General features: G+C 36.5%; 1 protein-coding gene across 2 annotated transcripts; it reads left to right on the plus strand.

Annotated features, from left to right (window-relative positions):
• The first annotated feature begins 9,653 nt into the window (after positions 1-9,653).
• TMEM26 (transmembrane protein 26) lies at positions 9,654-57,100 on the plus strand. 2 transcript variants are annotated; one of them, XM_005565768.5, is made up of 6 exons: positions 9,654-10,103; positions 26,884-26,962; positions 31,805-31,918; positions 33,994-34,214; positions 50,163-50,239; positions 52,990-57,100. In XM_005565768.5, exons 1-6 carry the CDS (start codon positions 9,913-9,915, stop codon positions 53,409-53,411), a joined length of 1,104 nt encoding a protein of 367 aa, XP_005565825.3. In that variant the 5' UTR covers positions 9,654-9,912; the 3' UTR covers positions 53,412-57,100. The 2 variants fall into 2 exon arrangements, with proteins under 2 accessions (XP_005565825.3, XP_073856877.1); XM_074000776.1 differs by lacking the exons at positions 50,163-50,239; positions 52,990-57,100 and adding an exon at positions 48,580-49,036.
• Positions 57,101-72,089: the final 14,989 nt, after the last annotated feature.

Genomic DNA, 72,089 nt, shown 5'->3' on the forward strand with positions numbered 1-72,089 from the left:
TAATGAGAACTAAAGACTCCATAGATCTCATGAATGACCCTTTCCTTATAAACACAATCCAAGCCTAGGGGCATGGAATTCAAGTGGGTTTGCTTGATAACTTTGACTGTATACAGTCTCTTCTCATCGCTTTGCTCCTGTCCCTTACTCAATTCAAATTCTTTCCCCCTCCTTATTTTCTGCCAGGTATGTGTATGTGTCTCCGCCTTAGTTGTAGGAATTAGATTAGCTATCTGGGGAGCAATCAGGGCCAAAAAGGGAATTGTCTTTAGTGTCTGCAGTCGTGATTGGGGATGTTAACCTCCATCATTTTTGTCCTTCAAAGTAGGCATAAATATTAGACATCTGAATATTTCAAACTTGATACATTATGAAAGACTGTAGTCACACCTGACCCTCGCTGATGCTCTGTCCACCTGGCACCAGGATGTCATTAGCCCTCTGTCTACTGTGTGCAGGTCTTGCACAGACTTGTAAGACTATCTAGAGCCTTTAGCCACAGTGAAAGCTGGGGGAAGAAAACCATTGGCTCTCATTTAATAGGTACTCATTCTCTATGGTACAGGCACATTACGTTCTTTGGTGTCACACTAGTATGTTAGGTAGTGCTGTTACAAAGGAGAAAAGGAATGCATAGAAGGTTTAGGTTCTTTCCTGTAGGGACATAGTACTGACAGCCTGATGCTAAGGCCTATGCCCTCACCTTGTGCTGCTACTCTCCCTGCCATATTAGAGAGGAGTTTTTTCAACCCTTCCTCCCATTTTGCAATTTTTGGTCACCAAACAAAATGCATTCCCATGGTATCTCCTTTCCTTGGAATGTTTTTTTAAAAATATTTTTATTTCAATAGCTTTGGGGGTATAAGTGGTTTTTGGTTACTTGGATAGATTGTATCCTGGTGAAATCTGAGATTTTAGTGCACCTGTCACCTGAGTAGAGTACATTATACCCAATATGTAGTTTCTTTATCCCTTGACTCCCCTCCACTCCCCTCTTTGAGTCTCCATAGACCATTATATCATTCTGTATGCCTTTGCATACCCACAGCTTAGCTCCCACTTGTAAGTGAGAACATACAGTATTTGATTTTCCATTTCTGAGTTATTTCACTTAGAATAATGGCCTCCAACTCCATCCAAGTTGCTGCAAAAGATATCATTTTGTTCTTTTTTATAACTGCATAGTATTCCATGGTGTATACATACCACATTTACTTTATCCACTCATTGGTCAGTGGACACCTAGATTGGTTCCATATCTTTGCAACTGTGAATTGTTCCTTGTCATGCTTTTATCCTTTACTGCTTTGCAATTCTGCACGTCAACATCTGTACCTCCACCATCCTAGGATGTATTCTCTTGGCACCCAGTTCAGCTTCTACCATTTTGTAAGTGTCATCCTCTTTTGAAGTTGATGCCATCTTCTTTAATAGCCTATGACTCTCTTAACCTTCCAGTCATCTCCTTTTATTCACTCAGATACTTGGCACATGAATTGAGATCCTTTTCTACCAAATTTATTTTTAAGAGATTTTACCTTCCCTGGTCATTCTAGAGACATCCAATTTCTTGCTGCCTCTATTTTCTTCTAGTCAGTTGACTTCCTCCATTTTATTTTTTTCCTACACCTCCTAGACTTTACAGCTGATCTCAGAATGGTTGATATCAACATCCTTGGTTCCTTTAGATCTTCATACTCTGTTAACCTTGCCCAAGAAAACTGAATCCTAGATGAATGCCACAGTCCACTTTCTCTGTACTTGGATATCTGAAGGTTGCTAGAGAAAATTGCATATCCCTGTATGATGGTGTTAATACAAGCTTAGAATTATTCATTAGCTTTTTATTTACCTTTGCTTAGATTTACTCTTTATCTTCAAAGACAAGCTAAAATCCTCACCACTCTCCTCCAGTTCCCCACCCAATGCCTACTCTTCACTATCAGCACATGGTCTCATATCCTATTACTATGATGGCTGAGATCATCAGACCTGACTTACATCGTTTTCCTGTCTCACTTTAGTCATTCCCTTATCTAAACCCTCACCCTTCCTTCCGCCCTGCAATCTCGGAGGACAAGACATCCCTTCTCTTGCGTGGAACCCTTTCCCCCTTTCCCTCCATTTGGTGAACTCTCCCCTCATTTTTTAAGAAATTACAAGTGGTCATTCTTCCAAGAAGGGTTCTTTAAGGCCAGTCCCATAATTGGGTTAGGTGACTCCTTGGAGCTTTACACATACACACACACACACGCACACACTCATATTTGAAGCTTTTCTGGCAAACACACACACACTCATTTTTTTCTAGTGTTTTGGGTATAATAAAAATATCTCTTATTTCACATTCTGAAAGCTGCTAAAAATGAAATTGATTGCGACTTTGGAAAAGTCACCTGCCTCTTGTGGGCCTCAGTAGGTAAAGTGGGAAGATTGGACTAGATAAGCTCTGTGGACCTTTTAGCACTGAGATAATGGTTTTTATTGATGACAACAATCATAGAACAGACAATTTTCATGGAAGGTAGCAGAAAGATAATTGATCGTGGTACTTGAAAAGTATTCTTAAAATGTCACATAATTCCTTTATCTGACATTTCGGAAGTCTATTTTTAAATGTATAATCTGTTTTGAAATAAAATTAAATAACCAAATAAAATGTTATATTTACCTATCAACTTTTAAAAAATAAACCTTTAAATTTTATAATAGTTAGATTTGCATGGAATATTTGTAAAAATAGTACAGAGTTCCTATATACCCTTCATTTATTTTTCTTATTAACATCTTACATTATCATATAACTTTTATCACAAATACAGAACCAACATTGGTATAGTACTACCAACTAAACCCTTGGTCTTATTCGGATTTCATTATTTTTTGTTACTAATGTCCTTCTGGTGTTCCAGAATCCCATCCAGAAGACCACATTACATTGAGTCATCATGTCTCCTCAGTTTCCTCTGGTCTTTGAGAGTTTCTCAGTCTTTGCTTGTTTTTCATGGCTTTGACGGTTTTGAGGAGTATTGGTAGGTTATTCTGCAAAATGTCCCTCAATTTGTCTTTGTGTAATGTTTTTCTCATGTTAAACAAGGGCTATGAGATTTTGGGAGGAAGATCACAGAGGTAAAGTGCCATTTTCATAACGTCATACCAAAGGCGCATGCTATCAACATGACTTATCACTGGTGACATTAACCTTGACCTCAATGTACAAAGCATTTTCATAATCATTACCTCATGTGGTTCTTTTAATGATCATGAAATGGACCAGACTGGTATCCTTAGCTCCATTATACAAAGGGAATCTTGAGGCTGAAATGGAACTAAGGTGTTGGGACTTCCACCCTACTGGTTCCTTTGTAGCACCTGACAACCTCTTCTAAATTGTACATAAATGAAGCAATATTGCACAATGCTTTCCCATGTCAACTCACTCTAGAGCTGCTGTGGCTAGGAATGTTCATGATTTAGTGATTCATGTTATCTTCATACTGTAACTGTAACCTTAGGCTTATTTGAACAAATTTAGATCATCACAGAAGATGATCAAATGTTTCTACTGATCAGTGTTCTCCCTTCTTTGTGATGGAGTGAGGCAAATGACATTTACTAGCCCCATAATTTACAAGCAGCTGGCCTTAGAATACTCAGCTATGGTCCCAGCTGGGGAATTATTTTGGGTGTTGTTTACCCAATCCTCACTTACATGTTTATTTATTTATTCAACAAATATTTACTGAGTACCTGCTTTATTCCAGACATTTTTCTGAGCACTTTTGAAGTATCAGTTAATTTAATCCTAATAATAGACACGAAGGCCTAGCATTATTTGTTTTTATAGATGAGAACCAAAATTCAAAGAAATTAAGTAACTCTCCAACTCTCACGTAAGACGTGGAGCCAGCTCTTGAAGAAGGTGGTCTCATCAAGATCCTCCACCTGCACTTTAGATTCCTATTCCTTGTTAGCTGTTGAAGTGTCTGAAAACTGATCACTACCATTGACTTTTATTAGTTTCTAAAGATGAGTAATTATGATAGTTATTACTAGCTTAATAAAGTTCTATTTTCCTTCATGTTATATTATAATGTGAAATAATTACAATTTCTTTTCCTGTTTAATACACACATTTCGAACAGTAAAGCAACCTGTGAGTTTTCTGTTTCAAACTGGGAACTGGGAATTAAGATTTCATCTTTGAAATGGAAGAAAGGATTTTGCAGAACCAAAAAGATACAATAATAGCAGTATTAGAAAGCATGAGGGGTTGAACCTCCTTTTTGAGGAAATCCAGGGAGACAGAATACAGACAGGATTGGGTCACTGGAAAAACCAGTGCAGAGGAAAACAGAGCAGTAATGTTTGAGGTGTTTGTTCAACACCTATATTGAGAACAATTGAAATGTCCAGAGATAATTTCTGCTTCTTTACTTAGAGGATATCACTAGTGATGTTTGCCCCCAAGCTAAAACCTGAGAGGTGTTCTTTAAAGAAAAGTTGTTGGGTGGACTGTGAGGCTTCTAGTAAGGTCGTGGGTAGAATGGGAGCATTGTTATGGGTAGATATGGATCTTCACAGCAGCCAGAACTAGGGCATGGAGTAGAAGAGAGACATCAAGGCAGCTCTACCAAGGACTGAATAAGATGCACTAAGAACCAGCTCTCAGGGGAACCTTCCTTGCCTTGATACCCCTGCCTGCTCCTCTTCATTGCACCTGTTAGGGAAGCTGACCTGGCAAGTGTTTCTTGCCCAAGTGTCCAGGACCACAGCCAGCTCTTCCATTTAATAGATAAACAGCAACTCATACACCTATTTCAAATATGTCCTGTAACCAGCCCAGTCCTCGGTTTGTAAAAATAAATGAACAACAAAAGATCATCAGAGTATTTGAGAACCGTCATGTTACAAAACCCTGGATGTAAAGGATGGAACTGAGCAACCAATCAAGTAAAAACAGAAATAATTCAGGAAGACAAAAAGGTATTGCATCCACCAGACAAGAATAAACTGCTGTAAAAATAAATCTCATTAATGAGTAAGGCTTATTACAAAATAAGTTGACCAACAACAAAAAAAAATGACTTATAGAAGTCAACAATAAAATTAAATAATCCAAAGACTAACTTAAACATATAGAAGATAAAGGTAAGAAACTACAAGAACATGGATGAAAAAGACAAAGATGAAAAATATAAGGTATTCCAGAAGGAGAAAACAGAAACAATGAAGGAGAAAAAAAAAGATCAAAGACATAATAAAAGAAGACTTGACTCTCTACCGAAAGACACAAGACTACTGTGTTGAGCAGGGTATATGAAAGAAATGTCCAATAACTAGATGCAGTCAAATGATAAACATTCCAAGGTAAAACAAAATTCTAAAAATTTCTGGAGGTTAAAAAAGTACTTATCTACATGAAGAAGACAATGAGACATAAAACATACTTCTTATCAGTAACATTGCATTCTAGAAAATAATGGACTCTGAAAATATGTGAAAATATATTGAGTAATAATTATATATTGTGTTATATATTTTAAATATTGTTTGTTGATTTTCAATTTTTAGAATAAACCAGTTGAGAAGACACAGGATACAGGCTTAATTATAGCTGGAGAATAGAATGTTACAGACAACAATTTTAACAAATTTGAGTAGTACAGGTGGAATGAGGAAGGAAGAAGGTATTGCAGGAGTAATGGATTCCCCAAATCTTGAACTGAAAAATCAAGTTCTGTAAATTGGTAAATCAGGAAATAGAGGAATATAAAGTGTGATTTTAAATGTATAATTGTAACTATCAGAAAAAAAAATTGAAAATGGTAATTGTGAGTGGTTCCTCTGGGGAATAGATACATCTTCCTGTAGTGTATGATTTTTTTTCATGCATTGTATTACACACACACATACACACACACACATTTATGTATACAAGTGATGTCTGAATAGGATTAAATAGAGCCAAGGGAGGAAGGAAGATTGCCAGGAGACTGCAGCTTCTGTGAACAATCTGCAGCTTTGGTGGCCTCTGGATGCAGATGTGCCTTTGTATTGCATCCCTGTTTGGAGACCATAGCTGCGTGCATAATTGCATGCACAATGTTTCAATAATATTAGGGAGGGGCATCTTTGGCGTCATAGGTGTAGGATGTGGCATGTCATCCCACAGCTGCATGGTACTCCACGTTTCAGTGTACCTGCCATGCCCATTCCTCCCCTGCTTAAACTCTGCTGCCCAGAATCTTACGTTGAAGGATGAACAAAACAACACTAAACTGGTATTTGCATAGGGATAGTCAACGACTGGATTTCAGTCAGTAGCCTGCTCTGCGGTCCATAGTGTGACCCTGGTACTTAGAGTTGAAGGAAGTCAGTTGAATTCCTTATCTCAGCAATTTGAATTCAGTGTGGAGAAATCTGGCTGGAAGACAACAGTGTCAGAGAGTTGCTGTGCAAAGGTCTGGAAACTGCAACCTTGAGATCCTTGCTGCCACCCAAGTCCACAGCTGTCCTCAGGCTCCCAGTTCCCAAAGCCCTGTCTTCATCTACCTCCTATTCTTCAGTCAAGAGAGTCCATCTCCATTTTTAGACCATGCATTCCCTTCCAATAACTACTCCTTTTACATGAGCGAATTGAGAAAGTCTCTTCCTTGTAGCCAGAATCACCCAAATTGAAAGAAAATCCTGATAATTATGTTCCGTTTGCATTCAGAAGGGAAGTTGTTAGCTGTTTCCTGGGATAGTGGAACAATCAGGCTACATTTTAGTGCAACCTCAGCCTCTACCACAAGACCTGGGTGCATGCAACTGAGATTGCTTTTTTTCAAGAAGAGTAAATTTTTAAAATTGCTTATTTTTTTCTTTTTGTTTAAAGATTATTGGGCTATTTGCCTGACAGTTTTAAGATACTTCTGAAAGCTTCCAGTCTTTAAAATGTACTTAGGAGAAAATTAAGAAGAAATAACCTTTAATTCTCTTTAATGACAATTTTGTTTATCAGATCCAGAGACAATAGAACCTAATTTGTTTCTGAACCTTCAAAATAGGGAACAACAAATGATTGGAAGATGTCAGACTGACTGCCTTCCCTTTTTTAAAGCTCTCCTAGAGAGCCCTTCCTAGTAGGCTTGAGAAAGAGAGAAGTTGCCGGATGCGGTGGCTTACGCCTGTCATCCCAGCATTTTTGGAGGCAGAGGTGGACAGATCACTTGCGGTCAGGAGTTCAAGACCAGCCTGGTCAACATGGTGAAACTCCGTCTCTACTAAGAATATAAAAATTAGTGGCGCATGTGCCTGTAATACCGGGAGCCTGAGGCACAAAATCGCTTGAACTTGGGAGGCGGAGGCTGCAGTGAGCTGAGAGCGCGCCATTGTACTCCAGTCTGTGTGACAGAGCAGGACTCCTCCGTCTCAAAAAAAAAAAAAAAAAAAAGAGAAAGAGAGAAACAACTCCTGACTGCAAGCAAGTGGTCTGGCATCATTAGCCAGGCATTGGCATCCTCCTCTTGAACATACAAGTTTTACACAACATCAGGTAAGGCCACTCTGAGATCATGGTGGATCAAATAGGACCTCTCCAAAATTACATCTGAACATGAATATTGTACAAACCACAAACATCCCTTTCTATATTAGATTTATCAACATGCCCAACATAAAATTAACCCCACTTCCTAATAGCATTCCATCTAGAGTAAAGCCTCACTTCCCTAAGCCCCAAAATCACATAGGTCAAGCCCAAATCATGTCTAATGCTATCTCCAGTGCTTTTTAACCTTTCTAACACTTTCATACTGAGATGCTCCACAGTGGCCCATGGAGTGTGCCCCCTCACTAAACAAGTAATAAACTCAACTTGTTCAGTTCCAGACCTGTTCATCTGGGGTTTTTCGACAGGAATGTCATGTACCTCCACTCCAATCCTGTTATTACTTGTCTCAGATCATCGAAGAGCAGCTCCCCTGGCATAACTTTCTTGGTCCTCCCAATAATCGCTGATGTCTACCAAGCATTTATCACTTGCCAGGCACTTCATATGGATTAACTCATTTGATCCCCACAATGACCCTGTGAGTAGATAGATTGAGTACCAAATTTACAAAAGGACAAAGGCACAATACAACTAAGTGACTTAGTGAGTAGTCTAAGTCAGCTGGTTGGTGGATACAGGGCTCTAACCACCACAGCACACCGCTTCCTTCCATGGCATTCGTCTGCCACACTATGCTTTTCCACTTCACTGAATAGCCTGTGGTCACTGTGTCATCAGTCAACATTGAAGGACACTAGAAACTAGACTAAACAGCACCGGTAAATCACTGCTGGATTTCCTGTAAGATGTGGGAGAATGCTGACCCACAGGAGGAAAAAAAAGTTCTCTCAGATCTCAGTATCGGAAATCACTTCTAAGCTTCTTGTGAGCAATCAGAGATTTCTCACCTAATGGAGGCATTAATCATCTAACTCGCAGTTTTTCAACTTGATTTTAAGAAAAGTATGACATGATTTTAACTTGACTATACCTAATCAGAAAGATATTCCCTATGCACTTTTCTTTCAATGTTACTAATGTGGTCAAGGGAGCATTCCTGCTTGGTTGGTATTATAGTAATATGACTAATTAATTCTATATCTTCCTTTATAACAAAGAAAGAGGGAGTTTGAGGCACAAAGCTTTGGAAGGCACTAATTAATATCTAGAGAGATTTCAATAACTTAGTTTATTATATTTTAGCTATTTTTGTAATTACCTTCCAACTATAGACAACTCTACAGGCTTTCTATTTACAAGTGATACAAGTTTCTTTTTAAAATAAATTTATTTGAGTAAAAATTTGAGGACATTTAAAGAAAATTGTTAAGTCAATAGTAGTACAGGTGGTAGGACACCAAACAAGGAAACAAAAACGACGAAGGTGTTTTGGGAAACCCTGACTTCATTTCTTGTGTTGGATGCTTGAAGAAGGAGAGTTTAATTCATGGTCGTTGATCTCAAGAGCACAGGTCCTTGAATTTGGGAGTGCATGCATTTTACCTTCTAATCGCATTCCTGGCTTTATCATCCGTCGTCTCCTCCTCCACTTTCCCCTCTGCAGTCTTATCTTGCTACCCCTATATTTTTTCAGGAAAAACAAAACAAAACAGAAAACAAAACAAAACAGGGGTGTGGTGTGGTGGGGGATGGCACAACAAGGAAGTAAAAGTGACCAGGGCTACCCACTGGCCCAGGGAGGTGTGCTAAGCTCACAGAAAGCCCGGAGGGTCTGACTGCCTCTGATCCTAGGAAGTTTTAATTCTTCAAGCTGGGCAGTAACCGGGTTTCTAAAACTGCTTGGATTCTTTGGCCCTCCTGCGTCCCGGCTTCGGGTCACCATGACAGCGTGAAACGTGGGAGTGAATTAAGTAAGGAGGAAAAGTAAGGAGGAGCTGCCAGAGATGCGCTCCTCCTCCGCCTTTCTGGCTGTGCTGCACCTTGACCTTCAGTCCTCCTCCCTTCTCTTTCCACCCCCTCGTGATGGGGAAGTTCTTGGGGACCTCACGGAGGCCCGGGGGCGGGGATAGAGGACAGGGATGGAGACTGGCCCCGAGATTGGGAGGGGGGTGGGCAGCGCTGGAGAATAACGCCCAGGAGCCGGGGCAGCGCAGCTACACACTCCCTGGAAAGCCCAGCCGTCTGGAAAAGCTGGGTTTGGATTCGCCCCTCTTTGAAGAGTTCTCAGGAAGTTTGGGGGAGGGGCGAGCTGCGCACCAGCTCTACCGGCGTCGGGCGCTGAGGGTGAGAAGGGACCACAAGCAGCAGCAAGTCTCAGTGCTTGTCATATTCCTGCCCACGGGTGGGCTCCGGACGCGCCCGGCAGGGTCCTGGGGGCGCAGGCAAGGGGCCGTAGGCAGAGTGCGCGGGCCAGCATGGAGGGGCTTGTCTTCCTCAACGCCCTGGCCACTCGGCTGCTGTTCGTGCTGCACTCGCTGGTCGGGGTCTGGCGAGTGACCGAGGTGAAGAAGGAGTCGTGGTACTGGCTGCTCGCGCTGCTCAACCTCTTGCTCTTCCTGGAGACTGCGCTCACCCTGAGGTTCAAGCGCGGCAGAGGCTACAAATGGTGAGAGTGCCCCGGGAAAGCGAGGGCTCACGGGGCCCTAAGGTATTGTCCCCCACCGCACTCGCGGGCAGCCCTAGAGTCCATCTTCCCGCAACCCGCAGATTCTACTAGAATTTGGACCCCATTTGTCCTCGCTGGGAGCTTGGAAGGCACGAGATGCTTGCGCATCTCTTGGGCACGCCAGGGCTACCCTAGGGTCTCAGTGCAACACTGGGAAGGCTCGATCCGTGAGCCTAGGCAAGAGTCACCCAGTCTCAGGTTTGGAAACTTGGAAGATCAGTAAAGGGAGGAAGCGCTGGTCTGTTTTGCTGAATGTGCCCCCCAAATAGGGGAGTCATGGGACAAGGAGGTTGCCATGTAGTGTGCCTTCTGAAACTGGGGTGTGTGAGTGTGCGCGGGTTACTCTGCGTGCGTGCACGTGTGGGAATGTCCTTCGCTGGGCATCAGCGACCTTCGCAAGAGCTGAGCACACGGGCCACCCTCCTAAGACGAGAAGACCCTCGCTGCGCATCTGGGGTTTCATCCGCTTCCCTTCCCTCCAGCCGCAGGCGTTGCGCTCTCTCTGGCACAGCGCCAGCTTCAGGTGTCTGGGTTTGTTGGCTTTGGGGCTTGGCTAACGGCCTATCTTGCCAGGAACGGGTTGTAACGCTGGTGAAGGGACCAGCAGGTAGTAGTTCAGTCTTAACCTCTGTGTACAAGAACTACACGCCACGTGTGGTGCTCATTTTCTCCCCGAAAGGCTTGAATGACAATCAAATAATTGAGAAAAAGATTCTCTTGCCATTGACAAAGAGCCTCTCCTAACCCCCAGAGGAATCCGTCTGGAAGTTCATCCAGAACTTCTGCAAGTTAGGCCTCTTTCTGTATTAATTCTTAAAATGGGATGTGTTTTCATATGTATCAATACATTAAAAATACCTCATGCTATGAGAAAGGAGAAAATGGTATTAGGCAATTTGCAAATTACATACACAATGGCATTATAGTCATCGTATTCAAAAAATGAAACAACCGCTCTACAGTTTTACATATTAAACTACAAAATGCTTTGTATTTCCTGACAGTTCATGGAAGAAAACATGTTGCCTCTGAAGATGATGTGAATCTTGCTTATATTTTCTACTGTTGAAAAATTTCTAGAATTATCAATGCTCGAATTATTCAAGAACAATTCTAATTTAATACAACCAAGATGGGAATGTGACTACTCTTGCCTCCACTTCCCCACCCCCATGAAGAATTTATTAAGCATGAGACATTTGAGGTACTTTCCAGTGTGCCTTTTGGAAATCTCAAAGAAAAATGGTGTTAGCTTCCCAAATAAGCCTCAGGGTTAAAGAAACAAAAGGGGAGAAAAGTGTTTGTTCACTCAGCAGGTCATATAACATTGATTTAACTTTGACTGAGTAGGTTTAACAAACCAGAGTGGAAATATCTTTGGTCACAGAAAGATGAAGTCTGAGGCTGAAAACTGTTCCATGGAAAATAGTCTTGCCACCAACCACCAGAGATTCTAGGAGACCTTCAACCTCAGAAGAGAGGCTTGCTCTCTCCCTCCACGAGTAGACCAGAGGCCTTAACTTGCATTAAGTCATATACTCCTGTTGTGTATAAATCCTATACAAATGGAACTTTACCTTCATTTCTATATCTTTGTTTACTGCTGATTGGGACTGACATGTAACTTACAACTGAGAGAGGAAAAATGGTTGGGATAAAAATGAGTGATGGTCAGTAAGTCAAGTAATGCAGGAAACTGGGGATATACTAGTGTTTAGAATATGCACCTCAAAATCAGACAGATAATGGGGTAAAATCTGGGTTTTCCTACTTGCTGTCAGACCTTGAGCAGGCTACTTAGTGTCTCAGCCTCAATTTCTTACCTGTGAATATTTACCTCATGGGCAATTAGAGAATTATATGAAATAATATATGTTGATTGGTGATGAATAAAAAAGCAATGATCTTTTCTAGATCCAAAGATTTTTCTTTATTTTCTTCTTATTAAAAATATTCTTGTATCAACTAGACACATTTTAGGTCTGCACATGTCAGACAAATTTACTTGAGCGACTAGCCAATACACTATTGGTTCCAGGCAAAAGTGTTGAAAAAAAAATTCTCACCTTTATTTCAGAAGAACAGACCCATTATATATACTGTGCATTATAACACTAATTCAAGGAAAATCTTGCTGGCATAGTATCTACTATGCCATATTTGAAATAAGCAAATTTGAAAATAAGTAAAGAAAAAAGTTGATTGATTTGACTTAGTGTAAAATTGCAGCAACAAATGAGTCTTAGTAAATGGTCTAAAAAGGAATATGATTAGTAATGTTTTATTCTGTTGATGTTACCAAATACAACCGAGTATACAAATATGTTCATTCTTGTGGTAGACAAAGCCCACACACTATTCTGTCATAAATATGAGAGAAAAAAATCAGAACATGGGCTGCTAAAACATGTAGGAAATTATCTTTAAAACAATACGGTAACAATGAAAAAGGGCTAGATTTGGGGAACATTCCCTTTCTAGGTGAAGTATTCTGGTAAAGCAAGGTATAATTTTTGGTTTTGAGTGTTAAGAAAAAATTTCCATTAGAAAATCTAGGCTGATGGAATTAAATAGAGATGAAGCAAACACTATGACAACATCTATACCTCTATATAGAAAAATATTAATATGCATTAATCTATATAGATACATAGATAAACCTTTGTTCCATTGCTCTTATAGTCTTATATTTTGGAATCTACCCTATAGAACCAAAGGTACCCATATGTGAAGACATGAGCAAAAATATTAATATCCATCTTGTTTGTGGAAAGTAAAGCTGAAAGCATACTGATTATCCATCAAAGGAATAGTTAAGAATTGTGAAATATTCATACTATAGGCTATTTTACTGACATTAAAAATAATGAGCTAGATGTTAACCACTAAACTCGAAGAATGTCCATGATATATTATCAAGACACTAAAGTTATAGAGTTGTGTATATTATGGTTACATTTTTTTAAAATGTAAAAGAATTGCCCCTTTGTATCGGTTGAAAGCATTGTTTCTACAAGTTGAAGTGAGGAGTGAAGGAGAAGGAGGAGGAGAAAGAGAAGGGGAAAAGGAAAAAAAAAACCTTCCGTATTGAAAATAAATAAAGAAGAATAGATTAGAATAGATTGAGTGATTGAATAAACCTGAATGATGGACATACACACACACACACACACACACACACACACACACGGTGGAAAAGTTCTTTTCTTTGAAAATCAGATCCATGAACCTCCTTTGGACTACTCTGGGCTACTTTGAATATTGTCCTTTTAATTTAAATTTACACTTGGACCCAAACGAGTCCAATCTATAGAAATCGTGGAACAATGAATAGATCTATAGAGAAAAATGTGAACTAAATATTTTGAAACATAGCAAACATATGACACTTATCCAGAGAATGTTTCTTTAGCTATCCTTTGGAAAGGAAACATGGAACTGGAATTGCTGAGCTCAGCTGTCCAGGGACAAGCAACATTACATCAACACTACTAACTCGCCAGTTGGAGACGTTTAATTTGTTGGAATCCTATAGAATAGAGAAGGTGAGCCAACAACACGTCCCCCGTTAAGCTAAAAAAATGTGTGCTCCTGGAGTTTGCTTTTTTTCCACCTAATATTTATCTGTTTCACCTGCGTATTTAATTACATTTCTGTAAGATGAAAATGAATATCACTTGGCTTAAGCTTTTCTTGATTTGATTTTCTATTGTCTGGGCAACAATCCAATGGATCTGTGAATTACCATTTAGGTAAAGTCAAAGAAAAGGCAACATTTCGGCTGCTTTCCAGCCAATAAAATATTCCTCAGGGATAGAAAAAAATTACTAAGATTGTGACAAGTTTGAAGCCTGTTCACTCGAAAGCAGGCATTATCTGAGAATAAGTAGAAAGCTAAGTTGAACTTACTGGCAAAAGTATACAATTTTAGGCACTGGAGCTTTCTTCCCCAGATAAATCCAAGGAAAATATCATTTGTGAGTTAATAAATAATAGCTCACCTATTTGGTCACGTTGCTTTGTTATCTCTCATTTCCTTTTACTTTATTAGGTTCAATCAGACAAGTATTTCTGAATTGCTTAATGAGCAAGCATGATATAGTACTATGCTAAACACTGCGTGACCAGACCAAAAAAAAAAAAACAAACAAAACAGAAAACAAACACGGTTGACATTTTAAAAGGTAGCATTTTGATAAAGTGCTCAAATGTGCTGCAATGAGAATAATTATGAATATTTAGCATTTCCTATGTTCCAGAACCTTCCAAGTGTTCCACACAGATGATCCCATTTCATCCTTTCAGTATCTGGTTTATTTTGTTTCTCTGTTTTCTCCCATTTTTAGATGAGGAAACTGAGGCACAGACTTATTAAGTCATCTCTTTTGGGACCAGTTAGTTGTCAGTTGAGAGAGAAGAGTGAAAACTCCAGGTTCCCAGTCTTACTCACTCCAGCAGTTCAAAGGAGAAAGGATGTGCTGCTGAATACTGGGTCGGGCACAGGAAACTTGACAGCATTTGAGCTGTCGCAGGAAGAATGGGTGAGAGCTGTATCTGGAGAGAGGTGTGCGAAGGCCATGTAGAGACAGAACCTCCTGGGTGGGCAGGTGAATTAGGCAACCTTGAGCAGGTTTCTCTAGAGAGGGCACAGTGTTTACACTCTTCTTTCAACAACAATGTACGGAACATCTACTACATTGTGTCAAGTACTGACAATATGGAAGTGAATAAACAGGCAAAATTTTGCCCTCGCAAACCTCACGTTTTAGTCAAGGGGCTCAGAAAATAAAGATGTAAGTAATTAATAAACAGATGAATGAATAGGTAACAGAAAATTGAACAAATGAGTGATCAGAACTCTGAAGGCCTCAGTGGTTTGGGTGACAGAGTGAGGGGGGTGTGCAGGGGAAGGTGCCACTGGATGGTCAGAGAGTCCTAACTGGGGATGTGACCTTTGAGCTTAGGCCTTCGAGAAGAGAGGGCGCCAGCCAGGCATGAGGAGGATAAGAAAAAGGGACAATCTTCATGAGCCTTCAAATATTTCTGACATACCCTCAAATGACCGATTAATACTGTTTTTCTATTCTTCCCTTTTTCTTATTATTCCAGTGTCCTTAGACTCCATGTTAAAAACTCTTCTGAATTTCTTTAACTTTACATACCTCATGTTAAACACTGTGCATTAGATATTGTCTGGATGGCTCACAGCTGAAAACAGAAAAGACAAGTTAGGAAACAGAAAGGATTCTATCCTAAACTGATCTCAAATTCAAACCAATTTTGTAAAAAGCTCACTGAAATCTGTTTAGATCATTCAATTGCATTTGAAAAGTTCAGCAGTGAAATTGAAAACCTAGACTCAACAGATGCATACTGTGTGAAATCTGATCTTGATTTATAAGTTTTGAGCAATGCGGAAGAACTCTGTGTGATGTAATTCTGTAGTATGTGATAATATGTACTTTCCTCCATCAAAAATGTTTATGAAAATGCCAGAGAGAAGGTTTGGAAATAAAATTCTTCCTTCCCCATTCCCCACTGCAATCTTTTTGGACCCCAGAGAGGATGACATAGAGGGATTTGAAAGGAGACCCTGTGACTTCCATATGGCCAACTTGGGCACTGGAAATTCTCTCAGAAGATAAACAATTTCTCTCCCTCTTCACACTTCATGTCCAACTTTCCTGAAATCTCTCTTTAGCTTTTTAGTGTATCTGAGGGTTTATACTACAGGCATACCTCATTTTACTGTGCTTTGCATATAGTGCTTTTTTTTTAAGGTTTGTTGTAGCCTTGATGGGAGCAAGTCTTGACACTGTTTTTCCAACATGTGTGTTCACTCTGTGCCTCTGTGTCAGCATTTTCTTTTTAGCAATAAAACATTTTTATTTATTTATTTATTTATTGAGATGTAGTCTCACTCTGTCACCAGGCTGGAGTGCAGTGGCATGATCTTGGCTCACTGCAACCTCCGCCTCCCGGGTTCAAGCCATTCCCCTGCCTCAGCTTCCCGAGTAGCTGGGACTACAGGTGCACACCACCACGCCTGGTTAATTTTTTGTATGTTAGTAGAGACGGGGTTTCACCATGTTGGCCAGGATGGTCTCGATCTCCTGACCTCGTGAGCAGCCCACCTCAGCCTCCCAGAGTGCTGGGATTACAGGCAGGAGCCACCACACCGGGCCAGTATGTACATTTTTTAAGACATGATACTGTTGCACACTTAATAGACTAGAGTATAGTGTAAATATAATTTTTATATGGACTGGGAAACCAAAAATGTTGTGTGATCTGCTTTATTGAGATATCTGAAACCAAAGTATGCTTGTATTTGTTATCTTCCTGTATGTTTGTGGGAATGTGTGTTTTATATCCTGAGTCTTGAACTCACTGCAGAAGGATGACTTAAATGTGTATCATTTTGGGAAGCACACACTGAATGTTATTAGCAAATGGCTTTGCTTTTAGTAATCCAAGTCATGGTTTAGGAAGAAGAGTCTTCTTCAAAAATTAGTACCGTGCATTACTCCCAAGAGGTCGTATTTCCTTCTTTTGCCTCACAGAAGACTTCAGACCAATGTAATAATTATGTCTGCAAGTAGAATGGGAGCTCCAAGAAATGGAACCACTGAATGATGGCCATGCTTTCTTTATGATCATGTTCAACTGAGACACTTAGAACTGAAAATTAAGGTTACTGATATATTTTTTTCACTTCTTGTACTTGACTGGAAAAATAACAAAGTATAAATTAGCATGGGCAGCTCCTATAAGTCAGCATAAATATATTCCTACTTTGAAATTTCATGCATTTCTTCTCATGGCAGTGACATTATGCATACAGCATCAGGACAAATCTGAATAGCTTAACTTTTTTCCAACAGTGGAAAATTCACATTTACGTCAAGGTTTATTCTCCCTCTGTGTATATTCCCCACTACTCTGGAAATTCCTATAAAGTCTTGGTACTAGGACAATTAGGCCTTCAGTATATAAAATGTTTTGTTAAAAATAACAGTTTCTTTCCCTTTTTTTAAAAACTAAATTTTTAATGTAGGCACTTAATGAAATGTGCTTTTTTGGAAAGTCATATTGAAATCATATTAAGAATATAAGGCTTGTTAATGTAACATGCCAGGGTGAACGCAAATTTTGTTACTCTGAATATAAACCTATTACCTATAGTTATTTAAGGAGATGGGTTCATTTTATCTTTGTTTTGTCTGACTTACCTCAAAGAGGTCGATAATGTACAACTGACTTAATGTTATCCACTTATTAGAATAAAAATCAATCACCCTTAAGCACATAAAGAGGTCCTCTAACATCAGTGCTGCTGTAGCCCTGGATGAGGGGGTGGGGCTGTTCCGGTAGTGTTCCTTTGCTTTCTTATTTCCCAGATTGAGCTTCCTGTCCCATACACATTTTAATCTACCTGAAATAGCCTCAAAATAAATTAGCTGGTGCCATTCTCAGACAGTCTTCTAATACTAGTGGTGATGATGGTGATGAAGGTGATGATGGTGATGATGATAATGGAGGTAGTACCACTTATCAATTATTGGGTACTGACAATGCTACAGCCTGCTTTCTTTCCCTTGTCTCATGTAATCCTTACATTGACTCTATAAATTAGTTGCCATCTTAATTACCATTTTAGGGTGAGTACACTAATGCACACCAACACTAAATCATTTATCCAAGGTCACAACTGATAATAATAGATAATGAAAACAATTCCTAGCATCTGGTGAGCACTCACATTTATTGAGCCAGGCATTGGCATTGCACGCATCAACTCATCCAATCCTCACAATAGCCCTGGTAGTGTCTTTACGCCTCTGTTTGCAGATGGGGAAGCTACAGCTTAGAGGTCTGGAGAAGGATTCTTCTTCCCAGGATTGAAAGCTTGGTAATCCTGTGTTAAGTCTTCCCCTTACTCCATCAACCTATTTCTTACTTTTTGTATTCAGTAACTACATTACTACGTAATTTTTAGGGTCAAGGATTGCCTGTAGTAGAGAAAGCGTCAAGTTTTGTTGGTGGTGTTTTTTTTCTGTTTTTGTTTTGTTTTGTTTTGTTTTAATTATGTAGGTAAAACTCAAGTCACCTGCTAAAGGAAGACTGTGATGATTTTGCTTAGAACACAATGTAGGGAAGTCCACACTACATACAAGAGTGTCTGGCTCAGATGCACTCTTGCACAAGCAGACATTCTTGTAAAACCAAAACAGGATGTAAAAGGAAGAAAAGGGGGAAAATTCTAGACTATTTTAACTTTTGTCCTAAAAAGCCAATCTCCTCTACAGAACAGAAATAAGTACTACTGTCTTTACTTAGAATGAAATAAACTAAAGCCTTACACAAAGAACAATTATAATGCATTTTATTTTCTCAGAGAGCATTAAAGTTCCTGTAGTTGGCAGCAATATAAGTTCATTTGTTCATTAAATAAGCATTTATTGTACCAGATGCTGTGGTGGTGGTTTTATAAAAAATAGAATATATATATATAGTTATATGAAAACAATATAAAATGACATTTAGAGAACCAAATAATTTTTCACAAATTAAGTCAGAGAGTGTGGAAAGCCTGCAGAATCAGGATACAATCAGTAAGGTAGGCTTGTTGACAAGGAACATTTCAGAGGTAAATGATTTCTGAGGTACTGGTGGTTATGAGTCCAGAAAAGAAAGATGTGCTTTTCAGGTTGAAAGAGTATCATGATGGTGATAGTTAGGATTTCAATTGGAACAATTCATTTAGGAGGATGCCATGATTTTCTTTTGTTCTAAAATATTTTATGAGAAAGATAGTATGTAGATCCTCAAATGAATTCATATTAACTAGTTTAGTAATAGTGAAACATATTGCTGGAGTTTGTGAACAACTTCAGTTGTAATAAAGCTTGTGCTTGCTTTAGGCCTACTCTTGGAAAATTTTAGACTGAGTGAAGTATATGGGGTACTAATTTTGCTATCAGTTTATATCATTATTTGGGAATATGACTATTTTTTTAAATTGCAACAACAAACAATGAAAATTATAATTAAGAGTCACATTCAGCAGTATCTTCTCTTTACAAAACCTAAATGTAGACAATCTTCAAGGGCTTTGGAAATACAAAGAAAGATTTCATTGCAATGGATTTTCTCAACCCATTTGAAATTCCTCCTTGTCTCTTCTGTCATTATTTGTCTGGTGTCCTTAAGATCACTGAATAAACAAACCTATCAACTGATCTTGGCACTTTTTTCTTTTTTTTTTGAGACGGAGTCTTGCTCTGTCTCCCAGGCTGGAGTGCAGTAGCATGATCTCGGCTCACTGCAAGTTCCGCCTCCCAGGTTGACGCCATTCTCCTGCCTCAGCCTCTCCAGTAGCTGGGACTACAGGTGCCTGCCACCACGCCTGGCTAATTTTTTTTTTTTTTTTTTTTTGTATTTTTAGTAGAGATGGGGTTTCACCGTGTTAGTCAGGATGTTCTTGATCTCCTGACCCTGTGATCCATCAGCCTCGGCCTCCCAAAGTGCTGTGATTACAGGCGTGACACACCATGTCCGGCCTGATCTTGGCACCTTTTAAAACATTCTCATTCATATTCAGTTTTCCATTTTGGGGGGAATTCTCATTAGCTCTTGGCCATTTAGTTGTGGCTTACTTGCCAGGGGACAGGCACTTGCAAAGGGCTTTGGGAAGGGAGGTGGTGATGAGGGACATGCTAGTCAAGAAGATTAATGGGTGGTGGCTGGGGTCACACTGGTGACTTCCCAGGCATTCAGAGGCTTTGTGTTCTGCAAAAGCACTGGGTTCACTTTGAGGAACTGAAGAGAGGTAGAGGAAATACTGAGGTTGTTATATTGGTCATCATATTCCCCTTACACACTAACAGAACGCCCTTGCCAAGCAGCCTTGATGGAAATCGTACATGTTAAGGCCCACTTAGGCAAATGAGTCTACATGTAAGAAGGACAAACAACCTTTGCATTGTTAGACAGGTTTAGGGACTTACAAAAGAATATCATGACCTAGTTTTCTGATTTCCATGAAAATAAATTTTTATAAATTGCTCCAGAAATTTTACTGAGAACATGCAAAATCTCACTTAACATGAGATTTTGAAACTTGGGTCTAGTATTCTTACAATTTCACTCTGTTTTTGTAGAGGAGAAAATATTGAGAAATGAAATACAAATAAAATCTGGATTCAATTAAAGTACATTTTGAATATTATTTTTGCTTCACTTAAATATTATCCATTTTCAGATATATACATATGATGAGAAGACAGAGAAAAACTAAACAAGGTAGTGATATGGCTGATTTTTCTTCCATAGGCTTATTTATATTGTTGTTTCTTTATAAAAATGAGTGGATGATATTTTTTCAATAAGAAAACATTAATAATTGTCATTTTTAGGAAGAGGAAAATGGAATCCTAATTCTAGACTAATGGTGAGTCAAAGTAAATAAAATTTACTACAGGGCTAAATTGCTAAATGTCATGACATATCATTTTGTAGAAAACATTATAATTTGTTGAAATGACAACTTTGTACGGTAAATAATATTTTACTTTTGGATGAAATGAACTGACAAAAGCAATGAGTAAAGCTTTTCAAGAGCTTGGAGCAGTGTCTAATATGTAGCAAGACCTATATATACACACACATATACCTATATATTTCATAGACAAATAAAACAAAACAAATGAATTTTTAGATAAACAAGTAAATATATAAAGAAAAATTCCTTTGAGATGGTGCTCCTGTTTGTGTACTTGGGAGAGAATTGGTAGGTAGGCTAAGAGCTATGGAATTAAAACAAAAAAACACAACTTCATGGAAAAGAAAGATTTTAAGAGGGTTTTATATGAAAAAATCGTTGAACAACGTAATTTGGCATTAAAGAATTCATGTTGGACAACTTTGGTATTCTGACAGGTAATTGGGATTGTAATAAATCTGAGTTTCTAAGGGCAGATAGCTCACTGGTAATAGGGTATTGTCCATTTGTAAACATTTTTCACTTGGACATGTGTTAGTCATTGAATCATATACTTATCAGCTTTTTATCAGTCCAATATATTGTATGTTTATAAACAGTTATCCAGAAACCTGATATAAATGATTTGTGAGTTGGCCAGACCTTTCCATGGTATTAGTCGTCATACAAGGTACTCCATATCTCCTTACTCTTGATGCCGTCAAGACAAAGACTAAAATAAAATCTGGTTTATTAATTTTTAAACTTCACACTCTTCTTCGTTCTAAAAATGAATTGCACTGACAATACATGATCAAGAATACTGCAAACCCTCAAAATAATAATTAGTGGCAATGATATCACACTAAAATATTACGTTTTTCATAGGAGCAGAACATATAAAATTAGTTTTCGTCTGTAAAACTTCCAATAAAAATCAGTTTATGATGATATTTCAAGAAGAAATTTTTAGTCAAACCAGCAACAGAGTGTCAAAAAAGTAGAAACTGTAAATCAACCAGAGCCTTATCAAATCGTTAAATGTTTGTGGCAAGCTCATCATATGCCAGATACTCTGGAAGGAGCAGAGAGTATACGGCCAGCCCTTCATATATGCAGGCTCCACACCTGCGTATTCAACCAACTGCAGATCAAAAATATTTGGGGAAAAAAAAATACAACAATGTGACACTAAAACATAATACAAATAAAAAACAATACAGTACAGCAATTATCTACATACCATTTACACCTATATCAGGTATTATAAGTAATGTAGAGATGATTTAAAATATAGGGAGGATGTGCATAGGTTTTACGCAAATACTACACTATCTTATATAAAGAAGTTAGGCATTCATAGTGTTTGCTACCTGCGGGGTTTCTAGAACCAATCCCTCCCAGATACTAAGAGATGACTGCAATTTTGAGCAGACAGACCCAGTTCTGGTGCTTGCATTATTTAGAATTGCTTGGAGTCAACACTTAAATGATATCAAATACACACACATCTACATATGCACATATGTAATTATAAATATTGAAAATTTAAGACCCAGAAGTGACCAGAGAGGGATAATTTAGACTTAAGGAATAAGGAAAGTTTTCTGAAGTCCCATATAACTGATATGTGGTAGAGGTTGAGGGATAAAAGACTACAAATAGGGTGCAGTGTATATTGCTCGGGTGATGGGTGCACCAAAATCTCACAAATCACCACTAAATAACTTACTCCACTAAATAACTTACTCATGTAACCAAACACCACCTGTACCCCAATAACTTATGGAAAATAAAAAATAATTTAAAAAATAAAAATAAAAATAAAGTTTAAAAAGGTAGGAGAGGCGGGTATTTCTAAAGAGAGAAATACGTGTGTGAGGGCTTCAGTTAGGATAGCACTTTGGTTTTTTTTGAGAACTGGAAGAAGAACACTGTTACATGAACACAGTTGGAAGAATGGCAAGCAACAGAGCCCAAGAGGTGGGCAGGGCCCTGAGTGAGCAGCATCTTGTAGGTCGTGATGGGTAAATGCTCCATGCAAACCATGGCAGTGTGACAGTAATTGCCTCAACATTGATTGTGAAGTTAGGCATAACGATGTTTGTATTCAACAGTACAAAGAAAAGGGCCCTTGATTCAAGGAGTTTTATATAGGTTTAGTTTTTTTGTTGTTTTTTTTGTTTGTTTGTTTTTGCTTTTTTTTGAGACAGAGTCTCGCTCTATTGCCCAGGTTGGAGTGTGGTGGTGTGATCTTAGCTCACTGCAACCTTCACCTCCTGGGTTCAAGCAATTCTCCTGCCTCAGCCTACAGAGTACCTGGGATTACAGGTGCAAGTCACCATGCCCGACTAATTTTTGTATTTTTAGTAGAGATGGGGGTTCACCATGTTGGTCAGGCTGGTCTCGAACTCCTGACCTCAAGTGATTCACCCCCCTTGGCCTCCCAGAGTTCTGGGACTACAGGCATGAGCCAGTGTGCACGACCTTATACAGGTTTAGTTTTGAGAATCATGGTTTAAAAATATGTCATTATAAATTATATGAAGAAACAGTGTCCTAATTGGCTGTCCTCTAAGAGTCCTTCATAAGCATAAGTAACAAATATGTAGCCATGAGTACATTTTCAGAGCTGAGTCTAGGGAAAGCAGCAAGTACATTTGTTGAGCACCTAAGGTGTCAATCTCATGGCACACATTGTCTTACTTAATCCTCATAACCACACTATGAGATGGGTATTGTTTTCTCCGTCTTACAGATGAGGACATTCAGTTTCAGGGAAGGTTGTGAATTTCCAAAGATGAGTGCATGGAAAAGGCAGGATTCAAATTTGGGTCTTCTAAGTTTCTGAAATTTATACTGGGTCTTACTAACATATAATATTTCAAGGGTCATAGCTAGAAGAGCTTACTTGATACCAGACCTCTTGAAATGAAAGATCCTTATAGATATCAGTAGTCTTTATTCACTTTATTTGTTCAGTCCTTCTTTCCTTTATAAATTCAGGCATTCAAACATTTAGGCATTTGCTTAATAAGCATTAATTTGAGACTTAGTAAGACACTATGATTCCACTGGGGAGAAGAGAAAATGAAGGAGTGGGAAGAGGAAAGAGATATAAAGATATATAAGACTAAGGACCTTTCTTCATGGAACTTATGTTAGGAAAGCAAAATCTAATATACATGTAACTATAAAACAGTACAGCATGTGTTGGGCCACAAGAGAAATACAGGTTAAGATTAATTCCTGCTGTGCCTTTCAAATACGAGTAGAATGTTGGTGGATAGATGTGCAAGAGAAAGCTTATTTATTCCAAAATAAAATTTATTCCAAAAAGCTTATTCCAAAATAAGCTTTCATAATTTTGGGAGATATTTGCTGTAAAACCATTGCAGAACCTCTCTCCTTAGATTAACCAAACTAAAAGAGCAGAGAGCACTTTGTTCTTACCAGAGACACATGGTTAGTTAAACAAGGCTGAGAATTGAGTTGAATATAATTAATTCTTGGGCCCTCAATATGATTCCTTTTTCCTAACCCCTTTCTTCATTAGGTCAAATAATCTAATAAAGAGGATTGAAGTGAGAGGAACTTTCCAAAGCATTTTGTTTGTTTTATTTAACATACACAGTCGGTTGTAACTACTGAGTTGCTCAACTTGATAGGATGTGGTAAGGGAAGAGGAAGGAAAAGTGGAGATAAGACCAGATAATGAAGTCTTCGAATATCAGATTATGGAGTTTAGATTTTCTATTAGGCAACACAAAACATCTTGAATCTTGAAGTTTGTTTGTTTATATAACCAGTTTCCCAGTTAGAGGAAATACGTTGAAACAGGATAGTACTTTTTTCCAATTATAGAAATAAATCTTATGCACAGAAGATGTTAAGGGTGTTGTTTGTTTTATTTTTAACCTTTTTCAAGAGCTATTATATGTTCAGGCTATGGTTTCCCTAGATTATTATTGTTACATTATTGTTAGGGAGGGGTTAGTCTCAAAATTAATCCCAAGGGACTCAACAAAATTGCAATCCAGCCAACATTTGATGTCTCCAAACAAAAATATGCATATTCCTACTGTCCCTCTGACCTAGAATTCACTTTCTTTCCCAGTTTCACAAGGGAAATACTATCTCCTGATGTTTCCTTTGATATGTGAGGTCAAAAAGTTAATTGTTCTTTTCTTTTTAAGAGCATGCTAAACATGGGCTTTTGATATCTCTCTACAGCTTCACCATCCTCCAAGACAGATTTTAATAATATCATGACCCATAACCTTTTGTTTCGAAATTGGTTTTCGCAGGAAATCAAAGGTGGGGGAGTATCTATATTAAATATTGATTTTTTAAGAGACCTCTCTTTCTCTTGCCCTTTCTCCCTTCCTTTCTCTAGAAGTTGAAAAAATTTATTAGTGAAAGAATTAATAGCCTTTAAAAATATCATTCTAAATTTTCTCTTTTCATTTCACTTTTCTCTCCTGAATTATAATAACATAGTTTGGGTAACATTTCATCTCAAATAATTCTACTTGTTGAGCAATTAACATTTCTATTTTCTAGGTCATTTCAAACTATTGCTGTGTATTAAAAGCATTTTAATACAATTATAGTGACATAACTTTGACTTTGAGATGTTCTGTAATGCAAGAGTCCTCTAAAATAAAGTTCAATTTGTTTTGTTTGCTTATTTGTTTGTTTTTTCTTGAGACGGAATCTTGCTCTGTTGCCTAAGCTGGAGTGCAGTAGCCAGTCTCAGCCCACTGCAACCTCTCTGCCTTCTGGGTTCAAGCAATTCTCCTGCCTCAGCCACCCAAATAGGTGGGATTACAGGCCCACACTACCATGCCTGGTTATTTTTTTTGTATTTTTAGTAGAGACAGGGTTTCACTATGTTGGTCAGGCTGGTCTCGGACTCCTGACCTCAAGTGATCCACCTGCCTCGGCCTCCCAAAGTGCTGGGATTACAGGCCTGAGCCACTGTGCCCGGACCAATTTGAAGAAATAAATTTGGAAAGTATGTTATTTTTCTTATTTCAGCATTTTAAGGAAACATTTATGTTGTACCATGTCTGATAATAATACTAGTAATATCTACCTATTATTGAATTCCCACCACTGCCAGGCACTGCTTTACAGGAAGTAAAATAAAAAACTCTGTGAGATGAATGTAACTGCTGAATTGTGCCCCCTTCCAGATTTCTAGATTTAAGTCCTAATCCCAAATGTGACAATATTTGGAGATTAATTTGGTCATTAAGGTTAAATAAGTCATAAAGATAGGGTCCTAATCCAATAAAACTGAAGGCTTTATAAGAAGAGGAAGAGACAGATATCTGAGGACACGTGGAGAAGGCACTGTCTACGTGTCAGGAAGGGAGCCCTCACCAGAATCCCACTCTTCTGGCCCCTTAACCTCAGACTTCCAGCCTCCAGAGCTACTGAGAAAATTAATGTCTGTAGTTTAAGTCACGTAGTCTATGGTATTTTTGTACAGCAGCCTGCGTTGGCTGATATAGTGACATTTTTGTGGATTAGGAAACAAACTGAGAGGTCAGTGCCAAAACCAGCATTTAAACCTGAGTGTGCTGGATCACAAAAGTCCACTCTTCAGATTCCTCTCTGAATTTTGAATGAGAAAACAGTGAATATAGATATCTTTAAAAAATACCAAAGGCTTACACTGTTGGTTGTTTGTGTTTTTATTTTATAGGTTTAGCAATCACGCACAAAGCCAATGGGTTACTCTCATTCTTAGTCCTTATCATCTGATTTTTGTGTTCTAGCACCATGTTATTGTTTGAGCTCTCAGAATTCCAGGTTAATGTTGAAAAATGTAGCCAAATCTTGAAATTGTAATGTCTAATAAATCCAACATTTACTGCTGCTGTGTTTGCTTTTTGTAAAACATATTAAATACAAAATATCCAGTGTAGTGCCTGAAACTAATTGGCAGTGTCCCATTAAACCATATCAAAATTAATGTCTATTAATTGGATTAGAAATTCAGTGAGAATGACAGCTGCTAGTGCCTTTTACAGTTACTTTGTTTCTTTGTAATCCATATGGCGGAAATCACATAATGCTTTTTCCTTCATTGAAATAAACACTTGAGATAAAAAGGTTCGACTCAATGTGGTCAGAGTATGTGCATTTGTTTTTCATTCTTCCTCTTAATTTTTTTTTGAAAAATTAGCTTAAATTAGCTAAACTATTTTTTCTTCTCTCTTTTCACAGGTTTTCGCCAGCCATATTTGTATATCTGATTAGCATCGTTCCATCATTATGGCTTCTTGAATTGCACCATGAGACCCAGGTACCTCTTTTTGGAAAGTAGGAATTGACATATTCAGCAATAAGCTACTTTCACAGTATGATCCAATTTATTTCAGGAATTCACTTTTCTAAGTAACTGGAGTTATCAAGAATTGAATAAATAAGAGGCTATCAGCAAAAGGAAGTGAATCCATGATTTGCCAATAAAAGCCCCAATAAAAAATATTACATTATTGTAAGATTTAGGATTCTATAGTGAATTAACATTTTGTGTTAGAGATCTTATTACTAAGACTTCCCCTGGCCCCCACCCTATAGGTAGGGGCCTACAGGTAGAGTTTACCTGGGGGTGTGGAAATTTGATTTCAATCCTTCCAGCTTCAGTGAGTTTCTATGTTGTGCTAAGAATGGGCACGCCTCAATGATCTGGCATTCTGTAAAGTGACACTTAGGAATTTCAAAAACAGAAACAAAACCCTTATCTGTACTCAGCTATATAAATACAATTAAACTTATAGGAGCCATTTAAAATAGTCTGTTTTAAAATGAAGGTTATACAGATTACAGGAGATTAATTTTTGGGAGTCCCACGGGCTGCCTTAGTAAAAAAGAAATTCTTTTCTAGAGCCCTGAAACTAAGATTAAAGGAGAGGAGTCGTAGGACCCACCATGTGGAAGGTGGGTTTATATGTGTTAGAAGATCACATTGTCCTAAAAATAAAATAGTAGCTTCCGGCCGGGCGCGGTGGCTCATGCCTATAATCCCAGCACTTTGGGAGGCCGAGGCGGGCGGATCACGAAGTCAAGAGATGGAGACCATCCTGGCCAACATGGTGAAACCCTTTATCTACTAAAAATACAAGAATTATCTGGGCCTGGTGGCGCACACGTGTAGCTTCAGGTACTCGGGAGGCTGAGGCAGGAGAATCGTTTGAACCTGGGAGGTGGAGGTTGCAGTGAGCCGAGATTGCATCACTGTACTCCAGCTCTGGCAACAGAGCAAAACTCCGTCTCAAAAAAAAAAAAAAAAAAAAAAGAAAGTAGCTTCCAATAAGAATCCCTAATTTATTACAGATATTTTTTAAACAGTTATTTTCTACACAGACAGTTCTAATAAGCAGTCTCTAGGTTGGGTGCAGTCATATACTGCTGTTGATGTTCCTGTTCAACGCTGGGGAGGCCAAATTACTAAAGTCCATCAGATTCCAGCTTTGACTTCATAGTTCAGGTTACAGGACTACGTTACAGAGAAATGTAGTTATGACCTAGTAATATTTCGGCACCTTCACTGATAAAATACTTTTAAAAAGATCTGCGAGAATTTGGACTTACATAGATTTCTTTGTTATAATTGGTCATTTTATAGCAAGGTTAAGCCTCCAATATGTAACCCTATCTGCCTCCAATGTATAACCTTATCTGTAAAAGGCTTGCTCCAAATTATAGGCACACAAAGGGGAATTTAGTTCTGTGGACTACTTTTGAAGAATTCCACAAGCAAGTACCAAGAATGTAGGGATAAAGAAAACATTTTTCTCCCTTCAATCTCCTGCTAAAAATCACTAAAGTCATACAGACTATTCCTATGTCTGTAGCAAAAGTGTTTTTGTAACTGTATATTTTTGGTTCAAGTTATCGTAGCTTTTTAAAACTATACTGTAAAGAGTTAGGGGACTGTTTCAATCTCTACTACTTACTACTTTCAAGGGTATGAAAATAAGCTCTAGTGATTTGAATCAATTGTTTCTTTCACATCCAATTCTATGACATGGCTATCATACACAATAACTATTCATTTCCCTAAATGCTTTTATAATATAAATTTGTTGCACAATTAATTGATATACAGGTCAAATCCCATTACAACAAATAACGTGCAACCAAAAGCTCCCTTTTTAATAAAAAAAAGATTTTTGAGCCCCAAGCAGTAGCTCTCTAATTTTCATACTACAAAAGAAATTGAACCTTTAGTAGTAATGGATTTGACTCATTTTGACACTGAATTAAAATGAATGCCCAGAGATTGAATTGGGCAGACTGAGCAGAAATGAAAGTAGAAAAATAGTAAGAGAGAAAGAAAGCATTGGAATTGCAGTTAAAGGAAGAAGAAATGGCAGAATAAAGGGAGTTACAGCAATTCTTCTAGTGTACTCATTTAGAACATTTTGGGAGTGATAATAATCACTTTTCTTCAGGTAGTCTCCTGTACTTTTACAAATGTTTTCACATTTATGGACCCAACAACTACAGAAGTTAGGCATGATGCGTACATTTCTATTTGAAAGACGAGGATCCTGAGGCTCAGACAGGTTAAGTAATTTTCCTAAGTTGATACAGTAAATACACAGTAATGCTGGGGCCTAGAACCTAACGGATATCTAGTCCATTAAACCATATTGCCCTTCTCAGCTATCTGTTCTGTATTTTAGAGGCGTTTGCATCAGAATTATCTGAGTTGTTCATTGTAGAAAAGAGCAGTTTAATTTTCTTTCACATTTTCCCTTTACTCTATATACTATATGTTCTAACCCATGACTTGGCATTAGGAAAACATCCTGACCTATTTCATGAGACATTTCTCCTAGATGACTAATTTCTTACCTTCATTGCTGAATCTGGTTGGGTCTACATGTATGGGAACAAAACGTTCATGACAATGATCGTGACCTTAGCTCTCAGGTCCATTTAAGAAGTGACAAGATTAAAGTAATGGAAACATTCTGGTCTTCTTGTTGTCACAATTTCTTGGACACAGAGGAATATTTTTGAAGCTAATAAGAGTTTAATATACACAGCCTATTAAAAAAAAAAGGCATGTTGATACCCCGATAATCTATGTGAACTCACCTATACAAGGCAGAATGTAAACAGTATAATCCCCAAAACAATACAAGTCAGGCTAGGTTTTAAGAGTGAAGTCACTTGTTCATTGCAGTCCCAATGTAGAGGCCACTTGGAGGAAAATCTTATCAATCTGTGACAAATAGAGTAACAGGAGTGGAGAGCAACTCAGATAAGTCTTAATACCATAATATGGACTATGAAGCTATTTGCTTCCACGTTATCTTCTACTGCACTAAAGCATGGCCTTTTTTCTTAAATAAAAAGATGTTTATGTATTTTTAGTTTTAAGAATGTCAAAAACATATTAAGGTCACCATTTTTAATACATAGTCTGTTTTCATGCCTACAGAATGGTCCAAATGTTTTTCCTCTGGAAATAAATAAAGTCACCAACATGCTTTGCAATGAAAATTTGTTGCTTGGTTAAAGATTTAATTTTTATCTTCATTAGCTGTTTTTGGAGCCTTAGCTGCACACATATACACACACACACAAAGTGTGCAAACAACTGTATTTTTGCTCCTACGGATATGGCATATGGCCATTTTTCTTAATTATTCTTGTCATTTCAACCATAATACTAGTTGTTTGGATAGAGGGTAGAAAAAACAGCTTCTTGCAGACTTTCTTTTCTGCTTTTTCAAGTAGCTTATAGAGTAGTCGATGATGTATCCAGAATGATTAAGAAAAATACACTTTTTACAGCTTTAATTTTTTTAAAAAATAAGTCCTCTCTAAATACAAATGTGTGATCGTGGATGTATGGTGGTTGTAGTGGTGGTGGTGGTGAATGTGTGTGTGTGTTTCAAAATATGTTAGCACTGCAGATGTTTGAAAAACCTTCAACTTTTTTTTAAGCCAGTTTGTAAAATATGCATTGGGTACAGCTACATTTTCAAGTGTCACCCCTTTCTTCTCTTATATAATTTTTCCTTCTCTTACCTCGGATTCCCAGCATACGGTGGATAAATATCATGCACAATTCACCTGCAGAAATTCTCATACAAAATGAAGAAACAAAAAAGGAAAAATGCCACTTTTTATGTCTATTGTTGAATTTTCCATAAACCTAAATTGGCTCTTACACTGTCACTAAAATGTATGTTTTGGTGCTAATTTTTTAGGTTGTTTCAGTGCTTGACAGGATTAAAAATGATTGTATTATTTACTTAAGCAATATGATATTTTAGATAAAGAGGCTTCTGGATAAGAAACAAACTCTTAAAATACTATATACACACACATATACACACACAGACACACACTGTGGAATACCACACAGCTATAAAAATAGCTAAATCATGTCCTTTGCAGTAACATGAATGAAGCTGGAGGCTAGTATTCTAAGCAAACTGACACGGGAACAGAAAACCAGATACCACGTGTTCTCACTTATAAGTGGGAGCTAAAAACTGAATACACATGGACACAGATGGGAACAACAGACACTGGAGACTACTTGAGAGGGGAGGGATGGAGGGAAGTGTGAATTGGAAGGCTGCTTCTCAGGTACTCTGCTCACTACCTGGGTGATGGAATTCTTTATACACCAAGCCTCAGCAACATGCAATTTACCCATGCACGTGAACCCCAAAACCTAAAATAAAAGTACAAAAAGAAAAAAAAAATCACCATAATTTCCTTGACCAGGATCATATATGTTTTATTGTTGTCACTGGTTGTTTGGTTTTAAATTCTTGCAGGGTTTAAGAAAGGAATCTCAGTTACCAATCTATAAATTCTACAGCTCTCTGCAATGACTCAGTATTTGCATCCTCATCGACCTAAGGAAAAATAAGATTTTGTATAGTTGACACTCTTTTCATATAGATTAAAAAGTGGATTTCCATCTCAGGCCTATATTCTGATTTTTGGAAATGTTTATGTATATGCTGTATAAACTTTGCATATCTGCTCATAATCTCTTGAACAGATTGAACTCTATATACTATATATTATGAGACATACTGTATGTTTTGAGCTCTACCATATTGTGCTAATTTTTTGCCACAATTGCCTTCCCCGACCCCATTCTTAGTATTGCAGTATCCAGGCTGAAGGAACATCACAGAATATCAGCAGAAAAGAAGTCTTCAATCAAACATTGACATCCAATGAACAAATCAGTAGAGCTGATGATCTCATTGAGACGGTGAGAGCTTTTCCACTGTACATTAAAGGGTCTAGCAAATGGTGGACTTGGTATAATTCTCAATTACCTGCTATACACCTCTCCCAGCTAATTCTTTTCAGAAGAAAGTTATCCATTATTTGGCTCATGAATTCACAAAATAATTATATTTTTAAATTATTAAACATATTTAATATGCATAAATATATACATTGATACATTATGTATAAATAGATACATTTAACCTGCCTCATTAAGGAACACTTAAAGAGGATAATGTGTGCACAATGAGAGACATATACATTTATGAAGCAATGATATAATTTAAAAATTGGGATATGATAATTTTAAGACTTTCTTTTTTAGAGGAATATTAGATTCACAGCAAAAATTGAGAGGAAGGTACAGAGATTTCCCATATACTCTGTATTCATGTACAGCCTCCTCATTCATCAATACCCTGCACCACAGTGGTGCATTTGTTAAAACTGATAAACCTACATGACATTGTTGTGGATGCCAATAAAAATGGCATTTTGTTTTTAATTTCAAATTTCACTTATTCTTTGCTGGTATATAGGAAAGAGATTGACTTTTGTATATCAACCTTTTATCCCACAACCTTGCTATAAACGTTTACTAGTTCCAGGAGGTTATTTATTTATTTTTTTTTTTTTTGCCAGTTCTTTGGGATTTTCTACCTAAACAATTATGTCAACTGTGAACAGAGACAGTTTTATTTCTTTTATTTTATTTCTTCCCTATACGTTTTATTTTATTTTCTTGTCTTATTGAATTAGCCAGGGCCTCCACCATATGTATTTTGTAGCTGTTTATTAATAAAATAGAGAAGATTTCCGGCCAAAACAGAATCCCTTTCTTTTTCTTCATAAGGCTGTTATTTGGCAAACTGACCATGACCTGTTTAAAAAGGAAAAGGCCCCTATCACTGAAACGTATTTTCAATAATGAGATGCACTATTAGTTCTGTGAGGTTTAGTGGAATGAACCTTGGGTTCTAATTCAAGCTCCAATCACAATTTATTTACATCAGTCTGGACAAATCACTTAGGTTCTCTCTCAGTTTTTCATCTGACAATCAAAATTATTAATATTTACTAGTATGCTTTCTGTATACATTAAATATGATGTATGTAAAGTTTCATAGTACTGATATAAGAAAGAGTACAAATGGAAGATTATTCATTTTCATGTCTGGCTTCAATCAGGATAGCATTATGCCTCGTCTTTTATCCTCCCTTGTGCATTTGATATCAGCAAGTGATGGAGAGGGATAAATGAATTTTGCACAAACAGTTAAGTCACTTCCATAAGTAAGTTGGAATCATTATCCACTGGAGACCTAAGTCCTTGTAGGGGCAATAGTACACTTTGAGACTTATTTAGAAGGTAATTGGGCAAGAGTTGTCATCCAGAATACATTGGTGGGATGTAAGTTTTTCTAGGTCTAAGAATAATGGCAGAGTAAAATTTGCTTTGGCTTATGGATTATTGAATAATATGTACTCAGAATAAAAATAATTTTATAGTTATTCTCTTTCTTTACATTTAGGTAATCGATAAACATTATTACATTTTTATGTTTAGCTATAATAGAGTTTTAAAGCAAAAAGAAAGGGAAGATTTGTACAATGCTAAAAATATTTCAAGATTAGTAAATTCAGATTTTAAAATCTATTAAAAATATAGGAAGTTTTTGTGCTATTAATATGGATTTTGTAAAACTTTGCTATGTGTTATTTTTTGTTACACAGTGTAATAAAATGAGACATGATCTTTAAAACATTGTAAAATTGGTTCTTTAAATACCATATGGTATAATCCCACTTTTAAGTTTAAGGCTTAAATTACTTGCTAGTTATAGGCACCCCCATCTTAAGGACCACAGTAGCTCTTTATTTTTTCCAGAGTGTTCAGCTGAAAGGCATTTTACTTTCTTTAGCAAGTAAAGAATAACTCCTGAAAATGACTGTCTACAAAAGCAAACTCTTGATTGAAATCATGGTGAAGAAAATATTTCTTTCTCAGGTGGTGGCTCATAATCCTTCTGTCTGTATGACACTTCTGTTAAACAGGCCAAAGTATTTGTGAATAACTTATCTACAGTTTGTGAGAAAGTTTGGACATTGGGACTCCATCAAACATTCCTGTTAATGCTAATAATTGGAAGATGGCTTTTACCCATTGGAGTCGGGATCACTCGAGATCAACTCTCTCAACTTCTTCTTATGTTTGTGGGGACAGCGGCTGACATACTGGAATTCACAAGTGAGACCCTAGAAGAACAAAATGTGAGGTGAGCATTCCTTGCAACAAAAACACCTTGTGTTCAGGGTCAAGACCATGCACCTGTCTCTTGGTTCTGTGACTTGTATATCACATGAATTCGAATTTTTAGTATATTTTATATGCAATGTTAGGATCAGAGAATTTGCTGCTATTTGCATATTAGAAACCAGCACAGTCTTTATGCTTTTTGACAAATACATAAAGGAGATTTCTGCCAGAGAAAGAGACACATAATATTCTCTGTGGGCGAGAACAGAAAGGCTCTGCATGTTTTCATGACTACAGGTTAGATAGAGTCATGGTTCTCTGAAAACCTGAAGTGGAATGACCATCCCTAGCCCCTCTTTTCCACTCCTAAGTGTGAGAAGCATAGCCAATCATAAACACAGCGCAGTTACAGTTTAAGAGAGCACTGAGAGAAGACATGGAGAAGTCTCTTCCTATCCATTTGGGGATTTGCATTCTCTGGTGTAAATGGAGAATGGGGCAGAGGTTTTATTTTACTAAATTTTATTTTTAGTCAGTTTTGTTCAAAGTGCCCAAAGGCTTTCTGGTGTAGAGGCCTATAAATTAAAACTTATTGAGTTGGTACTTTCATTTTTGCCACAAGCAAATAAACTCAGAATCCATGATCACATCTGTTTACAGAACGACTTCCTTACCATTAGGGATTTAAGTCTCAATGCCTGAATATACTTTAAGCTTGGGTTGTTTTGCACTATGCCATAAAAATAAATTGGAATGAGGCTGGCTTTTAATGCTACAGTTTACTTTATGCTGTGCTTCTCAAACAACAAAACATAAAGCTCAACAAAATACACTAACTTACCAAGTAAATTTAATATCCCAATTATAGCACAAATTATATTTATAACCATGAGCTACCTTTACAAGATAATTTCCTGTTTCATTTATACTAATTTTTCTCATAGCTTATTAAGTTGACATATTTTTTTAAAAAATCCAATCTAAATTGATTCATTATCGTCATAGTGTTGATTTTAGTTCTGTAGTTTTAATGTCTTAAGTATGGTCAATACTTTACATTGTAAAATGTATTTTCAAATAAAATACAATGTTGTTACAAGAAAAACTTCAAGAAATCATGACAGAGCATATAAAAGTGACAGGCACATCACAAAACAAACATAATTAACTCCACCTATGTAGAAATAAACATGTACATGCAAAACATTTAGGGAGATGGGAGAAAACATAGAGTAGTAAAAGAGGTAGTAAGGAGGGATATGTTTTGTGGGGCCAGTCATAAAATTATAAGAAATGCCTAACTCGGTTATCTTAATGGACTGTTGGTAGTCCCATCCAGAAGTGACACCAAGGAGCAATTTATAGATCTGTGTTTTCCAATAAAGGTTGAATATTAAATAATTTTGTGAATAAAAGTAGATTTGCCCAGCAAAACAAACAAAAAACCCAAATAAACAAAAAAAAAAAAACCCCAAATCTTGAAAACCATAAGGGATTTTTTCACTCACCCAGTACTGATTTGTTATCTAATGTGTCAAGCACTGAGCTAGGCAGAGATTGGGGAACAAATTGTGAGCAAGTATTAGTAGAAGGACACACAGGCCTATCTCAATTAAGACTATTTCAATTCAGCAAGAATTTAGGAGCACTTGATGTTTCAAGACACCATAAATACCCCCAATTTCTTCTATCACCTACAAATTACTCTTAATGCTTCATAAATATATATTTTTATCATTTTAAACTTGTATCATATCCTAGGAAAGCTGATGTTTAATGGAGCCCAATAAATTATGTCATAGTTTTTAATGGTTACTGTTTTTAAAATTTGTTTCAATTTTCATTGTCTCAGTTTGAAGTCATTTTCATTTTTAATATTACCACATTGTGACGGTAGCCTTCTGTAATTCCCATTGTGCCTGTAATTCCCATGTGCCTCTATTACTCAAATATCCACTCTCCCAAAAACCCTCCCAAAGTGAAAGCCCAAGAAGAATATAAAATTTTTCTCTCTCCTAGAAATTAGCTTCCATGTTCTGATTTCTTGTTTTGGTTCTCACCTATACTGCAAGAATTGACACTGCAAATATCTATCTTTTCAAGGAAGAAGACCCTTAATCCTTTCCCACTGGGACATAAGCCTTCCCTTTTAGGCTCAAGAGGATAATTATGAAGAATATTCTTAATACATAAGTAAAAGATATTTATATCTAATAGAAGAAGGGATCACTTCATTGTAGTCTACTCAGCATTGCCTATTATTATGACATTTCACTTTTTCTAATGTTTTAATCCATAGTTTGGGCTGATAGATTTAGGAGAAAGCCTACAATGATATCTACATCACAAAAAATGTCTAAATCTCTTCCCCATTTTCTAGCTAATATGTCAAATTCTATTTTTTATTAAATAAATTTCCTTCCTTTGGCTCACATTAAAGTTCATCTACCTAAGTTTTATGCATTTACATAGATTTGTAAAGCTTCTGACTGCATTTTTTTCTTAACAGCTTTATGAAGTTATGGTTTAAATAACACAAATTTCAACTGTAATTCTATAGTTTAATGATATTTAGTAATTATAGATTTGTTTATCCATAACCACAATCCAGGTTTAGAACATTCCCATCACTCCCAAAAGATTCCTGTGGCTGTTTGCAGTCAATCTTCACTCTTAACAGGCAACCACTGATATACTTTATGTCTCTGTGGATTTCTCTTTCTTAGAAATTTCATGGAAATTGAATTATAAAATGTGTACTCTTTTATGTGTGGCTTTTTTATGTAACATAATGTTTCTGGGATTCATCCATGTTGTTTCATGTTTAGCTCCTCTTTAGTTGCTAGTGTTCCATTAAACGCATATACCACATTTTGTTTATTCATTCAGTAGTAGATGTACATGTGGATAACTTCCAGCTTTTTGATACTAAGAATGATGTTGCAAAGAGGATTCACTGACAATCTTTTGCCTGGCTATGTTTTCATTTCTCTTTGGTAGACACCTAAGAGTGGAATGGCTGGTTATATGCTAAGTATAGCTTTAATTTTTTAATAATCTGCTGAGATGTTTCTAAAGTGACTGTATTAATTTATATTCCCACCCGCAATGTATGAGGATTCCATTTTCTCTACATCCTTATCAACAATTGTTTTCCCCCCAGTCTTTTTTATTATACCCTTCTGATGGATGTAGAGTGGTATCTCACCAGGACATTAATTTGCAGTTCTTTAACAACTAATGTTGCTGAGCATCTTTTCATTGGAATATTAGCTATTCATATCTCTTCTTTGGTGATGTGTCTGTATATTTTTCTTCATTTTTTATTGGATTGCCTTTTTATTATTGAGTTGTAAAAATTCTTTATATATCCTTGATACAAGTCCTTTATCAAATGTCTAAATATAAATATTTCTTCCCTGTGTTCAGCTTGTTTTTAAATTTTTTAATGTTATCTTTTGAAAAACACATTTTTAAAATTTTAAAGAAGTTCAAATCTATCAATATTTTCTTTCACATTTTTGGTGTCATATCTAGGAACTATTTTCCCAACCCTAAATGAGAAATATAATTTCTTTTGTTTTCTTATTGATATGGTTTGGCTGTGTCCCCACCCAAATCTCATCTTGAATTGTAACTCCCACAATTCCCAGGTGTCATGGGAGGAACCCGGTGGGAGGTGATTGAATTATGGGAACAGGTCTTTCCTGCACTGTTCTTGTGATAGTGAATGAGTCTCACAAGATCTGATGGTTTAAAAGTGGGAGTTTCCCTGCACAAGCTGTCTTTGCCTGCTGTCAGTCACTAAGATGTGACTTGCTCCTTCTTGCCTTCCCCCATGACTGTGAAGGCTCCCCAGTCATGTGGAACTGTAAGTCCATTAAACTCTTTTTCCTGTACAAATTACCAAGTGCCGGGTATGTCTTTATCAGCAGCATGAAAATGGACTCGTACACTTATGGAATGTTTTAGTTCTCTTACATTTGTTTCTATTATCTGTTTTTACATAATTTTTGTGTACAGTGGGAGGTAAGGTTCCAAGTTTATTTTTTATTTTTGGCACTGGCCCATTCCAGCTGGGACTAATTTTCCCAGTACCGTTTGTTGAAAGGATTCTTTCTTTATTATATTGCCTTAGCATCGTTGTCAAAAAATCAATGGATCACAGATGTAAAGCTTTTTCTCTGGACTTTCTGTTGTGTTCCATTGTTTTATATATTTGTCATTATACCAATACCACACTATCATGATTATATAGCTATAGTGAGTTTTGAAATTGAATATTGTAAGTCTTCCAGAATTGTTCTTTTAAAATTTGTTTTAGCTGTTATAGGTGCTTTACATTTTTATATAATTGTTAAAATTCTCCTTTCAAGTTGTAGAAAGGGTAAAAAAGTTTTTTAAAAACTTACTATGCTCTTGGTAGAGAATGAATTGAATCTAAAGATCAATTTGGGAAGAATTGTCATCTTAACAATATTAAATTTTCCAATCTGTGAACACAAAATATCTCATCCTTTGTTTAGATATTCCTTAATTTCTCTCAGCAATGTTTTGTAATTTTCAGTGTGCAAGGCTTGTATTGCTTTTCTTAACTATTTCCTAAGTTTTTATTCTTTTTGATGCTCTTACTAGTAGAATTATTTTTTTAATTTTATTTTCACATTTTTCATTGCTATAATAGAAACACAGTTTACTTTATATGATGATCTACTACCACAGCCATGCTCAACTTGCTAATTAGTTTTATCCCTTAAGTTTTCTCCTTACAAGATCATGCTGCTTGTGAACAGACTGTTTTGATTCTTTCTAATCCGTATGCCTTTAATTTATTTTTCTTGCCTTATTGCACTGAAAAAAACTTCTTTCAATGTCAAATAGAAGTAGTAAGAGTAGACATTTCAATCTCAAAAGATAAGCATTCTGTCTTGCTATATTAAAGATGATATTAGTTGTAGGTTTTGTATAGATGCCCTTTACCAGTTTGAAGAAATTTCCTTTTATTTCTAGATTATTAGGGATTATTTTTTGGTGTGTGTTAAATTTTGTTAAATACTTTTCCTGCTTTTATTAAGATAATTAAGTGTTGGTTGTCTTTTATTCTATTAAAACAATATATTACACTAATTAATTTTCAGATGTTAAACCAACTTTGACATTTTTTCTCTTTTGATACAGGGTCTTGCCCTTTAGCCCAGGCCCAGGTACCACCCAGTGTGGTCACCACTCCATTGACCTCCTGGACTCAAGTGATCTTCCTAGCTCAGCCTCCCAAGTAGCTGGGACCACAGGCACATGCCACACCTGGCTAATTTATTTTATGTTTTGTAGAGATAGGATCTCCGTATGTTTCCCAGTCTGCTTTTGAACGCCTGGTCTCAGTACCCCCGCCTAAGCCTCTCAAAGTGCTAGGATTATAGGTGTGAGCCACTGTGCCCAGTCTGTAATTACTTTTTACATGTTATTGGATTCAGTTTGCTAACATTTGCTTATGAGTCATATTGATCTATAGTATTCTTTTCTAATGATATCTTTTTCTGTCTTTGGTAATGCTGACTTCATCAAATACCTCAAGAAGTATTCCTTCTTTATTTTCTGAAAGATTTTACATAGGTTTGGTCTTATTTCTTCTTTAAATATTTTATAGAATTCACCTAGGGAGCCACCTGGACCAAGGTTATTTTGTGGGAAGATTTTTTAAATTATAAATTTAATATCATTACTTTATATAGGTCTATTTAGATATTCTATTTCCTCTTAAATCAGTTTTGGTTACATTTTCCTTTCTAGGAATTTTTCTATTTTGTCTAAGTTGTAGATTTTTGTCATAAAATTGTCCATAATATCTACTATATATGTGTTAATTTCTGTGGACTGAGTTGTGGTACCCTCCTTTTTCATTCTTGAGTTTAGCAATTTCTGCCTTCTCTCTTATTTTTTTAGGGGGTGAGGGGAGGCGCTGATGTTTACTTTTTTGGTTTGATCAGGTTTATTGATTTTGTTGATATTTAAACATAACCAGCCTTTGGTTTTATTGATTTTCTCTATTGTTATTCTGTTTTCCACCTCATGGGTTTCTGTTCTGATGTTTAATTTTTCCTTCCTTATGCTTGCTTTGGATTTAATTTGCTCTTCTTTTTTTTTTCTAATTTCTTCAGATGGAAACTTTGATTACTGACCTTTCATATTTTCTACTATATTTGAGACCTTTCATCTTTTCTACTATAGACATTTAAAGTATGAATTTTCCTGTAAGCACTGCTTTGCCAGCTCCCCATAAATTTTATATGTCTTTTTTTGTTGCTTAATGCAGTTCAAAATATTTTCCAATTTATTCTGGCATTCTTTTTATATGGGTTGTTTAGAAGTTGGCTGTTTAACTTCTAAATATATGGGGATCCCTTAGACTTTTTGTTGTTGTTGTTTTCTGCTTTAATTCTACTTTCATCTGAGGATCTACTTTAAATTGTTTCAGTATTTTTAAATTTATGGAGACTTACTTTATGGTCTATTATATGGCCTATCTGGAGATCCATGTGTACTTGAGAAGAATGTGTCTTTACTTGGTGTTGGGTGGAGTGTTCTATAAAATGTTAGTTACATCACCTTGGTTGATAGCGTTGTTCAAGTCTTCTGCATCCTTACTGATTTTGTGTCTAGTTGTTCTATTGATTCCTGAAAGTAGAACACTGAAATCTTTCATTCTAATTGTTGGAATGTCTGTTTCTCTTTCAAATACTGTCAGTTTTTGCTTAATATATTTTGGGGCTGTGTATGTAGGTGTGCAAAATTGAATTGTTAACATCTTTCCAATGTAGTAACATTTTGTCATGAATGATCACTTTTTCTTTAGTAATATTTCTTTTCTGAAAGCCAATTTTGTCTCCTACAAATATAGGCACTCCAGCTTTCTTATGTTGGCATAGGGATATCTTTTCTTATTCTTTTACTTTCAAATTATATGTATATATGTATCTACATTCTGTCCCTTATAAACAGCTTACAGTTGGATCCTGCATTTTCCTCCCCAGTTGAGTACAGTTTTTGTCTTTTGATTTAAGTTTACATTAGTTTACTAGGGCTATTATAGCAAAATACCACAAATATGGTGGCTTAAAACAACAGAAATTTCTTCTCTCACAGTTTCAGATGCTAGGAATCCAAAATCAAGGTGCTGGTTCCTATTGGAGGCTCTGAAGAAAAATCTGCTTCATGTTTCTCTCCTAGTTTCTGGTGGCTGCTAGCAACTCTTGGTGTCCTGTTGTTTGTTGATATATCACTCCAATTTCTCCCTTTCTTCACATGGCATTCACCCCAGTGTGTCTGTCTGTGTCTCCAAATTTTCCTTTTTTTATAAAGACACTAGTCATTGGATTAGGGCCCACCCTAATCCATATGACCTCATCTTAACTTGATTACATCTGCAAAGACCCTATTTCTAAACAAGGTCACAGTCTGAGACTCGGGTAGACATGGAATTTTAAGGGACACTATTGAAGCTGGTACACTGTGTTTAGACCATTAATATTTAATGTAATTATCGATATGATTAGATTTATAGCTGCCATTTTACTATTTTTTTTTTTCTATGTCTCACATCCTTTTTATTTCTGTGTTACTCCTTTACTGTTTTGTTTTTCTGGTGGGGGTGGTTGTATGAGCATTTTTAAGTCAATGATGTTAATTTCTGTATACATTTTTTGAATTATTTTATTAGTAGATGCTCTAGGGATTAAAATATACATTTAAAAATTTTACACTCTATTATAGGGTAAAATTAACTTAATTCTGATAAAGCCTAACAATATGGCTCCATTTGGTCATAGCACTGTTGCCCCACTTGCTCCATTACTGATAACTCTGTTTCCTCCTCTTCCTTTTTGCTATTGTTTTTATAAATATATTATATCTTTGTATGTTATAAATCGAATAATCCAGTGTTATAATTAGTGTTCTATATAATCTTTTAATGTTTTAAAAAGATATTAGAAAATGTCTCTATAACTGTATATTTATATGTTCCTTTTAATTTCCCATACATTTATCATTTTCATGCACTTCATTTCTCCATGTGTATTTCAGTTACTATGTGGTGTAATTTCCTTTCAACCTGAAAGACTTTATTTAGTGTTTCTCCTAAGGCAAATCTGTCGTAAAAAATACTCCAAGTTTTTTTTTTTAATCTGAAAATGTTCTTATTTTGCCTTCATGTTTAAAGGATAGTTTTGCTATATAAAGAATTATTGGTTGACAGGGTTTTCATATATATATATATAATTTGAGGAAAAACATAGTTTATGGGTGTAAGAAGATCAACAAAACCATATAATAAGTAAAAACAAAGATCCACCATTTTACATATATACACATATATATAATTTCACTGTCTACTGGCCTTCATTGTTTCTGATCAGTGTTAGCCATTATAGTTGACCTTCAAACAACATGAGTATGAACTGTGTGGGTCAATTTATATGCAGATTTTTAAAAAATAAAACTTACATTGGGTGTGCCTGCCTCTCTGGCCTCTCCTTTCACCTCCTCCACCTCCTCCACCTCTTCCACCCCAGAGATAGCAAGACCAGCCAGCCTCTCTTCTTCTTCCTCCTTCTCAGCCAACTCAATGTGAAGATAATGAAGATGCAGAGCTTTATGATGATTCAGTTCTACTAATGAATAGTAAATACATTTCCTCTTCCTTATGATTTTCTAAATAACATTTTCTTTTCTGTAGCTTACTTTATTATAAAAATATAGTGTGTAATACATGTAACATATAAAATATGTGTTAATTGACTGTTTATGTTATTGATATTACTTCCAGTCAGCAGTATGCTATTAGTAGTTAAGTTTTGGAAAAGTCAAAATTATACAGAGATTTTCAACTGTGTGTGGGGAGGTCAGTTCTCCTAACTAACCCCCACTTTGCTCGCAGGTCAATTGTACTTATTTGTTGTTACTCTGTACATCATGACTCAATTTTCTCTTGATGTTTTCTTTTCCTCTTTCGCTTTTTATAGTTTGAGATATGTCTAAGTGTGGATATTTGCTTCTACTTATTCTAGGGCTTTATTGATCTTCTTATACCTGTAATTATGTTTTTCCTCAAGATTTTCAGCCACTATTTCTCTAAATATTTTCTCCTCTCTTTTATATCTTTCTTCTTCTGGGTTTCCTATTAAAAATATATATGACTGACTGTGTTCCACGGGTCTCTGAAGCTCTGCTGTTTTTTCTTCAATCTTTTTTCACTCTGTGTCTTTCAGATTAGATAATTTTTATTGATCTATCTTCTAGGTCACTGATTCTTTTTTTCTGCCATGTCAAATCCAGATGTAGAGTCCAATTGTAGAGGTTATTGAAATTTTCACTTTAGTTTGCATATTTTCAATTCTAGAGTTTCTATTTAATCATTTTCATAGTTTCTGTATCTTTATTTACTCACTTGTTGAGTCATTGCCATTAGACTTTTCTTTAACCAATCAAACTTAGTTTTCTTTCATTCTTTGAACATATTTATAATAGTTGCTTTGAAATATTTTTCTGCTAACTCCAATGTCTGGACCTCAGTAGAGACAGTTTCTACTGTTGTGTTTTCCCTCTTAATTGTAAGTTAGATGTTTCTGGATTTTTTTCTTTTATTTATCACATACTTCCTTTGTTGAGAACTGGGCATTTTGGATAATATATTCTAACAATATGTTATCTTCAGGCTCCCCACCACTGCCACCAGCTGAGGCTTCTCATTTTGTTGCATCTGTTTTCTTAATTGGAGGAATGTATCTCTCCTTGGATTGTAGTCACTGATGTCTCAGATTTTTAAAAAATACCTAGTTTTATTTTTAGTTCGACATCTTAGTGGTCACACCTATAGCTACGTTTTTGGTCAGTCAATAACTTGGGCAGATTGGAATCAAATACTGTGAGCCCTTATGACTTCCATTCTTTGATGATCTGTGCATGGAGCAGATAGCACATTTACAGTTCAAGATGTTTTCATGTCTGCCTCAGCTTTTGATTCCCACTGGGCCCTCTTTGGCCTTCCCTGAACACGCCTGCAGTTTTTCAGTCAGCCAGGCCTACAGGAGTACTCATCTAGCCCTTCTATAGCTCTCATTTTAAGAATCTCTCTATCAAATTTAAAGTTAGTTCATTATACTCCAAATGGGATTGCAGTCTCAAAGTAACAAGCTACATATTTTTAAAATATTTCCAATCAAATTTGTTACTTCTATTGACCACACCACCGAGTGTGAGATTTCATACTCCACTCCGAAGCCGTCACTGGTAAAATTACCACTTTAACTGGTCAATATGGTGTTAGCATTCCCACAACTTGAATTAACTTAGTTTTTTTTTTTTTCTGACTATAAGTCCCTAATTTATCTTTTCATACAGCATTTACGTTAAGAAACTTGATATCATAAATTCTGTTTCTGCCTCTTTGAAATGTAAATTTCCCAGCCTCTTGCCGGTTTGCAAACCAACAATATCTTTCTCAAGGACCTGGGAGCCATCTATTTAAAATGCAGTCTTAAAGAAAGATGGAGCCCCTATCTCCCAGCCTCTGTGAGAGTGTAGGATCCTAACTTTGAAAAGTGCCAATTACCAAACACAAGTGGCCTAATCAAATTGACCAACCTCCATCCTAACATTCTCCAGTACTTTTCCAGTAGGTCACCCCAGTTCTTGAAAACTCTCCTACTTTTTGTTTTAGCAGAGTTGAGTTTAATCTTTCTCTTGTATTTCAATAGTCTTGAATAAATTCTTCCTCATCTGTTTAACTTCATTCAGTACAGTTAAAAGAAAAAAAAATAGCCAAGCTGGGGATAGGGGAATGAGTATCTGTGGTAAGAATCCTTCAGATTCTCACTGTTCTTACCTGAAGCTTGGTCAACTTTTCATGAATAAATGTTACTTAATTTGTTGTTTGACTTTGGTTGATTTTCAGAGCCCTGATGGTTGTTTTTTGACAATTTTTTAATATTATACATGTTTGTTGGGGAAATTATTTGCTGACCTTTTCATTTCACTACAGCCACCTTCCAACATTTTCACAAGTCAGAATTTCAACATCATTGCCACGGAGAGTTCCCTGGCCATTTACACCTTTGGAGATCACTTTGTGCAGTCTTTTTTTCCCGCCAACACATTAATAAATCATGTATTAAAAAGAATTCTATTCTCACAGCATTACTAACATTTCCCTGTGAATACTCGACCATACAAAGGAAACTCTTCTTATGTTTACATTGTGTTTTACTTTTATTTTGCAGAGTTGAGGCTAATCTGTCTTTCACCTGGAAGAAATGGTGAAATATTTCTTCTAGGATAGGTTAATACTTCATTTTTTTCTTCCTTTCTATCATTTTTTCCTTTTCTGATGGTATTTGTCATTTTCTTTAAAAAAAAAAAAAAAAAACTAGATGAATTCTATCTGCTGATTGTCTCTTTTCTACAGGAATATTTACACTTCCAAAAAGAAATAGCCCCTACAAAGGACATGAACTCATCCTTTTTTATGGCTGCATAGTATTCCGTGGTGTATATGTGCCACATTTTCTTCATCCAGTCTGTCATTGATGGACATTTGGGTTGGTTCCAAGTCTTTGCTATTGTGAATAGTGCTGCAATAAACATACATGTGCACGTGTCTTTATAGCAGCATGATTTATAATCCTCTGGGGGTATGCCCACTAATGGGATGGCTGGGTCAAATGGTATTTCTAGTTCTAGATCCTTGAGGAATTGCCACACTGTCTTCCACAATGGTTGAACTAGTTTACAGTCAACTGGAAACCATCATTCTCAGCAAACTATTGCAAGAACAGAAAACCAAACACCACATGTTCTCACTCATAGGTGGGAATTGAACAATGAGAACACTTGGACACAGGAAGGAGAACATCATACACCGAGGCCTGTCATGGGGTGGGGGGAGGGAGGAGGGATAGCATTAGGAGATATACCTAATGTAAATGATGAGTTAATGGGTGCAGCACACCAACGTGGCACATGTATGCATATGTAACTAACCTGCACATTGTGCACATGTACCCTAGAACTTAAAGTATAATAAAATTTTTTTTAGAAAAAGAAATAGCTAAGCAAATTGGCAAAATATGACTTTTTATTTTTATTTTTAACCACCAGATTGGGTGTGCTGATACACCAAATGCCAGTCTTTTATCTTACTAGTTTTTCAAATAGAAAAGTGATACTAATGTTAATAATTAAACTTCCCAAGTTTTTTTGTCTCTCTCTGAATCAAGTTCATTGTCTCCTTACATGCTTCTCAGTTGACATTTGTGAAGGCAGATTATACACATGGGACAGTGGTGAATAAATCCACCCAAAATTCCTTTGCAGATCTTGAGTGTTTGCCATTAATCTCCATGATTTATTTACATTCTAACATTTAACCTTCCTGAGAATTTTTACTGTCTGATCTAATAATTCATATTTGCCTGCTTTAAAAATTTTCTGACCTACTTTTCCAAAATTGTGTTTGATAATTTTACTAGTATGTTTTTCAACACCCACATTCTTCCATATTTTGTGTGTGCATAGATAATATATGCATATGCAAAAATGTGCATTCATTATTGCATGGTTAAAGTTGAATTTATGTAGGGCTAGGGTTAGTATATCATTTATCCCTATTTTGTAGGATGATGAATAATATACAAATATTTTAAGAAGCATACTGACATACTAGTAAAATTACTACTGCTACAATTATGTAATGTTTATTTATCACTTGTTGTGTGCTAAGAAGTCTTAAATGCTTTAATTCAGTAAGTTATTTTGCATTTACATTCACACTATGATGTAAATATTCTTATTATCACCATTTTATAAGCAAAAACATGTCAGGAGAGGCAAATAAAGTCTCAAGATGACATGAAACCAAAAATAACTAATTTGTAGTGATCTACCATAATAGCTTGTGTCACATGCTGTTCTAAGAGCTTTATATGTTTAACATGCTTAAATAATATACTGAATAAAATTATTATATAATCCAATTATTATTATTGTCTTCCTCATAATGTAAATGGGTAAACTAAAGCATACAGATGTTAAACTAGTTACTCATATTCATATAACTAATAACTGATCAATCTGGAATTAGAGTCTCACATCCTATTTCTTTAATGAGAGTTGGAGTTGGTGTTAGAACTCTGGTCACTTGGCACCACAGCCCCCTGCTTTGCCACTGCTTTCTACTGCCTTGCAGGCAAATTGCACATAGTTTTTGGAAGAATTATTGAAGTTTGGGATTAGATGAAACTTCAGAAGATGTTGTGAAAAATTTCGTTTGCATCTGTTGAAAAAACCTCGCCAAAATATCCTCAACAACTTTTTCTGCAAGCTCTGTTGAAAAATTACACTAATAGAAGAAATACTAACCCCAAGTGGCAACTTGTTCTATTTTGAGGTAATATTATTAGAAACTACTTTCCTCTATTAGGATGAAATTTGAATTCTCACAGTTGCAACTGAAATCCTTTGAGCCTGAATTGGCCATCTCAAGTCAAAAGAAATGTTTCATTCCTTTTCCACATTATGTCCTTAAACATAGGAAATAAAACTTCTAAGGAATTTTCTCTAGTTTTCAGTTTCTTGAACTATCTCACATATATCATGACTCTGAATTCTTTACCATTCTGCTTCTTCCCCTTTGGTACAAGAAACTTTATAAATGTTTCTTCTAATACATTAAGCACCACACATAATATTTCAGGTATGTTCTGAACCTTGTAGAATAGAGCAGAGCTAAAAGTTTCCATTTCATTCATGGAAATAATATAATGTAATGATCAAAGGAGTAAATGCTGAAATCAGCTGTCTGGTTTTGATTTCTGCTCTCAACATTCATAACTACATTATTTTGGACACATTTCCTCAACTCTCTTTTACCTCCTTGATAAAATAACAAGATAACAATTGTGTCTACTTTGTTGAGCTGGTATGAGAATTAAGTATGAACATAGAGTTAAGCATTTAGAAAACTGCCTGGCATGGATGTCTGAAATCAGAAACTGTCCATAATATTATTTAAAAATTCAGGCACTTATTGAAGATCTGTTGTGTATAGACATTGACCGTGTAAAGAGAGAAAAGTTATAGTCTGCATTCCCAAGGCATTTCCACTTAAAATTTTAGGCTTTATATTTCTTGTGAAGCAACCTATGAGTTTATTTGATTTTGGTAAATCATAAATCATGTCATACTGTGGACTCATAATTAGATAATAGTAAGGGAAAATCTTTGAGCCCTGTTTTATGGCTACTGCTGTGAAATGCTATCTCTTCTTTCCAATTCTATTCTAATCTAGGTCATCTAGTTACCTCTTTTGGAATCCTGATTGTGTCTTCCAGGGTACTGGTTTTCTATCCACGCTCCATGCCATATGTGCATATGAGAAGCCTTCCATCAATGTCAACCAAGTCATGATAAAATGTGAAGTAGAAAAGAATCAAAAGCACAGCCTTCAGCAACCCATTGGAGAGTCCCCCTGTGGGGAGCCATTTACACAGGAATCTACCTAACAGTATTCACACCTGGAATATTTGTTAATTTTGTTAATGAGAACACTATGGGAGACTTTTTCAGAAGCCTTGTTTTAATCTGAATGTCTGTCATCGATTTACATAACATTACCTGCTTGGTAATCCTAACTATATTTTTTTCAAAGGAAGAACTAAGTTTAGTTGAGTGCAATTTTTCTCAGAGAACCTGTGCTGATGCTTCGTAATAACTGTCTTCTTCTAAAAGGGCTCTCAGAAATCTTTCAAAGAATCATCTATATAATCTAACCAGAGATTAATGGTAAATGTGCCTTTTGTGCTTTTAGACATATTTCTGTTTCATTTTGAAAGTTGAGACTTTATTTTTTTATCACCAACCTTGTCTCCACCATTAACTGCCAAGACAGATAATGATGGTTTAGAAATCTCATTTACAAATTCTCTCAGAGTTTTGAGATTTAATTTTGCATTTAATGCCTCTACACTTGAAGCATTTAAAGATATCCCTTACAATCACCTCATTTCTTTTGGTTTCAATTACTCATCTTTAATGCTTTTCAGACCTCTTCAATCTGAAAATCTCTTTTGACAGAAGATGGAAACAAAATCTATTATTATTCCACCAAGCTCAAATTGATGACTTCCTTTCTATCTTTGCTAAAAATAAATGTGACCCTTTTTAATATCCTTTGCATTTCTGTAACCTCTATTCTTTCTGATTTTAGCCTTCATGACCATTTTCCTAGGTCTAAGACATTTCTATATTTGTCTGAATATAGACCCTTCTTTAGTGCATTTAACCATTCCTTCCACAAATATATGTTGTATCCATCAAGCCCTGTTCTAGGCACTAAGGATACAGTGGTGAATGAAACAGGCTTATTACTTGCCTTACGTCCTCCTATCTGGTATAAATCTTTGTTTATTGGATTTATCTCCTTACCTTTTTCCTGTCTAATGACAATTTTCTTTCAATGTTGAGCTTTTAGTGTTTAAGCATCATTTAGCTCTTATGAAATGTCTTTTCAATTAGATCCCTGGTTTCTTAGAATAATTATTAATTCCCCTGCTGACATTCCTTGAAATCAGTCATTTGAATATCCATGTCAATATCTATATTTTCCTCCCTATCATTTCTCTCCCATAATATTTCCATAATTTTATAAAACTAAAGACAGCAATATGGGACCAAAGGTTTTGTCATAATTCATGCATATGTTGGGTTTTAAGTCTCAGATTACTTATTTTTCACTTCTTCATTATTCCATTATTATCAGGTAAGGATTTTTTTCCTTGATATATTAAATCACCAAGATATTTTGGCCACAAGAGGTTTATTAGGAATATACTAAAAACATGGGCTGAGAAGATTTTTCTCTTCTGCGTGTGATCATACTTTTTATTACAAATTTAAAATTTTGTCTGTATTCTAGGAATAGCCCTGCACTAGTCTATGCCATCCTTGTTATATGGACTTGGAGCATGCTGCAGTTTCCACTTGACCTGGCAGGTAAGTATCCTGATGTTTGTGCAAAAAACCAGAAAATTACACCTTTTGATTATCAATTATACTAAAACTAAGAAGGCAAGTGAAAGGATTATCATGTCTATATCCCAGTGTTAGTTCTAGTTCAGCTTAGAAGGAAAGTAGATTGAAACTTAGTAAGCCAAGAAGAGTGGATCCACTGTGGTACATGGTAAGCTTAAGATAGCAGAGCAGATAATTGCACAGCATTATATTTACTTCAAACAACAGTTCCATCAGTTATGATTTATAAGACTTCCTGCAAACCAGGTGATACCTCTGTGTCTCAGCTTTCTTTCATCCATGAAATAGGGATGATAATCATAGTCACTAGGATTGAAGATTCTTGTCATGACTCAGTAATATACACTTTGCTTAGCAAGTTGCTGCCATAAATGTTTTATCTCTTATTATTTATAAGAAGTAATTTTCATTCTTTTTCCAGACCCATGTATTAGAACTTCAGAAGGCATAGGAGCAGTTAAAATTGTCCTCATTGGTGGTCCTTGGAATCCCATTGGTCTTATTTTAATAAAAACATAAATCCCTAAGATTTTGCAAGAAGTAATCTCTTTCCCAGGCATTTCATACTAGCAATAATCTAGGGCTTCATTGTCCAACAGGGGACCACCAACCACACATGGCTCTTTAAACTGAAATTAATTAAAAATGTAAAACATTAAAAGTCCAATTCCTCAGTCATACTAGCCACATTTCAACTGCGCAGTTGCCACAAATGGCTACCATATTGGACAGCAGTAATATGGGACACTTCTACCATCACAGAAAGTTCAATTGAGCATTGTTGATCTGGAGTCATCTGAAAACTTCTTGGAACCCTAGAATTTTGATTTGAGAATTCTCCTGGATGTCACTTTACTACAAAGAAATTCTAGAAATTAATAATTACATTTTCCTTAGCCCAACTTGTTTATTTATGACACCTTACTTGCTGGCCTCAGGATTAGAATTAATCCTTAGGACAGGGATATTTAACTTTTTTCTCCTTTTTTGGTTCACTTTTGTAGACTCAGAGGTCTGAGGCCATTTTAAACATAGCATCCACTTGTTGAAATTATTAACAATTTGAAATAGATGGGAAAACTTGCTGTAGCTTTTAAGGAATACCAAAAATGGAATCACTTATTAATAATTACAAACAAATCTATGCTAATAACACACACACACACACACACACACACACACACACACACACAGATTTTTGTCATAATGAGCCCTGAAAGGTATGGTCTGGACTCATTGGTCCAGTTGGTATCCACTTATAGAATATTAGGTGCCATCACATTAGATATTGAGTTAATACCTTTAGAAGGTCCTTTGGGAGCCATTTCCTGGCCCTCATTTCTTAGGAAAGGCTACCATTGATATAACCTTGGTTTCTCTTTTGTCTTTCACCCTGCCAATCCTCACCCTCCCATATCTTGTGGTTTGTTGCCTTGCTAAGAAAATTTGTATTTAAGAAGGACATTTTGTAAACTTTCAGGGGTGATAATGTTATGCAGCTGTTTGAAAAACAAAGACCAAATGTTACTTCTGACTAAATCATTATTGTATTTTCCAACAAATAGTACATTATGTTTATCCATATCAAAGCAGCTTCATAATATTTGCAGGCTCCAGTAGACGATGGCATTCTTTGTTTGAAAACTCCAAATGGAAGGCTTCATTATTATAAAAGGATTATTTTCTGCCCTTGACCCTGAATTAAATTTACATTTGAGAAATTAAGACAAAAGGTTCTTCTGTTGATTGGACCTCCTTTTGTTTAACTGGAAAATCAGTAATTATATCCAGTCTTTCTTGTAAACTGTGAAACAAAGCACAAGGAATTAAGACAAAATAAAATAACAATGGCATTTATTCAGGTTTTTTTCCTCCATCATTTGAAAAATATGTTTAATATGAATTAAGTTTGAATTTGAATATAAGCACTTGAATTTTCACAGCACAGTTTGCACACATGTTGGTTTACACACGTGTAAACCAACAAACAGGTAGATCCTAAAAAGAGTATATAGAATGATCAGAGCCACGTACACTTTGCTCCGTTTCTCAAGCTTATCGATCAAGCAAATCATTCGTGATCCTAACGGGAAGATCACGTGGACAGGGAAAAAGTGGACAGGAGGCAGGGCTGTTATTCTAATGGAAACAAAATGAGCCAATGAATAGGGACCCCTCTCCTCACTGATATGATTGTTATCCCAGTTTTCAAAGGAAGAAACTGTGGCCCGGGAAGGCTTAGTGACCCCGCCAGCAACTCACTGCTGGAAAATGAGGCAGTCATGCTCTCTGACTTGAGGCTGTGAGCATGTAACTGTGAGTCTTCCTTACACTGTGGATCCCAGGATCACAATGGCAGCTTCCTTTATTTTTTATTCCCCCCCTGTGGTGCAGCTTCAGCCTCACAAGGAGCTTGAGCTATGAGCACTTGTAACCATGCCTGGCTCCTAGAATCTATTTCATGTGGTGCTTTGCCCAGGTTGAGGACTAGATGATCTTACATTTTCTATTTGGATGCAAGTCACAGGGCAAGGTGTTTTCACTTGTTCCACTCAGAATTAAATCACGGGATCATTCCATTTCATTTCCATTCTGTATTCACAGAATTATTACTAGCACAGTCCCCATTGTTAATGACTTGTCCCCATGTCATTGTCTTATATGTCTACACTTCCAAGAGAGATAGTAACTAGTCTGTCCTGTGTTTTCAGTACAGAACGTCGTTTGCCCCGTGTCTGTGACAGAGAGGGGATTCCCCAGCCTGTTCTTTTGCCAGTACAGTGCGGATCTGTGGAACATCGGAATCAGCGTCTTCATACAAGATGGCCCCTTCCTTGTGGTGCGTCTCATACTGATGACCTATTTCAAAGTGATCAATCAGATGCTGGTGTTCTTTGCAGTGAAGAACTTCCTCGTGGTGGTGTTGCAACTCTACCGCTTGGTGGTGCTGGCATTGGCAGTCCGTGCTTCATTGAGAAGTCAGTCAGAAGGCCCGAAAGGAGAACATGGTTGCCGGGGACAGACCTCTGAGAGTGGGTCCTCTCCGCGGGACTGGCAGAGCGAGTCTAAGGAGGGCCTGGCTATTCCTTTGCGGGGCTCCCCAGTCACCGACGATTCCCAACCCACCCCTTAGTTATTGATTGACAGGGGTCTGCGGCTAGAACCTGACTCCCTGGTTCTTCTTATAGGGAGGATCCTCCTTCTCCCCCAGCCTTGGCATATAATAATTTTCAAAAGAACAGCATAAAAAGGTGATCTTAAACCAAAGCTGAGGAATTTTCTTTTTCAACTGAATAGAAGGAACTTTGATTAGTGACTATTGCTACAACTTCTGTGTGATGGTATCAGATGTTATAGTTGTTCAACGACTAAGTGATTTGTTTGTCTTGAACTGTTTGAAAAGCTGTGGAAGGGGTTACAGTGACATGCCCTCGAAAGATTTAGTGCAGACGAACTGTCGCGGCTGTTACCTGAAAATAGAGAAGCTTTGAACTTTGGCTCCATTGTCAGACTATTTCGTCTGATCTTTTCTGCAATGTCCCTCTGACATCAAAAAATGTACATTCAGTGAATGCAGAACAAATGAAGGGAAAAGTGCCTTTAAAATTACCTCACTGTGGGCTGGAAGCAGCGAAAATCTCTGCCCAGCTTCCGTATCATAGAGAGCCTTATTCATCGCTGCACAGGCCTTTCCAGGAAAATCATTTTTCTGGGCTGATGTTGCATTCTGCCATGGCGCATATGCTCTTACAGAGATTTTATTGCTTTTGGCTTGGGTGCTACAAAATTCACAGCAAGTCATTTTGGTTACATATCTACTGGTTGCAAGGCAGGAAATACTGGTGAAATGCTAGCAAAGTCACAATTTCTACTCTGGACATGATTTGCACTGTTCGTCAGTATTTTTCTGAACCCTACTTTACCATTTTCTATATTGCCAAGCTGAATCACGTGGGCTGATGCAGGGAAGCTCTGAAGCGGTGAATAAAGGTGTTTCGGGCCCTGTAAGTGTTACCATGGTTTCTGGTGTCTGCCAGCAGTAGAGAACAAAGCTGCAGCTTCTCTGAACCGCCACTATTGGAGGTGGCCTTTGGTCTCAGGGAACATGGTGATGGAGGCTTGCATCAGCCCCACCCAGGGCCAACAGCCCTTGTGGAGTGACGGGAGTCGGAATGTGCTACCCTGTTGTGGGAATCAGGCAATTCACTTTATTTTCTTGTATTAAGACTTCATATTCCCAGTATTGAAATAGCCATACTTTTCCTTTACATACCTCTATACTTTCCAGATGGAGGTGATTCAGAACCTTTTAAAGTGATTTTTGCTTTTAAAGATACAGTGTGAAAATTTGCTCGGGTGTATAGCAGTAATTACATGATGCAAGCAGTTCCAAAACTGTTCTTTTAGGTTCAAAACCTAATTCCCCCGGATTAGTATACTCGAGAATTCAAAGGGACATTTAAGGTGGGGTATGCTCTTAATTTGGTATGACAACCAGTTGGGACAATTTTATCTGTAACTCTCTGGGTGAGATGATACCTATTAGAAATATTTTCTACAAACTTTTATACACAAATTCTGTTTTTATACAGAGTCATGCATATTTTCTCATAAATGGCTTCTTCAGCGCCATTGTCATATGTTTTTATTTCTTTCTTCCTTGTGCTTCTAATTTTAACAATATAATGACTATAAAATGACACATGGAACTAATGGAATAATTTATGATTTTCCATAATAATTTTATGAAAGTTAAGATCAAGAAATTATATGTATATGAAGTAAAGCACTTGACAACTTTTAAGGGCATGTTATTTAAAGTGCTCAGCAGTTGAAAGCAAAATAATAACTGCTATTTATAAAAATGCCTCAGCAGAATCTGTTTTTATGTTGACTGCTTTATGTTGAATATTTTCTTCCACAACATGTATGTGCTGCTTATTATTGCAGATTTGCTCATGGCATACTTTTCATGTTTTAATTTTTTTCTTCCAGCAAAACAAACACTGAGGCCCTAAAAATAGATAAAGTATAAAGTAGTACGGCTGTTGCAAGGATATTTTTAAATGCTTTCAAATCTCAGACTTGGCTTGGCTTCGTGAATGAGTTTCTAGTGTTTAAATTAAAGTATTTTGTAATTAGCACTCCTCGTGGGCTTGAGAAATAAAAAGCCTGTCCAAAGTCTAGCTTTATTTAGAGGGTCAGGAAGTCAAAGAGCACCCAGGACCATCTTGGCAAATAATAGTGGCAAAAATAGACCCAGGTTCTGCAAGGTTTTCCAGGAAAATCTGCTTGGGGCAGCATTTGTTAACCTAGCTGCCAGTACTCCCACTCTCTTAGACTGGCTGCTTTTATAGTAGGAAAAAACAATCTGCATTTGCTTAGTTTATTTGAAAGAAAGCTCTAAACCTAGGTTATATATTAGCCATTCTTAAGACTCCTGATTAAATATTATAAATTTATTCAGTTAATTGTCGTTTTTAATGTAGACTGCTAAATACTGTAATGTTTCAAAACATCGAAGTGTTTGTTATAAAGTGGCTAGAACATCCATTACCTCCCATGTGTGGACACCCTGGGACTTGTTTACATTTTATTTGTAATAAGATAACTGACTCACAACACCTGTATAATGTGATGCAAGCCATCCTCTCTATCATAACCCCTCCCCCAGACACACAGCAGGTCAGTCCCCGACTCCTGAAGAAAGTGGCTTATTTGAGGTTGTTGGTGCTGTTATTATTTTTGCCATAGTTGTTATTTAATGCTTGATTAAAGCTCAGTCAATGTCCTTCCTAAAAACATGTCATTCCACTTGTGAAAGAAAACACAATGTGCATGTTTCAATGATACTGTGCGTAAACACACCTCACCATCATCTTGTGGGTTTCCTTTGCCCTTACTGGACGACTCTCAGAGGACATGACTTGACATAGTAATAGTAGTAAACTATCCTTATCTTTGATTATTCTTTTAATTTTTATTTGAGCTGTTTCAACAGCATAATAAACTAAAATTTTGAATTGGCCAATAATATTCTTTATAATCTTCCAGTGAAGAGTCTGATACAAATTTTCTCTTGGCTGTGTTGTAGTTCCACTAACAAATAGCACTTCAGGCCTCGTAGAACCATATAGATATGGCCAAGGAATATCAGGTTTCACTATTATAATACTAATTGCTAACTCATTAAACTCATTATTTAATTGAACATTTTCAAAGCTCTGGAAAGGCATGCATTTGTAGGTGCACATGCTTTAAGATTTCTATGCATCTTTCAGAGTTGAATGTAATAATGTTTGGCATTTGATTCTTGATAATTCTTAACCAACTTTTCCTGTTAAAAGAGAGAAAGAATTGCAAATGTCAGGCATCTGTCCACTGTAGCCCTCCTCCAATGCCAAGAAAGAGGGATGGTGACGTATACTACAGCGACGCAAATGAAAAACCAAACAGTCTTGAATTACAAGAAAAAAAGGGGATTGTTATTCTTTTTTCTAATTTCAGACTGCTTTTTACTTACTGGACATTCTGATTTGCTCTCAGAAACATCTGATTTGGGGTTAAACTAGGCAGCTGGAGGATGTTTACAGCTTTGAGCCTTCAAATAAGTTTCCATATGCAGGGAGTAACTTTAAACAATGTTTGAATAATTAACTGCTATGGTCTTGTATTTTATGTGTATCTATTTCATCCTCTGACTCTTCCTTACTAGAATACCATTTAAGAATATTTTCTCTGCAGTATTCATATTTATACTATTTTGCTATGAGTGGCCTTTGTATTTTATTATATGTATTAAATAGTGTGTGCACAACTTTACCTTAATGTGGATTTTTTTTGCTGGTTTTTCATGTCTTTGTTCTCTACTGCAATTCATTTCCTTTATGGTTTTTAAGCTCTGGTTTAAAAAATAAAACTGATCTATTTAGAATATGATTAAAGTGGCATTTCAAACCAGTGAGGAAAGGCTGACCAATTTTACAAATGATGTTGGGAAATTTTGCAATCCATCTGGAAAAAATAAAGTTAGATTTTTATCTCCTGCAATATATAGAAATAAATTCCAGATGGATTAAAGATGTAAATGTAAAATGAAAACTATAAATATTAGAAGAAAATATGCAGTCTGTCTTTAGCCTGTGGGGGATGGGAACGATCTTCTGAAACAAGACATGAAACTCAGAAGCTACAGAAGAATTGACAGATTTTTCCTACATAAAAGCTTAATGTTTCTCAGTGGCAAAAGCTATCATAAATACATCACTCTTATTTTCTTTTCTGGAGAAAGGAGTCAGAGAAATCAGACAAGAGAAATGAGAGGTATAGAAATTGGAAAGAAGGAGCCAAATTTATCATTTATTCATAGAAGACTGAGTCTCGAACATCCAAGGAAAACATATTAAACCTAAGAAACTTAAGGATAATCTGAAATCACACACAAAAATCAATAGCTTTTCTACATACAAAATCACATAGAATATATACTTGAAGAAGATATTTCCTTTGCAATATAAACTAAATCTATAAAATACATAGGAATAAACTTGGGAAATGTATAAGATCTATGTGAAGAAAACTTAAAAATGATTGTGAGGGCCATACATGAATAATTTAACAAAAAGAAAGACATTATTTTATGGGGATTGGTAAGAAGCCTTGATTTTTTTTTTTTAAAGTGTCGATTTTCCCTAAATTGATCTATAAATAGATCAAGTAGTACAATCTTCATCATGCTATCAACAAGATATTAATTTTTTTGTGACTGCCCAAGTTGATTCTAAAGATTTCATGATAAAATAAGCATGAAAGAATAGTTAGAAAATACCAAAAGAAGGTTGAAAAATGAGAGAGATATTTCAATATATTTACATATATTATACAACTACAATAACCAAGAGAATTTGGTTCTGAAATATGAATAAGCAGGCCAAAAAGCTGAACAGAATAAGTTTAATAAATAGACTGAGCTACACAAGGGATTCTGATATATGATAAATCATGGGTGGGGTAAAATATTATAAATGGTTTAGGTTTTGGAAAATATTAAATTAGATCCTTACCTCAATCCTTATGTCTAAAACATTTCCAGGTAGATTAAATAACTAAACATTTAAAATAAAATAAGCACAGAAAACTTTGTTTTTATAATTGCGATGGTGAGAATGCTTTTTGAGCACGATATGAAATGAGACACCATAGAAGAGTCATAAATTTCAGCTCATAAAATTAAAAATTTTAGCATTGTAAAAATACCATAAGCAAATTCAAATGTTGAACAATGAACTGAGTTAATTTGTTTGCAAGAAATATAACAATGCATTAGTTTTCTTAATGAACAAACCGTTCTTACAAATAAGAAAAAAAAATCACTGAAAAAATGAGCAAAAGACATAAGTGTATGATTAACTGCAAAAGGAATAGTTGAAGAAATGCAAATCAAACCACAATGAAATACCATTTTTCAAATGCAGACTCAACTGCAGGGTAACCGTTTTTCACTTAGTTGGTTGGCAAAGACCCAAAAGTTCTTTAGAATGCTGTATTAGAGGGCAACAAGGAAAGTAGGCATTCTTATTCATAGTTAGTGAGGGTGTAAATTGGTACAACTCCTCTGTAAGACAATTTGGCAACAGCAGTCAGAAAAAAACACATTTATCATCTGACCTAGCAACTCCACTTCTAAGAACGTATCCTGTAGCTATGTGTGTGCAAAAATGTGGGTATAAGACTGTTCAGTATGTTCTATATTTGCAGCATAATGTCCATCAATAGAGTCATGGTTAAATAATGTAACCTCTATACTACATAATACCATGTTATTTTTTAAAAGAATGAAGTAGAGCCATAGCATTGATGTTGATAGGAAACAATAGCTTAAATATTCTGTTAAGTAAAAATAAGGATACGAAACAAGTTAGTATGCTACTCTTTTTGTAAATGTTATCCACACCTTCACAAGTGGCTAATAAACACGAAATGATGTTCAAGTTTCTAATGATCGTGGATATTCCCTCCTTTTTAAAACTATTCTTATATATTTGATAGCTTGAATTTTTAAAATTATGCATTATTTTGTAATGTGAAAAGTAATTATAACAAAGGAAACCTCACCTACTTGTGAGCTTGACTTCAGCCTACTGCCATGTACAGATGCTTTGATATCATTTTGCAAATAAAGTAAAAGCACATCATTTACTTCCACCCAAGAAAATAAAGACCTTCTCATTATAACTAAGGATGATCTTGAGAAGTTTTAGATAAATCAAGGCCTTAAACCATATCAAATTCTGCTTGCCTTATGAAGTGTCTAAAACTAGGGAAATGAAATAATGAATAGATACAGAAGAGCACAGAAAAATCAAACTGACCAAAAAGATGCACTGGGTCTTTCTTGATGAGTACTATGGAGACTACTTTGAAGCTGCCAGTCTAACACTTCCACACTCCTGACATTCATGGAGTCACCAACACAAACCATCAAGAAATTTCACTTTGATTGACACAGTCATGCTGGTTTCCCCAGAAGAGATTGAGAAGTGAAGGAACCCTGACATAGAAAACTTCAGAAAGAATCTGCATCTGTTTCCATGTCTGTATTCACAGCCCATCTAATTTGTGTGTGTAAGCTTTTATGATTTTTGCCAAGTATTTACTAAATTTATCACTGATTGTGGTAAGTGATCAAATGGATCATATGCAAATCTGATCGACTTATTGAGGAAAACAAACATTTCTAAACCAGCCATATGTCAAATATCGTATAGTCTTTGTATCCAAACTAAGAATTTTGGGCAAGGAAAATTGGATCTACAAGACAAAATATGTTTTCTCTATGGATGCTGGTGTTCAGCTTCTGCCAAATGCATAGCTGAAGAATTCAGATGGTTGTGGCTCTGGGATCTTGGGGGTTGTTTCTACCTTCTGGCAAAGAATATTTCTCTCTATTATGCAAGAGTCCCCATATGACCTAAGTGGCAGCGAACAGGTGGGTCAAATGCTATAATTATTTCATTGGATCTTTTGGTTTCAACTAATTCCTGTAACTAGTGATTTTTATTGGTATCTCTAACCCCAAACTCTTTTCTTTCCTGGACTCTATGCCTGGATTTCCATCTCCTCTGGATATTCTGCAAGTATTACAGACTCAATTATATATATTTAATTATATGTTTTATATATATAATTATACATATATATAATTATACAAATATATATATAAAATTATATATGTCTTACCACACTCAACCCCTGATCTACTCCTTTCCTGTGTTCCAAACAATGACTAGTAGCATCTCCAGCCACTAAGGCACCCACGCCAAAACCAGATGTTTCCTAGGTCCTTGCTTCTTTTTTCTTATACCTTCTTCCTAAGTAATCCCTAAATTCTGTCAGTTATGCGGCTTATACTTCCTCTCAATCTTTATCCTACATTCTGTATTCCAAGTACTACTATCTTAATTTGGTATCACATCATTTGTTCCCTCAGTGATTGCAATTATTTCCCAACTGGTCTTCCAACCTCCTGGTTTAATCCTCCGTAGTAATCTTCCAAACTGCATTCAGTGCTGGCTGTTCTAAAATGCACATTTGATCACATCTCTTCTCTTCAAAACACTTTCATGATGCCTCACTGCCCATAAGATCAAACCTAAAGTCCCTCTAAAATAATTCAAGAACTTTCACAATTTGCCCCTAACCTAATTCTTCAACTTTGTCTCCCATTACTGCAGTCTGACCCCCAACACATATAACTGCCACCGTAAGACCATAATAAACTACTTGTATTCTCCTAAACACGCCATTATCCTTTACATTGCTGTGTTTACAAGCATAATTCTCTTTTCAGTGATGCCACCACTCCATTACTGATGGCCTAATTTCTCCATCCAGAGTTGATAGCTAGGGAAGAAAGAACAATCCCAGAAGGAAAAATTGTTCTACACCCTCTGGGAACTCCAGGTGAGTGAGTGTAGACATCCCCTGTCCTGACAGCAAAGACGTCCTTCAGTCCTGGGTCTCCAATTTGTAGGTTTCCTTTGAAGCAGCAATCCTAAGGATGCCAGGTAAGGCAATGTGGATATCGAGCTATAGCATTGATCACTTACCATGAACCTTGACTAGAGTCTGCAAGAGAAGCAACAGGCCAACTGTCTCCAGAAGTTTTATCCTATCTTGAATCTGGCTGAACTATGCAATTTAATCTGTGTTTACTAATCCAACATCTTATAAATATATTATAAATATATTGCCTTATCCCTTCCCCTTCCAGAGATTCTCCTTTCTAGCAATATCTCCAACTCACTATTTACCATCTCTTTGGCAAAATCCCTCATAAAAGGTTCCGAAAGTTTATGAAAAATATTACACCCTCCTACTTCCAGAACTGAATGTCTCCCCTCTATTACTGTGCATTTATAGCACTCATACTTGTCTTGTCTCTATCCCTGTGCTTATCATAATGTATTGGAATTATTCGCCGCTATGTCTGTCTCTCCCATCAGACTGTGAGCTAACTGAGGGTGCAGGTAATGTTTTATACTCTGCTGCAATAACCACAGAACTCCAGATGCATTGAAATTTTGTCTATTCCCAGAATTCACCAGCCTTCTTTCTGTCTCTGGGACTTCATATTTGTGGGTGTTTCTTCCTGAGATGCCCCTATCCCACCCCAATCCCACCCTAGAGAAGCTCCTTCTCATTTTGATTCCAGATGGAATGCAAAGTCCTCCTAGGGGCTGACACACATAGTGGTCACCTCCACTCCTATGGTTATATGAGAACCATCATCTCCTGGTTCCTCATTATTGGCTCCTTCTATCTGCATGGGTCTATTTATTCCTTTACTTTCTAAATTTACAAGCCCTATCTTGTTCATTTGGGCTCATCTGTCTCTCCGTGACTCCACTCTTATAAATGCCCCATTAAATCTGCATTTCCAACCTTGTTCTAAGCTTCTCTTCAACACTTCCATGCAGAAGCACTTCTGGCACTTCCAACTTAATGTGCTCACAATTGGATTCAAAACATCTCCTCCCCCACATCTGTTTCTCTTCCTAATCTCTCAATTTCTCTTAATGGAACCATTAGCTATTCAGTCATTTGGGCTCAGACTAAGGAGTTATCTTTGACTGATTCTCAAAGTCATTTGCTGCATCCTATACTCTGTTTCATATAATAAATACAGTTTTGTTGCTTTCTCTGATTATATAAAGTCATATGTGATCAATGTAATTTCAAACATACAAAAGGATAAAATACATACAGAGGGTAAAACATACAGAGGGCAAAAATCACATGAACTCCCACCTTATTACAATTCATTATTAACACTTTAAAGGTTATTCTTTTGTGAACCTTTAAGATAGATAGATAGATAGATAGATAGATAGATAGATATAAATGGAATAATACACTAGTTCATTCTTTAAAAATTAAAAAAAAAAACTCGAAAGAGCTCCCAAAACTTTAGCTTAAGTTAAGAATATATTTTGAACAACTTAAGCTCTCAATCTTTTCAGTATCACCTCTATGAAGGCATATATAACCTCACTTGGAGAAATGAGAGATTTTTCAGGCCTTTTGTGAATTTGAAGCCTAGACCAAATGGTGCCCCTGTGGTAAACTCTGGAATTGAAATCTCATTTTATTATTTTTTCTGTAATCCACGGAGACTCTCAGGGTACATGAGGAATAATATTTTTGCTCTATGAATGATCAATGACGTCAACAAATATCTTTTAATATTTATCATATACAAACCACTGCTAGCTATGTGAGGGATACACAAATGAATAAGACATTTTACTTGCTTCAGAGAAAATTTTTATATCAGTGGTCTTTAAAAAATGTTGCTATAGCCTCCATAAACATCGCTCCCTGACACCTAACTTCTTGCCTGTGAAGGGCTCATTTTGGTTCTTTATGAGTTTTGTGTGGAACCTGAAGTCCCTAGCCTTGCTCCAACATGCGCTTTGAAATACAAGAGGAAATGCAAAAAAGGAAGTAGATCTTAGAGGGCTGATTTAAAAGAAATGAGAGTTGTTTGTTTTCTGAAAACACACCTTTGTAGCTTGATGGCCCTTGATCACTGTGGGATGGGCACCATAGGATCCCCCAAACATGGCAAGAGCTCATCTTAGACTTACAGTGGTTTTGGCTATGATCTGCTGTCTTCTTTTCAAAGGATGCAACCCTTCTGGAGAGGTTTCTGTCTGAACTCAGCCACATTTCTGTGCTCAAAGTGGTAAAGCACCATTCATGTGAAAGCCCCACAGAAGACTTAAAAGCACTTTACAGGCCTTCAGAATAATTTAAAGTGTATCCCTCGTAGATATTCAGGGCAGAAGATGCTCATTTGTCACATGTCAAAAAGCACTGAGGTTTATTTTTACAGAATCACTGGCTAACAGGAATACTTGGGGCCATTACTCTCTAGCAACTTTAATTACAGCAACACAATGTTAGAAGGAAGATATACTTGGCCCATACTTGAGGATTATAATCTCTTTTCTTAACTCTTTCAAATCCTTTTTGAAAGATTTAAAATAATATTTAGTGATAGTGATAAATGGCTTAAAAGCCATAGAGAAAATGCTAGTCTGGGAAACATGTCAGTCATTTTTAAGAACAGATGTCCACCACCACTTCTCTCTTTTGGGAAGGAGCCCATTAAGCTTTGTGCTGCTGAATCAGATATGACAAAAAAGTTCATTCAGTCTGGTTTATTTTGGCTTGGGAGTCAACATCATGAGAGGCAATGGCTGATATTTCTGGATCTGCTGTTGCTTCTACTTTAGAGACTGTTGAATCAGACTTGATTGAACTTGCAGACATCTCTGGTTCTGCTGCACACACATGCTGCTTCATAGCCTGAGAGCTGGTGATCTATATAGCATCTTGAAAATGTGTGTTTTAAAATTGCTCACCTACCTGCACAGATATAAAATCAGCACCGACCAAAATAAGCTCACCCTTGAATTTCTGCATTCTATGTTCTTCCATAGAAGACTAAACATCCAGGCACTGATCCATTTATTACACCATGGCATCTCTGGGGTGACAGACACATTTATCAAAGTTCCAGTCCCTCGAAAGGGATAACGTGCAGGAAATATTTGAGCAGCTATCACAAAATTCACCCTCATCTTATGGCTTTTCTAAAACTTAATAAAAATCCTCTTTTCAATTAGAATCTTCCAAAAACTATAGGCCTTGTTTCTCCAACTTCTTGGAAAAGCTAAAGCAAACATTGACTATCATAACTTCTATTTTTTCAGCTTCAAGTCCCTCAAAAATGCTGTTTCACTTAGTGTCATGCTGTGGACTTCCTTTCAGGGGTTGCCTGTACAAGGATTTTACTCATAGACTCTGCCCTTTATTTGTACTTTGAGTCACATACTCCTGGAGCCTTTGGGATCTCCTTATCTTCCTGAAAGCAAAGAAATGAAAGCTGAGAGAAGGGTCAGCCTAGTTGTAGTCTAGGGATGGCATACTCAAGATCAGAATTAACTGTACATAAAAACAAAATACAAACAAAATCTACAACAAAACAAAAAGTTAAGCATCTTTAGTTTTCTGCTAATAGCACGTAATATCTATAATATCCTTGAAACAATTTTACTTGCCCACCATTTCAAAGTTTATACATTTTCACATCTTTATCTCAATCTTGACAGCCACTCTGGAGGCAAGTCCTAAAAAGACAAATGAGGAAATGAGCACTCAGAGAGGTCAACAGACTTATAAAAGGTCAAGTCTTTGGGTCCAAGGGATTCAAGTCCAAAGATTCAGCTCCCAAGGTAGGAATGCATTATGAAAGGACTTTGTTCCAACACGGGGCAGTAGTGACAACAAATCAACTTAAAAATCTAAGTAGATATACTTTTCCCATTGGTCTGAAATTTTCTACACTTAGCTTTAACCAGTAAAATAGTCTCACTGTCCCTGGAAGTGGGTACAAACCCACCTCCATAAAATGACAACTCCATTTCTCAGCATAATCAGAATGGGATTGAATTACCACTCTTTCTTTGGGCCCTGAGCTGGTTTGTTGCCAACAGGGTCCATTTCCAGAAATATTCTAACACTCATCGAAAATGAGAAAAGTCATTTGACTACCTCTTCCCAAACAGAAATTTAAGTTGTGCACATTCATTCAAAGAAAAGCAATTGCCTTTGTTTCTGTGGTACTAGAATTATTTATGTCAGAGTGTTTTCTTTTGATTGGCTTCTCTTCTGTATTCAGTAGAGCTGGAAAAAAGAACACTCATTTTTCCTCCTTCCTGCACTGACACCCTTACTACATTTTCCAAAACAATTAAAAGAATACAAGAAAGGCACCATGGCAGGGAATCTGTAGGGTTGTATGACAGAAGACCCTTCAAGTTTCTATGACACAGGTTTCCCCCTTCCTTTCTCTCCCTAACTCTTCCTCTTTGCATGCAAGCACTTTAGGTCATGGGATATTAATCTGCAGCAAGTAAAAGTGAAACTAAAATGGCATCTTCCTTTCTTTTCTTTCTTTGACTTCTTCATCTGAATAAATTAAAACCTACTCTAAACTGACTTTGTCTATATTTCATGAAAATAAGTTCTTAAGTACTCATTAAATGCCCAGTGCTGCTGATGTCACCTCATCTTGTCTTCTGCTTCCTTAACTTTTATTCCTCAACTTCTCCTAGATACCTCTTGTCAGAGAGGTATAATTCTTTTGTAAAACCTGAAATGGTAACCTTGGAAAGTCTGAATTGCATCCAAAAAGAATTCATGACTGTGTGGGGGTGACTTTGACTTTCATGAAAATGAATGCTCCAAAACCATCAATTTTAGAAAATAATTCATTACACATTTTTTATGGTGAAGAGGGGGGATAAAAATGTCTTACATAAAAGCACTTCTTGTATGCATATCCTGCGTGACCTATCTCTTATGAAAGAAAATGTTAGGACAGTCAGCTATTTGGAAACATTGTACGTGTAAGCTTTTATGCTGACTTTCAGTGAGAACAAGATGAATCATGAATACTTAATTTTTTTTTCCCCATAGTTCTGCTCAAATCCTAGTTTAATTGTTTCAGAGTATGCCCCTGGGAGACTCTGTATGTAATATGGATTTGGGTGTTAGAACTTCCAAGAATTGTCTAGCTTAGGGGCCAGTGGGAATGTAGCTCCCTGGAATTTTTATCTTAGTCCTCCTTTCGTTCATCATTTGGGCAGATACTTTCATGTTTCTTTCTCTCTCAAGGTAAAAGAACACTTACAACTAGCCCCAGCATTTTGAAGGTTAACAAAATACCTTCGAAGATTTTTTTCTTAATTTTGAACAATTACAGTAAAGTACAGAGTATAAGATTCATGTATCTAACATCCAGGTTTAACAACTCTAATATTTTGTCACATTTGCTTCAGATGTTTTAAAATATGAATGCTTAAAGATAACGGAGATCAACTGAAAATCCTCTTTGTACTTCTATTCAGTTGTATTCCAATTTCTCCCTGCCTGGAGACACACATTTTCACAAATTTGGTATGTATTCTCACAGTCTACATTTTGATATCTTTTATTACTTATATTTAAACAACATGTAATACTTGAGACAATAAATTCTAGTGACCCACCTAGTTGTCACCAATCCCCTCTTCTCTTCTGTCCTATCAGAACTTTGGTCTGTGGCCTAGTGAGTCCTAGTCATCCCCGCTCCCAGGTTCTTCTGTCATTAGCTAAAAAGCCAAACGGTAGGTAGAGAAGGACATGGCCAAGTTTTGGTCAAGGAGCTATAAGTAATTTAAAAGGTAGGACTTCTAGTAAAACCATAATTTTCTTGGTAAGATGGGGCAGATTTAGATTCAGTTTCATCTTGTGTCTCTCCTTCTTTAGATCTGAGCATGGATGCAATATTTGTCACAAGAGTTTTCGTCTTGTGATCCTGAGGATGAATGCATAGAAGAAAGTAAAATAAGCCATGATCCTTACAAAAGGGACTCTGGTGGCAGGTTTGCGCCTATACGAAAATAAATTTTTGAGTCCCTTTAGCAAAAGTGGACTAATTACACTTTATCATCCTTTGTTCATCTTTTGGACCACCAGACCGGGTAAATTTTATTCCCCTCCTTGCTTTGTGGGGACACAGTTGATGGCAGCTGGGAGCCAACTTCAGCTGGATCACCTTTAGCTGAAATCTTACATGAGAAAATTACAACACCCTGTTTGGTTGAACCACTGTTGTTAAATTTCTTTAAATGCAGCCAGATACAATCCTAACTGGTATTGTATTATTTTGCTGTAATGATTTGTATAAAAATGAGGTTGCCTTAACAAGTTGTTCTGCAACTTACTTTTTCCACTCAATATTATGTTTGACCTTTATCTACCTTGACATGTATCTAGCTCATTTAAAATTCTCTTATTCTATTCATTTCTTCTTAAGAGATACTTAGATTGCATCTAAGTTTTACCATTACCAATGCTATTGCTCTGTGTAGCCCTGCACACTCACATGCACAAGGGTTTCTTTAGGATGTATGTTGGATGTGGACTCAGATGGATCTTTTTAAGATTCTTAACTTGGTTCCAAGCAGTTTTAGAAATAGAATTATTTATGAATTTTGAGGCAGATGGGTAATAGTAATCTCCAGGACTCTAAACTATTCTATTCACCTATTCTTATTTTCTTACAGTATTTGTTAAGTCTCTGACAAAACTAGAAGCAAAAATCAGAAAAACAAAATCCAGAAACAGCAGTACCTGAGTAAGAAACATCTATTTCCACCAGCTTTATGGCAGTTTCTTCTGTTAGTTCCCTTCTGGAAGCGAAATTCTACACCAAGATTTCCCAACCTTTCAGGGTTTCTCAACCTTGACACTATTAACATTTTGGGCCAGATCATTCTTTGTTATGGGGGCTGCTGTGTGCACTCTAAGATGTTTTACAGCCTCTCTGACCTCCACTCACTAAATACCAGTTTTACATCTCTCCTCAGTTGTGACATTTAACAATGACTCCAGGCACTGCCAAATACCTTTGAGGCAGAAGGAGAGGGGGACACAAAATCACCCAAGGATAAGAACTGTTGATCTACAGTAGCTAATCTTGTGGTATTTTGGGCCAAAATAAACAGAGAATCCCACAAAGGCAATGAGACACCATGCAATTTTTAAAAATGGTCATTTTAAGCCCATTAAAAAATGCTACTGTAGTACTTGGTTTGAGGAAATCTATATTTCCAACCTTTAAGATGAGGGAATTAATTTAGGATAGTTATAAAACCTTTGTAAAATAAAAACATAAAAATAATAATTGCATTTAGTCTACGTGGGAATTTTTCTTAGGATGATACATATGCTTACTTCTTTAATCTTCACAACTCACTTATGACATCGGTATTATTTTATATCCATTTTATAGATGAGAAAATCGAGCTACAAGAAGGTTAAAGCTTGCTTTTCAATGAAATTCTCTTTAATTTTCATGACAAGTCTTTAAGGTATATGCTATTACCACCATTTCATAGATGAATAAATTGAAAGAGAGATTAAGAAACCTAACGAATATCCCATAGTGTTAAACTGTGAGCCTGTATTCAATCTGCATTAATATGGATACATTCATGAATGTGATACAAATTAAAACTGGTACCTACTTATCAATGCTATTTTGCCTTGGAGATGTGGATCCCTTAAGAGGAATTTAATTACCTTTTAGTAAGTATAGAAGAACGAGATCTTATAATTTGTCATAGAACGTTATGCTTATGTCTAAGTTTACAAATTTCAACTTTCTTAATCTTTCTCCTCCCCAACCCCCACAATCTTTCAAGTAAGTATTTAAAAAATAAGGCAGCTAAACAGATGTGTAAAGCTAACAAAACATAATAAAACGTGGTGTAGGAGCATAAAGTGGATTCAGAAATGATGAGAAAAACTCTGACTATAAGAATCTATAAAAATAATGGCAAACCAAATCCAGCAGCACATCAGAAAGCTTATCCACCAAGATCAAGTTGGCTTCATCCCTGAGATGCAAGGCTGGTTCAATATACACAAATCAATAAATGTAATCCATCACATAAACAGAACCAATGATAAAAACCACATGATTATCTCAATAGATGCAGAAAAAACCTTCGATAAAATTCAACACCCCTTCATGCTAAAAACTCTCAAAAAACTAGGTATTGATGGAACGTATCTCAAAATAAGAAGAGCTATATATATATATACGTACGTGTGTGTGTGTGTATATACACCCACAGCCAATATCACAGTGAACAGGCAGAAACTGGATGCATTCCCTTTGAAAACTGGCACAAGACAGGGATGCCCTCTCTCACCACTTCTATTCAACATAGTATTGGAAAATCTTGGCCAGGGCAATCAGGCAAGAGAAAGAAAGAGAAGGTATTTACATAGGAAGAGAGAAAGTCAAATTGTCTCTGTTTGCAGATGACATGATTGCATATTTAGAAAACCCCATTGTCTCAGCCAAAAATCTCCTTAAGCTTATAAGCAACTTCAGCAAAGTCTCAGGATACAAAATCAATGTGCAAAAATCACAGGCATTCCTATACACCAATAATAGACAACCAGAAAGCCAAATCATGGGTGAACTCTCATTCACAACTGCTACAAAGAGAAAAAAATACCTAGGAATACAACTTACAAGGAATTTGAAGGACCTCTTCAAGGAGAACAACAGACCACTGCTCAAGGAAATAAGAGAGGACACAAACAAATGGAAACACGTTCCATGCTCATGAATAGGAAGAATCAATATTGTGAAAATGGCCATACTGCCCAAAGTAATTTATAGACTCAATGCTATACCCATCAAGCTACCATTGATTTCCTTCACAGAATTAGAAAAAAACTACTTTAAACTTCATTTGACACCAAAAAAGAGACTGTATAGCCAATACAATCCTAAGCAAAAAGAACAAAGCTGGAGGCATCACGCTACCTGACTTCAAAATATACTACAAGGCTACAGTAACCCAAACAGCATGGTACTGATACCAAAACACACATATAGACCAATGGAACAAAACAGAGGCCTCGGAAATAACGCCACACATCTACAACCATCTGATCTTTGACAAACCTGACAAAAGCAAGCAATGGGGAAAGAATTTCCTATTTAATCAATGCTGTTGGGAAAACTGGCTAGCCATATGCAGAAAACTGAAACAGGACCCCTTCCTTACACCTTATACAAAAATCAACTCAAGATGAATTAAAGGCTTAAACATAAGACCTAAAATCATGAAAATCCTAGAAGGAAACTTAGGCAATACCATTCAGGACATAGGCATGGGCAAAGACTTCATGACTCAAACACCAAAACCCATGGCATCAAAAGCCAAAATTGACAAATGGGATCTAATTAAACTAAAGAGCTTCTGCATAGCAAAAGGAACTATCATCAGAGTGAACAGGCAACCTATAGAATGGGAGAAATTTTTGCAATCTGTCCATCTGACAAGGGGTAATATCCAGAATCTATAAGGAACTTAAACAAAGTAACAAGAAAAAAACAAACGGCCAGGCACGGTGGCTCAAGCCTGTAATCCCAGCAGTTTGGGAGGCCGAGACAGGCGGATCACGAGGTCAGGAGATTGAGATCATCCTGTCTAACACGGTGAAACCCCGTCTCTACTAAAAAAAAAGTACAAAAAAAAAAACGAGCCGGGCGAGGTGGCGGGCGCCTGTAGTCCCAGCTACTCAGGAGGCTGAGGCAGGAGAATGGCGTGAACCTGAGAGGCGGAGCTTGCAGTGAGCTGAGATCCGGCCACTGCACTCCAGCCTGGGCGACAAAGCAAGACTCTGTCTCAAAAAAAAAAAAAAAAAAAAAGAAAAAAAAAGAAAAAAACAAACAACCCCATCAAAAAGTGGGTGAAGGGTATGAACAGACACTTCTCAAAAGAAGACATTTATGTGGCCAACAAACATATGAAAAAAAGCTCATCATCACTGGTCATTAGAGAAATACAAATCAAAACCACAATGAAATATCATCTCACACCAGTAAGAATGGTGATCATGAAAATGTCAAGAAACAACAGAGGCTGGAGAGGATGTGGAGAAATAGGAAAGCTTTTACAGTGTTGATGAGAGTGTAAATTAGTTCAACCATTGTGGAAGACAGTGTGGCAATTCCTCATTAGGATCTAAAACCAGAAATACTATTTGACCCAGCAATCCCATTACTGGGTATATACCCAAAGGATTATACATCATTCTACTATAAAGACACATGCACATGTATGTTTATTGCAGCACTATTCACAATAGAAAGACTTGGAATAAACCCAAATGCCCATCAATGATAGACAGGATAAAGAAAATGTGGCACATATACACCATGGAATATTATGTAGCCATAAAAAAGGATGAGTTCATGTCCTTTGCAGGGACATGGATGAAGCTGGAAACTATAATTCTCAGCAAACTAACACAGGAACAGAAAACCAAACACCACATGTTCTCACTCATAAGTGGGAGTTGAACAACGAGAACATATGGACACAGGGAGGGGAACATCACACACTGGTGTGTCGGGGAGTGGGGGACTAGGGGAGGGATAGGATTAGGAGAAATACCTAATGTAGACGACGGGTTGATGGGTGCAGCAAACCACCATGGTACGTGTAAACCTATGTAACAAACCTGCATGTTCTGCACGTGTATCCCAGAATTGAAAGTATAATAATAATAATAATAATAATAATGACCTATACACTGCTAGGAGAAGGCTGCATATTAGAATTGTTTTCTCTCACTGCCAGCATATAAAGGGAAACCTGGTCAATTACAC

This window comes from Macaca fascicularis, chromosome 9 (genome assembly GCF_037993035.2).
Source record: "Macaca fascicularis isolate 582-1 chromosome 9, T2T-MFA8v1.1".
In the NCBI taxonomy this organism is placed as follows: Eukaryota; Metazoa; Chordata; class Mammalia; order Primates; family Cercopithecidae; genus Macaca; species Macaca fascicularis.

What these genes read in the sequence shown, in the direction of transcription:
- TMEM26 (XM_005565768.5), top strand. Translation starts at nt 9,913, where the DNA reads ATGGAGGGGCTTGTCTTCCTCAACGCCCTGGCCACTCGGCTGCTGTTC. An exon ending in CGCGGCAGAGGCTACAAATG is followed by an intron (nt 10,104 to 26,883) that starts GTGAGAGTGCCC and finishes CTCTTTTCACAG; the next exon opens with GTTTTCGCCAGCCATATTTG. An exon ending in CTGATGATCTCATTGAGACG is followed by an intron (nt 31,919 to 33,993) that starts GTGAGAGCTTTT and finishes TCTGTTAAACAG; the next exon opens with GCCAAAGTATTTGTGAATAA.